Below are 72,089 nucleotides of genomic sequence, written 5' to 3' on the forward strand. Positions count from 1 at the left end.
AGTTCTTTTTTCCTGCTCAGATCAGACTAGAAAAGAGCAGCTGATTTGAAGCACATACAATCATACACCTGGGATGGAGGTAGGGGGAATTGATGAGGCAACAAAGTGTAGAAATGTAATAGCATTCTCCACATGGGCTGAGAACCCCCTACTCTAGCCATTTTTTTCCCCATCAATTCTTTTAGACCAATGCTGTCTTATGCAATGCTGGGAATAATTCTACATTTGTGCTGTCCAAGGCAATAGCTATGACTATTGAGCATTTGCATGTAGTTAGTGCAGCTAACTACATGCTAAGGAGCTGAAATATCTATAATAAAAGCGTAATATGCTAATTAGACCAGACAGCTGAACGACCTTCCGGATGTCCTTCTGGACGAAGCTGCAGCAGCAAGGGCCGAGGCAGAGGCTGTTAGGGGGTGATCAGGCAGGCAGGCAGGCAGAGGCGGTTAGGGGCGATCAGGCAGGCAGGCGAGTGGTTAGGGGTGATCAGGCAGGCAGGCAGAGGTGGTTAGGGACGATCGGGCCACCAGGCGATCAGTTAGGGACAATCAGGCAGGCAGGCAGAGTGGTTAGGGGCGATCAGGCAGGCAGGCAGGCAAGTGGTTAGGAGTCAGTGGTCCCGGATTGCTAGAGGGTGCAGGCCGGGCTGAGGGACCACCACCCCCACCATGCACCAATTTTGTGCACCGGGCCTCTAGTTTATTGTATTTCATTTTAGTTAACTTACATTTAAAGTAGTGATATGTGGTTGGTAGCCACCATATTGGACAGTACAGTCCCCAGGTAGGGATGGAATGATGGCCACCACATAAAACTGGTTCAGTCATATCTTAAAACTGTTCCATGGAGTGTGTTGATGGCTCTTGTTAAATAATATTTAGATTATGGTTATTTTTTTATTTAGAAATAAGAAGAACACTTCCTGTCAACATTCTTATATCCAACAGATAAACTGTCCATCCTTTGACCTCAGGCAATTCTTAACTGGCATGGTGGTCCCCTTCGCTCTCACCTACTCCTGAACTTTTCTCTCACAATTATTCCCTTTTTGTTTCTTCTCTAAGTTACCATTAGCATACTAAATGCTGGATTACTTTTTATCTTTTAAAATATCCTATCTAGACCTCATGTTTTCCTCTACCTAAGCCCTATTATTTTGCTCCCTTTTATAGTAAACATTCCTCCAAAGAATCACCTAATTTTATCTACTTCCTCAGCTTTCATTTGCCCTGGAATCCACTGTAATTGGGCTTTTACCCCCAGAAGTCCACCAAACTTCCATGTTACCAAACCCAATGCTCCATGTAACTAAATCCAGTAACCAAGTCTTAATACTCATCCTCCTTGTGATATATAGTAGACAGTTGGACAGACATGAGTAGAGTAGGAACAATAGGTCAGATACAGAAGGTCACCAGGGCAGAAAGTGTTAGGTGCCTAGCAACAGACAAAAATGGAAAAACAAGTATAGTAGGGTGGGATCTCACCCCCAGAATGACCTTTCCTCCCCTACTATGTAGTTGGTCATGTGATTTAGAACCTCTGACTTTTCATATCTCTAGTCATGCAATTTAGACCCTCTTAGAGGAGGAATAAGGGGATCAAAGAATAACCTTATAGAACTCCTATACAATCCCTTGCACAGCCACTCCCTTAAGCATTAAGCCCTCAGGACAATGAGGTTCTGACCTCATCAAATAATCTAAAAACAAAGCCTTGGGACAGAGACAGAGTTTTGGTCAAATCGGAGATAACATCTAGGCCTCAGTGGTATTTTAGCTCCAGGCCCAGAAAAGCAGCAAAACCAGTTGAAGTGATACCCTGGCTGACATCAGGACCAGCAACAATGACTAATGACACTGACCAATCAGTAGAGACAACAACCCTGAAAGGATACACCTAGAAATCTGGTGAATATTCTATTGAGATTCTCCCCCGGAAACCTCCCCTAAAATCCCTGTCTTTGGAAATCAGATAAAAGCCCTTAAGACAAAAGACCTGGCTCTCTCTGTCTCTTTCTCTCTCTCTCATGCCCACACCTTTCCTTCTCCCTTTCTTCCCTAAAAGCCATACCTTTGCTTTCTTTCTCCTAAGCTCCAAGTGCCCTTCTTTTGTCTCTATAACTTATTTCCTGAGTCCACACAACTCAGCTGGCTCACTTCTTCTTTCATGACTCACTTTTTCTACCTCTGTGACCTTATAAATAAACTTTCACTTGTATTTGAGTCTTGAATCTGAATTCTTTCTTAGCCAAACTCAAGGACCAAGTCTAACATCTGGTGCTATTCACCATTAACATTCGAAATAGGTTTTGACATAGTTGATTACATTTTACTTCTTGAAATATGCTGTTCCTTTGTTTCTGGATCATTATCCATTCATTAAACAAATATTTGTTGACTGTTAAGTGAGAAAATTGTAAAAGACTTTGAAATGGGGGTAAAAATATTCTAAAATGTCCTTTCAGAGCATGCTTATGCTTTTTTTTCCCCTGCCTTTCATTGACTTTGAGCTACTTTATAACTCTGTACTGCATAGAAAACTGATAACAAGCAAATGATTCTTGGCCATACAAATGCAAATGAGTTACATTCAATCAGTTATTGCCTGATTAATCAACTTTGCATCCATCTGGAAATCATTTTAACATTTCTTACTGCCTATACATATTTGGTTTTTGGAATCTCTTATGAAACAGTTGTAACATCTTATTGGTTTTCTTATTAATTAATGAATTGAATAAAATCTCAGACTTATTTTATATTTCTTTGTAAGCCATAATTTTGCCTTTAATAAATTTTTGCTTTAACAGCTTGGACTTTATTTTTTTCCTCCATTATTTTCTCAGGGCCTAGAAGAGTGCCATCCATACACAGTAGGAGCACAATCAATATTTGTTAGCTAAATAGTTGTTGGGGAAAAAATAACTTTATTCACTACCATTTTTTATGCATAGTTGTCTTCTCTAATCTCAAAGTCAAATAAATTATACCCAGTCCTTAATATTATAATAAAAGAAGAAAGACATTTTTGAAAAGAACTATACATTTGTCTCTTCTTCTGCTCTTAGACGTGTAAATTTTAGCATCAAAAACTGTCACCAGATCCTTTCTCTGTCCCTTCCTTTCACCTTTTCAGGAATGTCACCAGTCAACTATTTGACACCTGTCTGCAACCCTTTGGGACAGCACCTTTCCCACTCACTGCTCACACCTGTGGCAAAGCCATCATAAAGGACAGCACACCTTTTTTATATCTCACCTGCTTTCTGTTTTGCTTGGGAGCCAATTTACCAAAACAGTAGATCTTCATTCCAGAACTTTTTTATATAACTCTGTTTTCCCATATAAATATAAATAAAAGGCATATCCATATTAGAAAGAAAGAAGTAAAACTGTCCCTTTTTGCAGAACACATGACATGATCTTCACAAAGTTGCAGGATATGAGATGAATATGCAAAATCAATTATATTTCTATGTAGTTTCAATGAACAAACAAAAATAAACTTAAGAAAACAATTCCATTAAAATGACATCAAAAAGAATAAAATACTTATAAATTTAACCAAGGAATCGTAAGTCCTGTACATTGAAAACTACAATATATTGTTTAAGAAGTTAAAGAAGATCTACATAAATGGGAAAAAACTCATGGTCATGGATCAGAAAGCAATTCTTAAAATGGCAATGTTCCCAAAACTGATCAACAGATTCAATTCAAGTCTTATAAAAATTCCAGCTGCATTTTTGGAGAAATAGATAAGCTGATCCTAAATTTTACATGAAAATATAAAGCTAAGTGAAAAAGCCAAAGAAATGCCAGACATGGTATGATTCCATTTATAGAAAACTTCCATAATAGACAAATCCATGGACACATAAAGTAGGTTAGTGTTTGGCAAAGGCGGGGGGAGGGGGGCAGGATAGAATGAGGAGTTACTGCATTATAGGTACGAGGTTTCTTTTCAGGTGCTATGCTCTGGAATTAGATAGTTAATAATCGTTGCAGAACATTGTGAATATACTAAAAATTCCAGAATTGTACATTTTTAAAGTGGTAAAAATGGTGAATTTTAGGTTATTTGAAATTTATTTCAATTAAAACAAGAAGAGGAGAATAAATAAGTATGGCATAGAGGAGAAAACAATTAAAAAGATGATCATGGCCTGGCCAGTGTGACTCAGTGGTTGAGCATTGACCTATGAACCAGGAGGTCATGGTTTGATTCCCAGTCAGGGCACATGTCCAGGTTGCAGGCTCAAACCCCAATAGGGGGCATGCAGGAGGCAGCTGATCAATGATTCTCTTTCATCATTGATGTTTCTACCTCTCTCTCCCTTTCCCTTTCTCTCTGAAATCAATAAAAATATTTTTTTTTTTAAAGTTGGCCAGTGTCTCTTAGGAATATAGTACAAATTCTTTTAATTCCAAATTTTGTATTTTTCAGGAACTATAATAAAAGAACTTTAAAATTAAACTCTGAGCCGCAGTTGCCTCATTGTAGAATAGCGGCTTTAATCATGGGCTTGTAGCCAGACAATCTGAGATCAAATCCTAGTTGTGTGATGAAATTACTTAACCACTCTTAATACTCTTATCCATAAAATGGGCATAATAAAATTGCCCATTTCTTAAGATTGATTTGAGATTCAATGAAGCAAGGCAGTGTTAATTATCATTATCAAAAGCATTACAAATAACCCATGATTGTTTTCACGCCATGAAAACAATAGAACCTCATTAACTTTAATAGTTACCGTTTTTCCAGTTCCTGCTGAAAAGAGGCCACTCAGTGAGATGGGAATTTCTGAGGGTCCCCAACTGGAACATGAAGCATACATCAGCTTTTGCTACCAAGTCTTGATTCACTGCTCTCAGCCTTGTCTGCAATACTTTTAACACAGCTTCCACTGTTTAAAGGTTCCTGATTATGTGACCAATCTCACAAGTCCCCATGGCACATAGCATTTGCTCCTCCTCTCCAACTTTGGGACCGCTATTTGGGCCCATTTCTGCAGAAACTTCGTGAGGTTTAAATCACAGGAAGTCACTTCACGACAGTGAGCTGTTGAGTTGTCTCCTTGGTGCTGTCAGCCCAGCAGCAGTTCTGGAATTCACCGGATTTTATTCCAGAGCCAGAGTGCCTGCCTTGGTCCTCGCATCCTTCATGCTTTGGGGTATCTAAGGCAGGATTGGGAATCCTCGCATTCTGTATTCATCATGAAATGATTAGGTATTTTATTAAGAATATATACAATTATACTTTTGTGATTTAACATTATCAATCAGGCACTTTTCTCACCACTTTGCATATATTTCCTCATTTAATACCCACAGTAAGAATACAGTTATCATCATCATCTCTTCTTTCTTCTTCCCATGGTCAGACAGCTGATAAATAGAAGAGCCCGGATTTGAATCTAGAACCCAGGTTCGGAGGGCTCCACAGTTCAGTCTTAACTGCTATGCTAAGGGAATTCAGACAATAGATCACACCATTGTTGACTAAGAGAAACAAAAAAGACCAAAGTTTATGGCATAACTGTGCAGGCTAGGCAGAACAGGATTTTTTCTGCAAGGGATGCTGGGAAATGTAATTGCCTTAGTTTGGGTCCCCTGGAAAGCAGACCCTGAGATAAGGATTTAGGCACAAGCAGTTTATTTGGGAGGCAATTAATCTCATTAAGGTATATGAGTAAGGAAAGTGGGCAGGGAAAAGAGCAAGGCCAGTAAAAGAAGCATTAATGAGCTGCTTACTGTTCTGAGCAACTGGGATTCAGTCCCACAAAGGCCCTCTGAGGGACATTGTAGAACACAGCTCTGAATTAGTCCATCTGAAGATGGGACAGTTGTGGCATTTATCCTCCTACTTCCATCCCCCACTGACCAAGGGCTGTGCCCAGCGCAGTTGCCCCTGCATGCCTGGGTCATCCCTGCACCTGTGTTTATGCAGCCTCAGAGAAGAAAGAACAAAGTGACAGCATGTGCACTTAATGCAGGACAAAGAAAAGGTGCATGTTAGTAGGCGACCCTGCTAGCGGTTCTCAACCTGTGGGTCGCGACCGCTGCTGTAGAGCCTAAGACCATTGGAAGACACAGATATTTACATTACGATTCATTAACAGTAGCAAAATTACAGTTATGAAGTAGCAACGAAAATAATTTTATGGTTGGGGGTCACCACAACATGAGGAACTGTATTAAAGGGTCGCGACATTAGAAAGATTGAGAACCACTGTACTAAAGGAAGGAGGAGAAAGCAGATTTGGGGAATCGATAGATGGTCTCTGTCAAATAGCCCTTAACTTTCATTTTTTTTCTTAATAAAGCCACCAACAGGGAAACTATAACGAGTACCGTTTAAGGGTGGAGCCAGAATTTCACTCTGTATTTCTGCCAGCATCCCCATAGAAAAGGCCCCATGCCAGGTGGAGGCCCACAACTAGAGTGTGTTTTCATGTGTTCAGTGGACCAGAAAAGGCATTTGGGAGACTCTGTGTCTCCTCAGGTACATGCTCCGTCATGAGTGACATCTGAGCAACTCTTTGTAAGCATTACTTTTACAGGTGAGAAAGGAGGGCTGGTTATTGCTGCTTAACAAACCACTCCTAGACTTGGTGCTTAAAACCACACTTCTCTTGCCTGTGAACCTGCCCTTTGGGAAGGTTTTGGTGGGGACAGCTCCATGCAGTATCTGCTGGCTGGGCAGCCCAAAAGCTGAGGGCTGAATCCCCTGAAGCCTCACTAATCGCATGGCCACTGATGATGGTATTGATGATGGGTTGTCAATGCTGGCCGTCAAGTAGGTGCATGGTCAGAATACCTAAAGTGGCCTTCTTTCCTTGTGGCTGGTGGCAGAAATCCCAAGTTCAGAGTCCCAAGAAAGCCAGAGGAAGTTGTATTGCCCTTTATGCCCTATCCTTGGAAGTCACATAGCATCACTTCCACTGTAGTCACAGGTCCACCCAGATGCAAAGGGAAGAAATAGAGGTCCCACCCCCCCGCCCCCACCTCTTGGAGGAGTCTATGCCCATTGTGAGAAGACCGTGAGAGAGGGACATGTTGATGGGGCTAACTTTGGAAATTACAATCTGCCACAGGGGCATGAGATTTATGTAGAGTATACTTACCAACTACCTATAGTGTGTGTGTGTGTGTGTGTGTGTGTGTGTGTGTGTGTGTGTGTGTGTGTGAATTATGTTTCTCCTTTAACCTACTCACATCCATGGGTTTCCTGCTGCCTAGAGTCTGACCTTTACCTCTGATACCCAGGCTCTGAGACATCTTGGATGGTATCAGCCTTTATTTAGTACTTTTTAATGAAATCTGAGGAGCTCTAGGGGTTATAAATCATGTACTGAAAGTTACAGCATTGTGCTGAATGGCAAAGCTAAGATGAAATACTTTCCTCTTAGGTTTCCAACAAGTTATTAACTTGGATGAGAAATATTACCACTCAGTAGTTTCCAAAATTTTCTCTCTAATAATCCTTTCATCCTGTTAGTACGCTTTATAGATTTCTTCCTCTTTTTGTTTCCAAAATGAAGAAATCCAAATTATCCTTCTCTGATTACCCTGAAGAACTTACTTTTTCCAAAACTCTGCTCCATTTTTGGTTCTCTTCTCCATCCCAGGCAGCATGCTCATCTTCCTTCTCTTTAAACCGCATGCCCTAGTCCTTATACAGATCAGGGGAACATGGGTCACACACAGGGCAGGGTCCTAGTGATAGCAAGCTTATCAGTTAGGAATTCATTGGGCTGCAAGTCACTGGGCCCTCAGTAGCTTCACTTGTCTCACATAAAAAGTCCACGGATGATTCCTGCTTCCAGGAGGAATAGACTGCTTATTGGTACATCATCCTTCTCACCAAAAATAACCCGAAACCTGGACAAAATGCACAAAATATATTTGAGCCCTCAGAGAGCTACCGAGGCAGTGAGGCCTTGAGTCAGATCCCAGAGAGAAGGGAGTGCAGAGAGCCAAGTTCCACTGGGTCAGTATAATTGAGAGTGATGAGCACTAGCCCATCAGAATGGAGCAGTGTCCTGAGGGCAGATGCCCTTCTGGGTATTTACCTTGTAAAGATTGGTGATCCCAGGGGAGGAGCTTGTGAGGCATGGGTGGCAGCAAAGGGACCCTAGAGGGGATTCAGGGCAGTGACTATTTACCGACTAGTAAAGCAGTGTTTCAGAATGTAACTAGTACTAATGAATCTTACAGAAGTTAACTACCTGCCATAAATTTCAGTCATGAAAAACCAGGTGTCAAATCCAGAGATATTAGAGTGCCATTGTTATACCATGTAACAAGGCCGAACAAGCTTCTGAGAGGATTTGATTACATCCGGTGAAATGAGAAAAGGTGCTGGAACTTCCTCGGGAGAGTGTGGCTAAGGCTTGGGAAGGCACCAAACAGCATCCCCACCTCTTCATTCACTTGGCCCTGGGACAGGTACGCATGCCTGGAGCCTGCTGCAAGTGCTGATGATCCACACGTGGGGCTTTAGGAAACTTGAGGAGCTTCCTGGCTATCACCCCGGCTTCCTGCCAGCCTCTGCAATTCCTTCCGCGGGCAGAAAGGCACTGTGCTGGTTTCACCTGCAAAATGCAGAGTTTCTGGCCCATAACAGCCTCAAGAATGGCTCTCAGTTCTCCAATCCGCCTGTCCCCGTGGGGTATGGGCTGCTGGGCTTGGCAATCCAGAAAACCGGAGTACCTGGGGGAGTAGGTGCCATGAATGAGCAGGGCACTTGGTTGGGTTGTGCTGGGAAGGGAGAGGTTGTCCCCTCCAAACTCTTGGGCATTTTCTTTCTGTTTAAGTTTGAGGCTGCGCTGAGGACCAATTTGGCTGCACTTTTGCAATTACATGTTTATTTTTGAGAAACGTTGTGATTCAAAATCTGACATACAAACTTTTTTAAAAAAAATTCTTTATTGTTGAAAATATTACATATATCCCCCTTTTTCCCTCATTGACCCCCTCCAGCGCCCCCTGACCCCCACCCCAGGCTTTCACCACCCTATTGTCTGTGTACTTGGGCTATGCATATATGCATACAAGGTCTTTGGTTGATTACCTCCCACTCATCCACCCTCCCCTCCATCCCTCCCCACTCTGTTCCATGACATACAAACTTTTAAAACTTCAAAAGAAGGCACAAATCTCCACTTAGAATCAGTCTCCCTTTTTACACACACACACACACCCACACACACACACACACACACATACACACACACACACACACACGCCTATATCAAACTGTTTTTATCTTTCCATTATATTATGGTTTGACCTTTAAGTAAGACCTGGTGGTTTGACCTTCACCAGCAGTCATTTTATTCAGCTTCCTGGCTTGAGAAAATGTTCCCTGCCCGTTGAATTCTAAGTCATTAAGCAAATGTTTGCCTAACCTTTGCTTCAAGCATAATCTTCCCTTTTAATAAAATACACCCAAAAGGCTGCATTACAAGTTTTTCATAGCTCGGGGTCATGTTCATACCAGAAAGTCCAGAAATTTCAGAACTGCCTTGTTTGAATAGTAAGACCCACGGTGATGAATCTGAAAGCCATGGGAGGCTGGGAATGGTACTGGAAGCTCTGAATATGAATTAGAGACAAATACTCTGGTCTCCCTGCAGGGATGGGAGCTTGCTGGGAGTCCTGCCCAGAGGCAGCTTGGAAATTCTGCCACCCCAAGCTGAAATGGGGATAGCCTGGGTTAAACCGGAGCTGTTGGGAGGGGAAGGTTTTTGTTTGGCCTTTTAACAATTTTATTGGAGGGGGTTGGAAACCTGAGAGAAAAACCCCAACCTTTCTACCACTCTGCCTCCACCGCCTCTTCTCCAATAGAGAAGGAATTGCAGATCTTAATGGTCAGAATCCGAGACACTCACTGGGCCTAGTTCTAGTGGGAGGGACCGCTGGGCTTGGAAGACACAGCTCTGCCAATTTCTTCTCTTACACCTCCGGCACCTTTGTGTGCCAGGTCTCCTTCCCCCAGCCTGTTTGGTTTGGGCTTCCCTGGACAGGGCCTGGCTGTAAGGTGTGGACGAAAGGGGCCACATGCTAACCTGACAAGCTCAGGGGAGGCCTACATGGCGGTCTTGCAAACTCAGAGACCTAAAGTAACCACAAAGGATGGTCTGAAATTAAACTTTAACTAAAAACAGTTATGGTGGGTAGTTATATCCTAGGCCAGTGGTCGGCAAACTCATTAGTCAACAGAGCCAAATATCAACAGTACAACGATTGAAATTTCTTTTGAGAGCCAAATTTTTTAAACTTAAACTTCTTCTAATGCCACTTCTTCAAAATAGACTCACCCAGGCCGTGGTATTTTGTGGAAGAGCCACACTCAAGGGGCCAAAGAGCCACATGTGGCTCGCAAGCCGGGGTTTGCCGACCACTGTCCTAGGCCAGTATCTTCACTGACAAGGTCAACCTTTACCTTAACTGAGCCTATCTGTCTTTTTGCATCTATGATAACATACTCTTTGAAATGTCTGGGTAACTTGTAACTTCCCTTTTTTTGGACCCCTTGGAGAACAACTTAATGTACTGGGCGCCAGGACAGATACCACAAATTCCTTCATTGTCATGTTAATTGTTCCTGCACCCATCTAAGTAGTGCCCATCATTTTACTTTTTATCCAGTCCCAGGGGTTTTCCCACTTTACTTTCTCCCGCCTCTCTAGTCTATCTCCAATGAATTTCATGTAACCCACCTAGGACCCTTTCCTTTGACTGCAATGTACAAATACAGATGTAACCCACCATTCTCTGGAGCATTATCTCCATTCATTGAGGTTCTGCTTCCCGGCATATGTCGACAGTTTGGCTCAAATAAACTCACAAAAATTCTTTACAGGTTTCAATGGTTTTTTACAATAACAAAGGACAGACCCAGCCACACATTTTGCCTTAGACTAGGTTTCCCGAGAAATGTATCTGAAACAAGGATCTGAGTAGAATTAATTTCTTCCAGTGGCGATTGCAGAGAACATCCTAGGGCAGTGAGGAAGTGAGGCAGGGAGGAGAAGACAGCTACTGAAGCATAGTAACCTCCATCTTGTGTAAAAACTGCTGTTTGAAATTTTAACCCTGCTATTTTGGCTCTGTAAATGCTTGCTTGCTTAAATAATAAGGAAAAATAAGACTACTTCCCATTCCAGAGAGGCCATAAACTACGCCCCAGACAGAGTTGTCAGTGCAGGCGCCAGGCCAGGCCTTGAGATATGGTCTCATGTCCCCAACCCCGCACACAGGACCTCTTCCTCAGAAGGTCCGGAAGTCTCATTCCAAATTTGGAAGACAAAGAGCTGAAAAACATATAAATAGGAAAGACTTCCTCTATTTGGGGCCCAGAATTTGACAGAGACACTCTACTCTGAGCCTGCTAGTACTAGCATAAAAATAAAAGACTCCAAATTAATTTGGCTTATTGATTAAGGCGTCTCCTGTTTTAGTTCGCTGATTTACAATATAACACTAAGAAGGGTTGCTATCCAGGAAGGCACCCGGAGCTCAGTTTCACTGGGGATCTCTGGGAGACGGTGTAGACTACACACCTAATAGCGATCCCCTCCCAGGGTGGAGGTGCTGATATATTAAACCCCCTTCAGTCCTTGGTGAAGGGCTTCTCTCAGGAGGTGTTAATTTCTGGCTGCTCTCAGGCTGCCCTGGAAGAGGAGAGCAAACTCCAGTGACTATAAATGCCATCAGGCAAAGAGATGCAGGTGGCATGGGCCAGGTATGGAGAGCATCTGCTCTTCCTCTCTGTTGTTATAATTTCTCCATCTATAGCTGAACGGGATCCGCTGTTTGTGTGCCTGGCTATTGAGTTCTGTGCCACAGAACCAGGTGACCGAGGAGATTGGAGGAAGGAGGGGACTAGGAACCCTTGGGCAGGCTTCCCAGTCTGAGCCACACTCCCCAGGCCAGCCTACGCCTCAGGAGCCCTACAGGAGGAGAGGGGGCATCTGCGGATGCTTGCCTGGCGGTTGATTAAGCTGATATTTTGCAACTCACTTGGTTCTTGTGTTTTGTGGATGCCCCTCTCTTTTCAGGCATCTCAGGAGGGGAGAAGGCAAGGGAGTGCAGGACGTAAAGTACCCAATCCCAAATTCTAATCGCTAGTGTGTATTCCAGCCAGCTTTTCCTTTCCTGTTACTCAGATTGTTCCTTTTGAAAAAGGCACTGCCAGGTCACTCGAGGGCAGGAATGTTTTCCTTTTTGTAAACTGAAATTCAGTGGCAACTTCCAAAAAGTACATTGTATCAGGCCTATTCAAGCTCAGGAACCATAACAAGCAGGGGTTAAGTTAGGTTTTATGAAAAAAATCGATATTCATTTCTGTTTCTGGTGTGGGATAAGGTAACAAAGTTCCAATTAGGCTTTAGGTCTTCCATTACAGATCTCTTTCAAACAAACACCCCACGATTCTAATGGAAGAGGACTGCATGGTATCTTCCCCCCTTCTCAGCACTGAAGTATGCACTGGAAAGTACACAGCACGTTTAGTTATTAATGTTTACCTAAACTCTCCCTCTAAGGAGTGAGAAATGTCAACATTGGGCTAGCCGTTAAATTTTAATTGTACAGAGACTATAAATATAACTGTGTGCCTAGAAAGCGCTCCCCAGAAAGGTTGACGGAGATGAGAACAGCAAAGAGGGGGAAATGATGGGAGAGAGATCCATGGCAGGTGAAGACAGCAGGCGCTATTGAAATTGACAGCGCATACATTACCGACTGGGGAGGAAGCACTATTTTTGCTTGAAAAATAATAGGACATTGTAATCATCTTCTGGAAGAAGCTGTAAAGCTGGGAGGACGTGATAGCTGTTTGAAAAGCAATTAAGCAGTCTCCTAGAGGATGCAGGAAGAAATGCAAATACGGTAGCTTTAGGCCCCCATCCTGTGTCAGCCCTTCAGGAGCCCAGACCTCCTGGAACTGCTGAAGGGCATTCATTGGGCGGGGCAGGGGCGGGGTGGGGGGTGGGAGGTGGGGGATGTTACTTCCAGAGTAAGGGTGCACAGCTAGAGCAGGAAGCAAAGGGCTGCGTTTAAAGTCCTGAAGAAAGGGAATTGCTGATGCTCCTTTGTAAGCTGACTGCAAGATGGAGGTTGTCTCTGTGCTGTGTGCCAGCACAGAAGGTGTGGTATGCATGTGTCAAGATAAACCTGCACAGCCAAAACCGGTTTGGCTCAGTGGATAGAGTGTCAGCCTGAGGACTGAAGGGTCCCAGGTTCGATTGCGGTCAAGGGCAGGTATCTTGGTTGCGGGCACATCCCCAGTAGGGGGCGTGCAGGAGGCAGCTGATCGATGTTTCTAACTCTCTCTCCCTCTCTGTAAAAAATCGATAAAATATATTAAAAAAAAAAAAAGATAAACCTGCACAGACCTGCTTTTCCAGCTCTACCTAATGATTCATTACAAAAAAAAAAAAATTACACTGCAGATTGTACTTGGAGAACAAACACAGCCACGTAATTGCTTTGACCTTTTTAGTACTTGCCATTCTTTCAAAGGTCACCCATTGATTAATATCACCCTTCAGAGAGCAGGCTTTCCCAAGTGGTCACTGCTGACATTGGTCTCGATCGTTCCTGGTCAGGGCTCTCTTGTGTGCTATAGGATGTTTGGCAGCATCGCTGGCCTCCGCCCACTAGATGCCAGAACTGCCCCCCTCCATTGTGACAATCAAGAATGTCTTCCGACAGCTCTGGCTGGGTGGCCCGGATGGCTGGAGTATCGCCCCATACACCCAAAGGTTGCAGGTTTGATTCCTAGTCAGGGCACCATATATCTAGATTGTGGGTTTGATTCCTAGTTCCCGCATGTGCAGAGGCAACCCATTGATGTTTCTCTCTCACATCAATGTGTGTTGTTCTCTCTCTCTCTCTCTCTCTCTCTCTCTCTCTCTCTCTCCCTTCTTCCCTCTCTAAAAACAATAAAAACATATCCTCAGGTGAGGATGTATAAAAAAAAGTCTGCAGACATTGCCAAATGTCCCCAGGAGGAGGCAGGGAATGGGATCAAATGGCCCCTGTAGAGCAGCCAGCTGTGAGACGAATTAGATCATGTCCCAGCGCGGGGCCATGGAGAGCTTGTGCTCTGGAAGCCAGCTTGTCTAGCTGCAGATGCCTGCCCCCACGCTTTATAAGTAAGTGATCTGGGGCACTGAGTCCCATGCCTTTCAGCCACCCCCTGACACCCCTGGAGCGGGGCTGGGGCCCTGCTAATTGTTTTCTGGAGAAGCTTCTACTCTCTGAGCTCAAGGTGCTATTGCTGCTTTTCTGTAAGTGGATTAAACCAAGTAAAACAATCTACAAACTCTGCAGGGCTCCACATCCAAGGCAAACATGCAAAACAGATCCGAAAGTGAAATGTCGGCTTTCCCCTAACCTGTGAATTTTCAAATCCGTTTAATGTCTTTTAAGGTCAGCGATAAAGGCATATGAATAGCCCTCTCTCTGCCATGTGACAAGCAGGTTTTAAGATTGTGTGTGTTGCAGGGGAGGGGTGAAGTATGCAGAGTCCGTCCGAGGAGGCAGCCCTGATATTAATGATTCAGAGTGCTGTGAAGGATGCTCACACCCTGGGATGCTGACTGGTTTAGAAATCTCTCTGTAGGCCAGATCCCAAGCTCACCACTGGATGTCACCCTGGTCCCACTAAAGTTTCTCACTACAGCTAACTTTCGCACCAGGAAGTTTCAGGGCCCATGTAGGTGGATCTGGGAGGAGATGTGGAACCAGAGTAGCCTTCACTGGTCCCAGGAAGGTTATGGTAAGGGCTCCTGGGTGCTCACAGATTGCTGGAAAGATGAAATGGAGTGAAAAGCACCTTGTGCACAGCCAGGCCATAGCAGATAGTCAGTGCTCCCCCCACCCCAGGGCCCTGAATGCCCTTTCAATGTTGTTACGCACCCTCAGCACCTACAGACAGCTCAAGCCCGCGGTGCCCATATGAAGAGAGGGCCATTACTGCCGGGAGACAATGTTCCCCTATGGAAGCCCTTAATCAGTGACCAACAGGCCAGCAGAGGCTCAGCTTCCTAGACTCTGGCTAGGCAGCCCCTGAGGATAACTCTCTGAGGCCTGGTGGGATCGGGCAGAGACCAGCACTGTAAGGCTGCACCCTTGTTGACCTGTCCTACTGCTCCTCTCGCCTTCCTCTTTTCCCTGGAGCCATCTATAATAATAAAAGGGTAATATGCTAATTAGACCATTAGACTAAACGTACTTGCAGGCGTCTTTCCAGACGTCCTTCCAGACGAAGCCAAGGCTGGAGTGAAGCCACCTGGGTCCCGGGTGCTGGAGGGAAGCTGGTGCCGGCAGCCAGGGGAAGGAAGGCCTACTCTTGCACAAATTTTCGTGCATTGGGCCTCTAGTTCTTTCATAAATCACTGTACCTAAATCCTCATCTCAAGGTCTACTTCTGGGGAACCTCATCTAAGGAGCTGGTTTATAGTCCCTGCTCAAAAATCCTTGGTTCCTTTTCCCCAGGACCCTCTCTCTCTCTCTGCCTCAGGTACCAGTAGGATTTGGGCACTCAAGTTAGCTAGCCTGGGCCCAGACCTCTCTGCCTTTTCCTGTGGTTCTTTCCATCTGACCCGTTCTCCCTGCTGACCCTCTGAGCGTGGCTGAGGGCTACTTCCCGGGAACCAGTGTGTGTGTGTGCTTGTGGTCCGTGAGGGTCAAGGTTTGAGCTTTATCCATTTGTGGCATCTGAAGACTCAGAAAAAGTAAAAAAATCTAGAAGCAGATAAAAAGATCTTTAAATCACTTTGGAGTCATAAGGCACCAGGGATGAGAAGGAGCAGGGAGAGACGTTTTACTTGTTATTTTTTTCCACGTCTACAGAGGATTACTCAAATTAACATTCCCACCTCACCTGGTTCTTGTGTCCAGAATAAATTCACATGGTGAAGCAACTAGGAAAAGGGGAGCGGGAGGATAACAGGAGATGAGCGGTCGGAAAGCAGGGTGAGCTATTAGTAGCACCACCTCATTTTTTACCTCCCACACACACTGGCTTTAGGATAGCACATGCTTGAGAAAAAATGATTAAAACAATTGCTCATGTGTGACAGAAAAGTCATTTCCATTTAGAAAAATATTTAAATCATGGGTTGGGGAGCATTCTCTGTCTCAGTTAATGATGGGTGAGAGGGTCGTTATATAAAGCATGTGATCAATATGTCATTTCCTGATTGAATTGCTGATATATCCTGGTGTTTGTAGGGGACACAGCCGAGACGACATCAGAGCGTGGGAAGGCCTTTAAGTCACGAAAATTGCATTTCAAGGGTACAATGTGGAATGGTATTAGCTTGTGTAATTTCTTTTTCTCTTATTTTGTTTACCATTTCAGATAGATGAGGCTGATGGTGGAAGAAATGAGATTTTTTTTTTCCTAGTGCTAGCTCCTATTTCTTCTCTCCACTCAGAGCTGAAATACCCACTCCCTCCAGAGATTTGTTTAAATACCACACAGATGAGCTTAATCTGTCCCTGTATTTAATCAGATCCATGAGAGCACGAATCTCTCCTCAACCAATAAACATGAGAAGCAATAAATGCCCAGATTTATCTCGGGGCAGGGGTGCGTGATGCTAAAGGCAATGGCACCTTTGACTTCTCTTTCTTCTAAGCATAGGAAATATGCCAGAGTTTTCTAAAGCTTTAATACACAAAAACTTGCCTTAAATGGCCCCCTCTTCATGATTGTAGGATGACCAGACCACAGAAAACTGAGAAACACACCCCATTCCCAGCCCCCTCACCCCCAATGACTTTCTACATCCTAAGGTAAAAATGTTTTTAAAATAAATTTAAACTCAGAAATGGTGAAATTTTTTGAGTGTGGTACAGACATTTTTATTAACATTGTAAATAGACAAACAACACAAATTTGTGACTACATCAAAGGAATTACATTAGTAATACAAAACCAAAGCAGATTTCCAGTTAAATATAGGAAAACTTATGGGTCAATTGGAACCACTCAACCAGCGTCCCTCACCAGACTTCCTTGCCACATCGTCCTTGACTGGGGAATTTGTACAGGAAGAGGAAATTCAAGTTGAAACAGAAGGAGAAAATAACCTACAGACTTGTTTTTCTGTGTCTTTTCCCTTGAAGCTTGAATAACACCAAGTGGTAGCACATATTAAAGGGAAACTATTTCATTAAAAATATTTTATAAACTGTCCCACCCCCACTATGTACACACATACTTATTTAAAATTTGGAGAGGGGTAAATTGATCATTTAGAGGGTAAAATTATTCAAATGAAATAATTTGTGAGACTTTTAAAAAAGATAAATTTAAAAGCATAGCTCAAATATCAAGCATCCAAATAGCTCCCTCCCCGCAACAACTTCACATCCCAAAGCCATCAATCAAAGATTAAAGGTAACAACAATCCTGGAGTATTCCCTGATGATACAGTGCCTTTGAGTAAATTATAACATTCCAATTTTCCAGAAAGTCACGTAGGAAGAAAACAGCATGTCCAAAGGGAAGACCTGTGTGATCTACCAGGTTTATACAAGGAGCCAGAGAGCAGGAAAGAATTACTATTTTAGAAGTAGCTACAGATGAACCATCTTCTCTATGCACCCCCCTGTAAGAGAAGGCTGACAAGTAATCCTCTGCTTTCAATCACCCACTCTCACTGAAACCAAGCCAATAGAAAATGAGACTGAGTTGAAGCCCTTCCTTTTCTGCCACCTCTGGCCCCAAACCTTAATCCTCCTGTAAGGTAACAAAACCTGGAAACCAAAGTCCAAAGTAAGGGACACAGAATTTGGAGTTTCTTGTTTGTTTGTTTGCTTTTTCTCCTTAATTTTGATGTTTTCTTTCTATTTGCAGATTTGTCTAATTTCTTACTCGCAGAAAAAGTCAATATCCTGGAACAGAAACAAAAGGAAAAAGAGAATGAACTGAGAGGTGGGGCCAGAAAACAGATGTAGATTCTTTATTTAAAATCATACATAATCAAAGGTTAATTTGGACTTAAAATAAGTAAAGGTTGAAACCCAAAGATTATGACATAATTATCACTTTAAAGTAAAATTACTTAAAATGAAGGTTCTCAAATACACTTTAATGAATGGTTATTTGACACATTCAAGTTCAATGCTAACAGGCGATGACAAATGAGTCCCATTTGGTTAGGTTGGGCAATGTTTTGAAATTATTTGGCTTCAAAATAACCACCTTACAAAGTAGCTCTAAGGGGATCTTTTATTTCTGTCCTGGCTTTACAAGACCCCAGGGCATTGGAAAGAGTGTAATTTATTTTTTCATACATAAGTGGAATCTATCTACCACAAAAATAAGGTATTCAAAGATTTTCCCAGAATGTATTGATTTTATTAAATACAGGTGATATATTTTTCCCCCAGCCCAAGTCTTTAGCAAATAAATATGTGACCATCAGTAAGAGTCAGATGATACTATTTTGGTTTCTTTCTTTGTGACATGAATTACTTTCAACTAAAACAAAAGGGAGGGGGAGGTCAATGGAGAAAGTTCAATACTCTTTCAACCTTGATAGTAGGTATGGATACTCTCCCAAACCTCTCTGTCTCAGAAGTCACCATGGGAACCTGGGGCTTTGCTCCATATATGTTGTGAGTTACATGATGCATGTTAAACACCAGCCTGCATTATGCCAAGAACTGAGTCTTTCTCTGGCCACTTCTGAGACACTTACCGTGGTCGGGACTTCCTTGGTGGCTTCCTGGTACACGTGTTGCTCCTCCACCAAGTTTCTGGGAAAATAACCCACCATTCCCATCTCGTCCTCATGGTCATCACCATACACCTGTGTCGAAAAATGGACTAGTCAGGGGAAAGCAGATGAGAGTCTCCAGAAACCCTCAGGCATTCCCTTTGCTGTTAGTGAGGATGACATAACTGCCAATGCCTTGCATTTCACTCTGGATTCTGGGGGCTCAGACTTAAATTTTAAGTTCACTTATAGAATTAAGTCAACCCACAGAAGTTGTGTATCTATTCTTCTGTGGCCCAGTCTCTTACTGGTCTCACTACTTTAGTGATTCCTTTATTTTCTGCAATCTTGTGAGCTGCCTGAAATTATTTTGGAATTATAAATAAATAAAGTCAGTAAATTTTTAAAAGTAAACTTTTATGTTAAAGGACTTGCATTTCTCAGTTTTTAAAAATTTAAATGAACAGATACTTGAGTGAATTTAAGATTTAATTCTTCATTGCCTGAGAATCTATCTGTGGCACTACCGATGAGGACAGTAAATCAGTCCTGCTTTACCCATCCCCAGGGCCCATATTACACATTTAACTAAAAAAAAAAAAAAAAAAAAAAAGGCAGATTCTTTGGAATTAAAGAGGGGGCTAAAGTTTCCTTAAAAATATTGAAACATAGACCGACTGCTAACATACATACCTTTACTTGGCTAATCCAAGTAACTTTTAATAAGTTTCAGACTCTTTGGGAGGCTCAAGTTCCCATGTATCTGACTAGTTTTTCTTGCAAAAACATCACATAAGCCTGCATTTGGTTCTGTTATAAAATTGTCATTGGTTCTTCAAAATACCATAAAAACAAATATACATGAATTTTTGTACTTGCATCTACAATCTCTACATTGTTCTTAACAGCCAGTTTTAAACATGTAAAATGCATTGAAGATAGGTAATAGAGAAAAAAATTAAGAGCAACATATGTCAAGATGTGTGTATATTTTCAAAAATCTCATCTTACACTGCCAGCCCAAAATTCTCCAGCTTCATTTTCTTTTACCAGCTTTGAGTAAACATATATCTGCTGCCCTTTTTTAACGTTAATGAATCTACAGTCTGGGGCACTGTAATCTTCTTGAGCTCTGGCCAGAGAAATAGTATCTGAAAGGAAAAACGAAACAAAACATTGAATGACTACCTTTTTGGCTCCTAAATTTTAAAACAGCAAAAAGGCAGAGCACATCAGAAAACTAGGAGATCAGAGTGACTAATACCTCCCCATTCACAGCTTCTGGTCAGTTCAAAGGGAGTAAGAAATACAAAGCATTAAAGCTGCATCCAACAGAATCTTAGCCACGCAAATTTTCTATGGTTAACTCTCTAGAGATACAGACCATGATAAAACAATGCCAATCAAACATACACTTCAAGAAGATTCACTTCAAAGAACAATCAGATTTTGTGCTGTTAGTGGATAGTTTTTCAATTATTTAATAACAATATAATAAAAGTCATTTAAAAAGTCCTTACAGACACACTCTTCATCTGCACAGAGCTTCTTGGAAGCAAGTTTGTCCATGAATATTCCATGCACGGTGCCTACGGCCATAAGACCGGGAAGGAAAAGTAACAATAGTCTTGCCATCGCCTTCTTTGCTGCTTATGCTATCGCCCTTTGAGTGGAAGTGGAAACTGACTTCAGTGGTTCCTGTCTTTTATGTGAAAGCCAGACATCTGGGTAAATCCCCCCGGCCAATGGGATGGTGCCTCTGCTTTCATAACAGCTACTGGGCTCCAGGGGCTACTTAGCATCTGATTTTCCAAAGAGACTCAAGTTCTATGTCTTTTTTTTTCTTTTATACACAAATGATTTCCAACTGGTCCATCATTGTTAAAGCCACTTTGGTTATGGTTTACTGCATCAGCAGGGCATTGTTGGAAAAACTCGGAGAATTTTAAATCTTTTTAAAAAAATTTAGTTCAATTCTCATATTCTTTCGACCTCTGAGCAAAAATGTGCTAACTGTAGGAATCTGTTGAAAATGTGAGAGCTACATCTTTGGTCCAAAGGATTTTGATTTAAACAAATCCAATTGACTATCTGGGTTTATATAATAGGTAAACAAAAGGATGCTGGAGTTTAGAAGTCATCCTATATAATAAAAGAGTAATATGCAAATTAACTACCACTCTGCTACACCCACAAGCCATGCCCACCAGCCAATCAGGAGCAAGTATGCAAATTAACCCAACCAAGATGGCTGTGGCCACCGAGAGAGCAGGAGGGAGGCTTGGGTTTCCCCAGTGATGGAGGAAGCCAAGCTTTCCGCCTGCCCTGGCCCACCCAGGCCTCCGCTTAAGGCTACAAAGTTTCAATTATAGAGGATAAATAAATCCCCTGCCACCATGGAGCAAGCAGAAGGCTTGGCTCCGCTCCAGGCTACAAAGTTTCAATTGTAGAAGGTAAATAAATCCCAGATACCAGGGCCTCTGCTTGGGTCGTCGGGGGGAGTGGCTGGCCTGCAAACCACCACAGGCCCCTTGCCCAGGCCGCCCCACACCCCAAGGGAACCCTCACCCTGATCCGGGACACCCTTTAGGGCAGACCAGCTGGCCCCCACCCATGCACCAGGCCTCTATTCTATCTAATAAAAGAGTAATATGCAGATTGACCATCACTGCAACACACAAGATGGCTGCCCCCATGTGGACACAAGATGACCACCACAAGATGGCCAGCAGGAGAGGGCAGTTGGGAGGGACCAGACCTGCAACGGAGGGCAGTTGGGGGCGATCAAGCCTGCAGGAGAGGGCAGTTAGGGGTGACCAGGCTGGCAGAGGAGGGAAGTTGGGGGCAAACAGGCTGGCAGGGGAGCAGTTAGACATCAATCAGGCTGGCAGGGGATTTGTTAGGGGGTGATCAGGTTGGCAGGCAGAAGCAGTTAGGGGCAATTAGGAAGGCAGGCAGGTGAGCATTTGGGAGCCAGCAGTCCTGGATTGTGAGACAGATGTCCGACTGCCCGTTTAGACACGATCCCAGATTGGGTCTAAACGGGCAGTCGGACATCCCTTGAGGGGTCCCAGATTGGAGAGGGTGCAGGCTGGGCTGAGGGACACCCTTCCCTCCCCCCCCCCCCCCGTGCACGAATTTCGAGCACCGGGCCTCTAGTTCATATTAGGATTCTTAGAAATTGTGTCTGTCTTGGGACGGACATGGATTGTAGCACAGGAGTCACATTCAGACCCTACTAATGGGAAAAGGAAGAGATGGGTGGGTTGGAAAAATGGAACAATCTTTTCTCCACCTACTTTATCTGAGACTTTTGAAAGTTAGTCTCAAAATGTTTAGGATTATGGACCCTAAAGAAGGGAGCAAAGCTAGAGGTTTGTGTTACCACTCCCACCCCTTCTGTGCTCCAGGGCATCTTTCCCATGGAAAGTGTGGCACAGCTGGAAGCCACCACAGTTGAAGCACAATACCTAGCTCCATCTATTCAACAAATTTACTAAGTACCTACCTTGTGCCAGGCACTGTTGTAGACACTAGAGACATAGGAGTGAATAAAAGAGTCTCTAGTCCAGGGGTCCTCAAACTTTTTAAACAGGGGGCCAGTTCACTGTCCCTCAGACCGTTGGAGGGCTGGACTATAGTTTAAAAAAAACTATGAACAAATTCCTATGCACACTGCACATATCTTATTTTGAAGTAAAAAAAACAAAACGGCAAAAACACCCGCATGTGGCCCGCGGGCCATAGTTTGAGGACGCCTGCTCTAGTCCCACAGATTTACTTTCTATTAGCAGAGACATACAGTAGGTTGCTAGTTTTATATAGTGTTTGGGGCTGGCATCTCTCCGATAAAGTGCCCTGCCCCATGGTTTATGGACTAGAGGTCCCTGTCAGGATGCCCCGCCCACTTGGTGGACCACCACGTTTCAGAGCATTGCCTCTCCGACCCAGCCCCCAAATGCAGTCACCTCAAAAAATGAAGGCCAACCATTCAACTTACAAATTAATTTTGTACAAAATAATTCTCCAAGGGAGAAACTGGAAAAAGCAAAATATATTTACAGTAGGATTTTAAAAATTGATTGATTGGTGTGTGTGTGTGTGAGTGTGTGTGTGTGTGTGTGTGTGTGTAGTAAAGTTTCCTTGTTTTGTTTGTGTGTGGACAGGGGGGCAGTGTGATTTTCAGGGGAGGATCTTTCATACAGCGGCCCCTGGTGTAGAAGCTTGTTTAATTAAATTTCTTCATTATAGATGAGGAAACTGAGGCCCAGTAAAGGCCAGGGCGGCCTTCTTAACTACACAGTCTAAAGACTGCCTAGCAGGATTGTGGTTCAGTGCTGTTTCCATACGTCTGCTCTCAAATTAGAAGTGGGATTTTGAATTCTTTATTTTCACATTCACTTCAAGAAAAGAATGAATTAGAAACCAGAATGCCAGTGCATTTTCCTTCCTCTAATTTAGGGATCTAAGAGGATCTCTGGGAAAAGTGAAGTATTATATCTTCTTAATCCTGATGGGGCAGCTGTTTTACAGACTGTTTACAGTCTCAAGCCAAAGCCTCAGCATAGGAGAGTTCAAAGACAATTGCCTTTTGAGTCACTTGAAGAAATGGAGACTGCGCAAAGTCAGATTGCCACACTGTATATAGGCTCCCCAAAGCAGAGAGACACGTTGAATAAAGCCACATCCAAGCCCTCACAACTCAGCAAATACAAAGCCCTTATTGGGCATTTGAAGGTGAAGAAGTAAAGAGATGTCAAGCCTTCTGAGTGTATCGTGGGCAGGCCTGGGATGCCTTAGCATTCTGAAGGGGGCAGAGACATGGTGATGACTAGAGAGAGGCCTCTATAAAATGTTGCTTGCAAATAGCAACTTCAACTTGCAATAATTCAGCAAGCAGTTGTGCCTGGCAGCCATGCTCGAGACACTGCTCATCTGGGGGTCCAGAAAATGGCTCTGTCCTGAGCTTGCTTACCTCCTTCCTCTGTATTTTCAGATGTATTCTCTGAGTCTTTAATCCCCATAAGACATTTTTTCCTAAATGGGCGTCTCCCTCTGGAGTTCGTAAAATGGAGACTGTGGCTCCCTTAGGGTCTAGAAATAGGCTTGGGCAAGTGAGTGGGGTGGAAGCCACCTCCTTCTCACAACCTGCAAGGCTCTGAGTGATCTGGCCTCTGCCCTTCTGAAGTCACCTCCTGTCACTCTCCCTCACTTGCTCTGTGCCTGCCATACCAGCTGCTCTCTGTCTTTTGAAAATGCTAAGCTCATTTCCACTTCAGACCTCTGAGTTTATTGCCTGGGATGCTTTCCCTCCAGTGAGTGACATTCAGGTCTCTGGCCAAGATGTCTCCACAGACAGACCAATTTACCAGACCACTTCCTGCACTCCAACCAATCTCTCCATCATGGGACCATGACAAGCTGCCCGGTCACATTGATCGCATGTGGCATGCCTTTTTTATTTACTTGGTGGTGTTTTGTCCTCCAACGCTACAATCAAAGCTCCATGAGGTGGAGATCTTGTCTATCTTGCCCATCACTCTATAATTAGCGCTCAAAAATACTTAGTACTCATAAATAGGTATTCATTGAATAAATGTGTGAGTCCCCTGAAATAGTATGCTTAGGTGTATACATGCACATGTCCATTTTTTTTTTTTCTGGTGAAAGTCCCTAGGTTTTATCATATTTAAAAAAAGGCTCATTCTTCCAAAATTAATATTCACTGACTAAATTATTAGGGCAGAGACTCAGTGGTCTGGCCACCAAAGCATGGTCTGGAGACAAGCAACTTTGATATCACTTTATAGAAATAGTCTCTCTTACCTCACCCCAGACCTCCTAAATCTGAATCTACATTATGACAAGATATGCAAAGGGTTCATATGAACATTAAAGCTTGAGAAGAATTGCTAAAGGGCAAATTAAATAAAGAAAAATGTTTTAGCCAGAGCTCCAGATTCTTCATTAGGTCTTTGCTGGATACATTTTCCAAAGACAAAATGCTTATTAAATACCCAAACAGAAAATACTTCAAGCCTTAAAGTTTAAAATGGAGATGTGAGCCTTTCACAAATTTTCACTTTTATACTACCTTGTATTTATATAGACTTTGAAAAACACAATTTGAAAGAATGATTTAATCATTATAACATACTTGTAAGGTATGTTAGAAATCTACTTTGTTAGTTATTTCTTAACCTTGACTTACACTGGAACCACCCAGGAGCTTAAAAATGATTGATGAATGGGTTTCACCCTGGATTTAATTGATATGGAGTGTGGATTAGAAAATGTTTGAAAATGCTTCCCAGATGATTCTAATATGCCACCTGCAAGGGTTCTTGTCCCAGCATTACAAGGGGTTTCAGCAATCTGGAGAAAGGAGCTGATGCATAGATTAAGAAAGAGTCCATAGACAAAAGATAATTTTGAAAGGCATTGGGGGTCAGAGGAGCTTTAGCTAAAGGAGCTAAAGACTACCCCTTGACTCAGGACCCCATGCTATTTATTAACACAATTTGTCCTAAAGCAAGGTGGAGATAATACACTTCAAAGGGTAGGGCTTCAAAGGGTAGGGTTTACAGAAACATTGTCAGTTTGGGGAATAGCCTACAGCTGTTCAGGTGTTTGGATAACAGGAGGCAATAACATGCACAGTAAGAAAGCCTGAGCTGTCTGGCAGCAAACAATCCTGTTCAGGTTTGGGGGAAGTGCCTTTTAACCGTTACAACAGGTAAACTACATATGTGGCTCAGCCCTTGTTGAGTCCAAGCTTCACCAACATTTTGATGAAACTCTTGCAATTATGACATGTTGGAATTGGTTCCTGGCAGCAGCCAAAGTCAAAAGTCAAATTCAAAATTGAGAACCACTATATTAGATAGATAGCAACACTGTTCCCTCCAAATACTCCTAGACACTCCCACTCCCATAGATGGGTAAAGAAGGTCAGAAAAGCCTAATTTGATCACATCTTCTTCAAAGAATAATTAGCTCCTTTTTCCTTCCCTTCCCTCCCTCTTGAAGCCTTGCTTTCTAAAGTTTGATTACATACAGGGAGGTTGAGCAAGTCAGTAAATGCATTGAGGTTAATGGGACTGGTGGAAAGTTACAAATAAGGGGGAGGGCTAGAATAGATCTTCTCTATAAAATTAAGATCATGAGGGGCTCAGGCTGGGTTGGAGGGTATGGAGCTCTCTCTCAGACCCCACTTTGGCCCTTCCTCACTTGGCCCTGACCAGATGCGGTGCTGCAGGGCCTGGGTCTGGCTTGAGGGGCAGGCACCATGGTTCTGGTCGGACATGGGCAAGAAGCACAGGTCTTACAAAACAAACACCTGGCTGTACTAGGAACATGCAGAGAAGCCCTTGAAACTGGTCCTCCAAGTAGGAGGGAAAGATGTCAACAAGCTCTCCACCTGCAGCTCGGGGCACAACTCAAGCCTCTATGAGTCAAGAAGGATCATGACAAACACAAGGGCAGAACTCAGAAAAAGAGAAAGATGAGAAGCAAGCCCAAGGGAGAAAACACAGATGCGTGTGAAAGAGGATAAAAAGAAGCCAGATCGGGATCATGTGGAGAATGAGGCAGAAAAAGACCTTCAGGGCCAGGCCCCTGCAGGATTAGACTTGCCTCCTGAGAAGCCTCTCAAGCTCCTTAGCCAAACAAGTAGAACACACACCTCTTTGAATCAACTGCTGAGACAGTTGCAAATAAAAGACCCAAGTGCTTTCTTTTCATTTCCTGTGACTGACTTTATTGCTCCCAACTACTTCATGATCATTAACCACCCAATAGATTTTAGTACCATGAGAGAAAAGACCAAGAACAATGACTACCAGTCTACAGAACTGAAGGATAACTTCAAGCTTATGTGTACTGATGCTATGATTTACATCAAACCAGAGACCACTTATTATAAAGCTGCAACGAAGCTATTGCACTCAGGAGTGAACATTCTTAGCCAGGAGAGAATTCAGAGCCTGACGCAGAGCACAGATTTCATGGCAGATTTGCAGAAGAGTCGAAAGCAGGAAGACCGAACGGACACCCCACAGAGAGGGGAGGATGGCAGCTGCTGGTCACCAAAAGGGAGGACTCAGGCAAGATGGGAACACAAGCCTTTGAATCCCAAAGAGGAAAACAAAAAGAAAGACAAAAATGTGCTTGAAGGTAAAATTAAGAGCAATCATTTAGAAAGAGAGAGCAGGAGGGAAGTTGACCTGGTATCTTATTAATAGTCAAGTGTGAATTTGAAAGAAGAAAACCAGACGGAACAATGCTGGGACTTCACCCTGTGGATCCCATTGTAGGAGAAGGTGGCTAACGTGGCTACTGCCCCTGGAGACAGGACATGACCACTGGAAAGCTCCAGGCGGAATACTCTGCAGGGGTTCAAAGGAGATTAAAGGAACAAAGTAACTCTGGTGTTATACTTGAATTGCAGGCCCTACAGTTCTTATGCACCACGCCATGACTCCACATTTGCCAATATCAGCAGGGACAATTCTGATTTGATCTAGTCAACCTAAGGGAAAGACTAGATCTCTCCCAAGATTTCAGCAAAGACAAGTTTTTGGCCACATGTCAAGATTATCTATATGTCATGGCAGATACTTTATTGGATATTTTAACAAAAGGAGGACATTCTAGAACGCTGCAGAAGTTGGAGACGTTATTACCTGAAGGTGAAGGCCAGACTAGGACGCTCGACACAGCCAAAGAAATAGAGATTACAGAAATAGAGCCAGCCCAGAGGGTGGACTCCAGGAGTCAGCACTCGAAGCAGTAGCAAACTTTGGTGCTCCAGTGAACATTTTTTGACTGAAGAAGCTGGTGTTCCAGAGGAAACGATGTGAAAACCAAATTGCTCAGTGAGCTCCAGGGAGCCCAAAACAAGCGCCTGAGCACCAGACCCACTCCCAACATGATCTGTTTCCCATGCAGAGAAATGTATCTCACTGAGCAGTGACCAATAACCTTAAAGAACGTGCACAGCAAGTAACTCCAGGTAATGTCGTCAGCATGTACGGAGTTTGGAAAGCAATGGGCATTTCCATCCCCTACCCCATCGTGCAACACAGCCCAGTGGGTATAACGGATTTTGAAGAAAGCAAAAAGACTGATGTTGCTGAGTGTGGGCCTGATGGGATTTGATGCTAACTCGTATTTTATTATATATTATGGACATATTTCTTCATTCTTAACTTAGAAATGCTTTTCAGAAGCTATTGAATATATTATAAATTGTGTTCTTAAACTTTGGAACAATTAAGAGTATTTAAAATTTTTTTCTTTTTTAAATCAAATCTTTATTTTTTAAAGTATTTCATGTCCCCTTTTCCCCCCATTGGTCCCTTTTAGCCTGCCCCCGTCTCCAGCCCTTCACCACCCTATTGTCTATGTCCATGAGTTTTGCATATAGCATACAAGTTCTTTGATCTCTTCCCACCCACCTCCACTTTCCTTCTGAGATTCCAGTCTGGAACAATTAGTTTTAATGTTCCAGATACTGGGCCCTGTTACGTAATAAAGCTGAACCTGGGCCTAGGGGAAAAAAAAGATTGTGAAAGGTAAGGACAGGGTTAAGAAGCGACAGGAGACTAAAGAGAAATGACAACTACCTGCAACACATGAGCCTGAATTAGTTTCTTGAGCCATTATTGAGATATCAGCAACATTTGAATTAGGTTGGATAATATTGGATTGTTATTTCCTGATTTTGCTGATCCTATTTGTTATGTGGGAAATACACATTCAAGTATTTAAAGAATAATGAGGAATCAGGTCAATGCACTTTCAAATGGTTCAGAAACATTTATGAGAGCTCTGTGTACTATTTCTGTCACTTTCGTATCTATTGGAAATTATACCAAAATAAAAAGCTTCCAAAAGTAAATCAGATGTCACTCATCTACTCAAAATCTCTTAATATAGCAGTCGCCAACCTTTTGGACCTCACGGACCACCAGTGGTCTGCGGACCACCGGTTGGCAACTGCTGCTCCAAAGGTTTCCTTAAACCAGCAGTCGCCAACCTTTGGAATCTCACGGATCACCGGTTGGCGACCACCGTTCTAATAAAACATATCAAAGGTCCACATAAACTAAGTGAATGCTCATAGCCACTTCATTCACTTCAAAATGAATCCAAACGCCCATCCACTGACAAAACAAACTGCTGGTACATACAAAAGAGATGAACCTCAAAAGCATTCTACACAGGGCACAACTATAGTAACAGAAAGCTGGTCAGTGGTTATCGGGGGTTGGGGGAAAGACTGACTACACAGGGAGCTTTGAAGGGTGATGGAATACTCTACATCTTATAATTACACAGCTGTACATGATTGCCAAAACTCCAATTTGAACACTAAAATGGGTGAATTTTATTGTATGTAAATAACTCAATTTAAAAAATCATTCAATAGTTCTCCCATTTCACAGAGTATAAACAAACCCTTAAAAGGCCTACAAAAACCTCTTCTCCAATTCCCCCCCGACTCTTCCTCACATCACACCTTTCTACCTCCTCATCCAGCCACTCAAGGAGGGCCAGTCTGTGAAATGTTTTCTGTTCTGAGACAAGTTAAGAACATCTACTGAGCGTAAGCAGTTAGAAAATGTAATTAGCAACTAGCATTGCTGTAACATTGAAGAGCATGGTCCTTTTTCTAGTAATTCACTGTAAAATTTTATAAAAGTACATAAACTTGACAACTAGGTTAAAGATGCTATTCATGAGTCAGACTTTGAATGTGGCAGTTTTAGAAAAACAAATTATTTTCCTTTTACTCCATATACATGGACAAGAGTGATATGGTAATCTACATAAATCTAAATGTCTGTCCATATATATACAATAAAAATTCCACGTGGTAAGGAGAAGTTTTGTTCAAGGAAATATTAAAACAGGAATATGAAAAAATGATGAATAATATCACTTTAGCCCTGGCTGGTGTGGCTCAGTTGGTTGGAGAGTCAGTTCCCAGTCAGAGCACATACCTAGGTTGTGGGTTTGATCCCTGGTTGGGGTGTACAGGAGGTAAGCGATCTGTTTCTCTCTCATATAGATGTTTCTCTTTCTTTCCCCCCTCGCCCCTCCTCATGCGAGGATTAAAAATACATTTTTTTAAAAAGTCACTTTAGTATGTACTATCCATGAAAAAACTGTCCACTTCTTTAGATACCCATGGTTTTACAAGCAGGGGCCTTATCAATGGCCTTAGATATAAATTAAATCTAAAGAACATAAGCGTTGAAAGATTTGAACATTGGTATTTAAGACTTACAAAAACATAGCAAGATTAGGATTGGCAACCTTTTGTAAATCAGCTTATTTTTCTCAAAAAGATTGTAGATTGCAAAATGTTTACCTTGAGGTCTTTCAATAGAGCTTCAACATTAACCACACAGGTGTTCCTTAGGAACAGTCTTCCTGCCTCAAGAGGGTAAGAGTCCAAAATGTAGTTTACAGACAGCATTTTTTTTGCTGTCTGTCTTCCCAGAAAACAGTAAGTAGTTACTCCTAAATGGCCTTTATTCAACACTGTTTGAACAAAAAGATTTGTGAAATGCCTACTACTAGCAAAATACTATGCTCATTTATTTGAAGAATATGAAGATCAAATTTAGCTCCTGCCCAGTTCATACGAATACAAAATAACATTACAGAAAATCTAATCAAGGACTTGATCTAATTCTCCTTTGCTTTTACTAAAACGGTTTACTGTTTCTCATTAGCTGCGCCAAAATAACCAGAAAAACATCCCCTTGCAGTTTTATTTACCTTAACATGTGCACTAGACTTAGCACAAGTATTTGACAATAGGACAGTGGGCAAATAAATGAAGTATTATGTATAAAACTTTATTGTACAAAATTAAGGCCTTCACATTTCATGGTTCACTAGTAAGTAATTTTTAGAAACCTACACAAAAATTTTACTTGCATTTCCTCCAGCCCCAACTATTAAAATGGCCTGACCAATTGTTATGAAAACAAACACTATAAATAACACCAAGTCCTTTAAAGACAACTCTCCCAAATGTTATTTCTTGGCATAGGTGATCTTCATGGCATGAGATGGTGTGATCTTAAATCCTTGTAAAGCATCCCTGGCAGCTCCAGCCTGTCCATCATTTTCAAATTCAACAAATGCAATGTCATGCCTCCCAGGTACCAAACGTACTTCTTTGAAACCAGGGAACCTATGAAGAAAAACAATTTATGTATATGTAAATTACTGTATTTATATATATGTAAATACATACATAAATGTTTATTCTGTGTTTAAACTTAAGCAACTTCCTGAAAAGTACTATTTCCTACCAAAAATCCTGAGTAGAATAAAGATAATTAATAATATTATATTTAAAATATAATTAACAACAGAAGAATTGCAGGAATAATATAAGCTAATTATATTCTTGTCACTATATCAAAGCTTTGTTTTCCGTTTTACTCATCAATTAGAATTCGTAATTCAAACATCAGTGGCAATTCATGTCTTTATTTGCTAAATTTGCAAACTAACTTTAATTCATGGTTAATCCCAAACCAAATCAACGAACTTGTAAGAAATTACTGCTGTATGGTACACAAATGGATTCAACCCATGAAAGTGCTATTTGTCCTATCAGAAGGCTCTTGGAACACAGACTTTTTAATAATAAAACTTACTGATTAAACAGCATGGATAACATCATCTCATTAGTCTCTTCTGGTAAATTATTAAGGAATAAAATATAGTTAGGAGGGTAATCAGGGACCTATTAAAAAGAAAAAAGGCAAAGTTAGCTTATAAGTATGAAAAATATTGTAAACCATTTGGCTCTTACATAAAATATAAACTCAAGAGAGCTACACTGTATAGTTTATTAGGGATTATGAAACCATACTGCATACATCAAACACTATAGCTGAAAACCAAGACCAGAGGAATAAATATAAACCTAACAGTAACTAAGCAGACATTCAAATCACTTAACACAAATTTGGCAAATCATAAATCTTATTAGTTTTAAGTATTTAAAAATATTTAAACCAGTATTTAAATTTTGTCAAAACGGAGGATTTTGTCATCTGGGTTACATAACTGACAGATGCTAACAAAACTAGAGAAGGTGGCAATATAATCCTCCTTCAGCTTGTTACCCAAGAAAGAACAGTGATATTCAATTCTCTGCATTACTGCTTACTACCTCCCAGCATTTAAGAAAATTGAGAACCACTATTTGGTGATTTCTAATGTTTTTTGCAAGTAAATGAGATATACATGTTGTCTAGTTATCCACAAGTACATAGAAACAAGCCCTGTTATTAGATATTAAACTATTTGATACCTCATCCTCAGGTAAATAAGGATCTATAGGGAGATCATCCTATATATAAGAAAAAGCTTTCCTCTCAGGCTAATTTTATGGGGGGAAAAAGATAATCTGGAAAGAATAACTTAAGTGAACAATTTAAGGCTTAGAGAATTCAGTGCTGGCATTTGTAAACTAGACTATAATTGTTATAAGAGTTCAAAGAAGGAAAGTAGACAATACAAGAAAATGCAAATAACTTAAAATCAAAGCAGCAAAACCTCAGTGATATAAGGAATTCTCTAAATTAAAGATACATGGTAGAGACTGAGAGCTGTCAGAGGGGAGGTGGGTGGAGTGAATGGGATGAAAGAAGGTGAAGAGAATAGCCGAAGAACATATACACACAGCCATGGACACAGACAACAATGTGGTGAGGGCCAAAGGGATGGGAGGGCGGGATCTGGGGACAGAGGGAATAAGGGTGGAAAATGGGGGGCATCTGTAATAATGTCAACAATAAAAACTAAATATAACTTTTTAAAAAAGAATTTTGTCAGACCCAAGCAACCTAGGAGACAAGAAGGAAACCATGAGTACATATTGGAGGCTTCCTCTCTGAGGCCTTTAGCAAGGAGACCTGGAAGAGTTTGTAAGATATCTATATAAGGAGACTTAAATATATTTGTGCCGAGGAAGAAAGAGCCAGGGTAAAAAGGAAACAACTTTGTGTAAGTCTGTGAGAAAAGCCGGTTTAGCAATTCAGCCACCTAGAATAGAAACGAGCCCATCACCTGGCCAGTTTCCTCAAGCCATGTGTCTGTACAGCCCTTGGCTACGGAATGTTTGCTCCTGGCCCTCACAGTTCAAAATCTGTCATTTTGATTCCCTCACTGATTCATTAGCCAAAGTGAGGAATACTAGTAAAGTCATCTTGGTTTTCTTCCTCCTAAAGGAGATTAAGCGAGTGAGTTTCTACATTGAAGGGCTATTAATTTAATGTTATATCTTACAGATGGAATTATTTTTAATTTTTGGAGACATGCAGGTTGTTTTATGTTGTTGCTATTGCTTTATATAAAGTTTTATTTTAAAGCACTACCTGAGGATTTGGCGTTGCATTTCCTTGGGTGTTAACTGAATTTGGTGCTCCCTAAACAAAAGAAAGAGAAACAGTTAAAAATTTCAATCCCTCTAAAAAAAGCAGCATGTGTTTATATTTGTAATCACTACATAAAAATAATATTAATTTAAACAGATTTCTTATGCCACTTAATTTTACTTTAAGAATTTACATCTTAGCTCTGACTCAAACATTCATGTATTTGGCTTGTCAAGTACTTTTGAAAGTTCTAACCCTAAATTTTAAATACTATGTCATAAAATTTAATTTCTATGCCTTAAAGTTATGAAGAAATATACAAGAGAAAAAACAAGGGAATAGTTTTTCTTAGCTTTTTTTAAAAAAAATTAGACAAAAGTCAAGCATTATACTTTGTGAAACTAATTTCTAATCACTTTTAATCTAAAAATAATTACTTTTGGATGATAATTTTACTTTTATCTACTATTTTAAATTAAAATTTGAATTCCTGAATTGTTCAAAGAAAGCAGGTTTGAGTGGAGTACTCATGATTAAAGATAATATCTACCATTTTTAGGCAGCGGAACTTGAGAAATAAGTCAATAGATATTAATATATTCTGTGAATGATGAACTGTCGTACAAATTCAAATAAAACTGTCAAACATAAATCTGCACATGTAAATGTTATCTTTTAATTTATCTAAACATTAATATTGGAACTTTAGAACTCAACCAGTCCAGCTTCTTAAAAATCCACCTTTTAAACACATATACACACATGTGCATGCACGCACCTCAAAGACATCCCTATCAAAATTTAACACCAGGAAATAAAGAACTTTTGTCCATCTTACCAGACCAGGCTTCTTATTAGCAGTCAGCGCTGTCTGTTCCACAGTTTTGGCTTTCTTCTTTTCTTTTTTCTTTTCTTTGTCAGCAAACGTGCCACGCATTTTAGATATTATATCTGAATCTGTTTTTGCATACTGGATTCGCTGTTTTAATTATTTGAAAACAAGTTACTTTTCATTATGCTCAAGATTGTTTACAATAGTCATTAACATTTCAAATTTCATTATCCAAATACACTACAAGATAACTTTAAGCCCATCCATAAGGAAATCTGTCAAATGTACTGAGTGCCAAATAAAAATAAGTTGTGGCCTATGATTCACAACTTATACAAAGTTAGATTCAACTGTGCTTATTAGAAGAAAAACCATAGATTTTCCTATGAGAAAAACATGACTGTGAAACAGCTGTACCACTGCCTCTCTCCATTTAATAAAAGAATAGAGAAAACTGCATTAGAATAGAGAAAGTTGCCTATCCCTTAGCAGGGACTCTCAGTAGAAGGGTCAATGTGTGTCAGTTTGCTGTGATATGTGTCAGTTAGCTGTGAAATGTGTCATTTGGAATTTGTTACTTCCAAAGTTAAAGCATCAAAAATTGGGAATGAATTTCTTCTCAATTTGCTCTATTATTCTTAAATAAAATAATAGTGGTATCAACTTGAACTTAAAATGCTTTGAAAGGGAACCAAAGGGTGGCATCACAACTTGTGCAACCAGGCCACTGGCTCATTCTTACTAGGCCACAGCCAGCAGGAACAGTATGCACAAGTAAGACAACAGGCCAGCGTTGAAAAACATCGGTCTAGGACAGCATTTCATAAACTAGAATGTGCATTCCAATTACCGGAAGAGTTTGTAAAAGTGCAGATTCCAATGCAGTAGGTGTGGGTGATACTACTGGCATGGGTGCCACACTTTGAGTAGTTTTTAGGCCCTGGCCTAAAGCATTATCACAGAGCTGAAGTCAATAAAATTAACTATCCCGAAACGTTTGCTACGAGTTAAACTGCTAACTACAGTGTACAAAACCGCAACCACAGCTTCAAGGAAACATTTCTTCCCTGGAGCCATAAGAGCTGAAACTCTATCTCTGAGCATATCAAAGCACAACAATCAAAACACTCAAGAGCCCTGGATGGGTGGCTCAGTTGGTTGGAGCATCCTCCTACACCAAAAGGTTATGGTTTCATTCCACGTCTGGGCACATACCTGGGTTTTGGGTTCAATCCATGGTTGGGGTGCATAAGGGAGGTAACCAATTGATGTTTGTCCCTCCCTCCCTCCCTCCCTCCCTCCCTTTCTTCATTTCTCTCTCTCTAAAATCAATAAAAATATATCCTCAGGTGAAGATTTAAAAAAATTAAAACAAAAAAAAAACAAGATATATAACAAATTACTGTTCAAAACTGTCTTATACAACAAGAATTCACTATCAGTATGCAAGGAACAAGTGACATTTTAAAGCAGTGTGGGTTTGAAAACAACAAATCTGTCAAAACCAAGAGCAATTCTTTTTCTTTTCGTTCACTTCATCTAGAGATGAATGTACTGGGGAAACAGGAGGGGACCAGGCCTACCACTAGGCATTCTCTGGCTGGTCTGGACTGCTGTGCTAGAGTAGCTCTAAGTGTACTTATCCCTGCAAGCAATGCTGCTAGTCTCAGGCATCTTCATTTGACCAAAGGTAGGCTGAGAGCTTAGATTAACTCTGACAACTTAATTTCAAGGGTTCCCTCCCAATCCCCTTCCCTGGGTCTTCTACCTTCTCCCTGACCTGAGCAGATCTCTGGTGTCTGTCCTTTTGGCAATCACCTGTGACAATCTCTGATCTCAGCCATCATTTTTAGCTGGCTGGTCTAAAACAGTAGTTTTCAGCCAGAGGTGATTTTGCCCACCAGGAGATAGCTGGCAATGTTAACTGGAGACACTGCTGGTTGTCATGAAACTGGCATGTAGTGGGCTGAGGTCAGGGATGCTGTCAAACACTCTACAATGAACAAGACAGACCTCCACAACAACAAAATTATTCAGTTCAAAATGTCAAAGTGCCAGTGTTGAAAAACCCTGGTCGAAACTAAATATGGATAATGGGTAAAAGCCCACCCGCAGCTTCGAGAAGAGGCAAGATTTACGTTTAAACCAAAGGTTTCACCACAGAAGCCCTTTAGGGTGAATCTACTTTATTGAGGTATTTTTGGCATTAAATGATCAAATGTCCTTGAATCACAGAGAATAATTTTCCTCTGAGTTCTAAGTTATAGCAAATTTTGCTCACTTTCTGATTGGTATGTTGGAGTTAAAACTTAGAGCAACTATAACCACCTCAATAAGTACAAACAAGATGGCTTGAAGAATGTTCTTCTTCCTCTCCCAGGATGCTGCAAATTCAGCAGCTATGTGCTACCTTCTTGAAGGCAGAGATTGGAAATCCTAAAATACCTTTTATATAAGATCAGTCTATGGACTTCTCCCATTGATTTTAAACTAATTAGTTGACAAGGTGAAGTAGTACCAACTAGAGCAAATAATTTCCAGCTTTCCGGGATCTGAGTAATAGGAACATGCAAACTTGTCATCTCCTCAGCAAAGCAGCCCCAAACTCCCCGGTAGGAAAAATTGCCCCTTCATATCAATGTAACTTTAGATCTAAGCTAAAACCCAGTCTATGCTCCTGCCAACTGAGATCTCAATTAAGCTAGTCCTTCATACTACTAGATAAGCTAGTTTCAGAAAGTGCCAATTTACTGAAAACTTAGGATATGTAGACACAATCACAGTTTTCACAGATGGGCCTTTCCACACAAACTGTGCCCAACCAGGTGGGAAGTGATGGGAAAAGGAAAGTTGGATAGAGGATGAGAAGAAAATGTGCTCTAGTAACAGACAAAAGTCTCATTCTTCAATTAATCAGTGTGGTATAGATCCACAAACTACTGAGCACAGCCAACACTGCCTGATTTTGTAAATTAGGTCTTCAGGGAACAAGCTCACACCCATTCATTTGCATCCACCTAGGGCTACTTTTCCTGCTATAAAGATAGGTAAGTAGTTGCAACAGAGATCAGCTGGCTTATAAAGCCTAAAAAAGTATCTACTACCTGACCCTTTATTGCTAATATGCTGACTTCTAGTTCAGGAAAAGAATAATCCCAATACCGAGGGTCAGGAGATTAGCTTTCAAGTCCTGTGCTGTCACAGGTTATATTAAGTATAACCTAGATAAGCAACTAAACTTTCTGTGCCAGATGGTAAAATAAAATAAAAGAGATTAAGTCAGTGGTCTGCACTACAGACTGCAGGTCTACTCCAGTCCTTGGCCTGTTTTTGTATGGCCTATAAATAAAGGACTTTAAGACTTTTTATTTTATTACAATTTTAAAGGGCTGATATCCATCTCCCCCCCCCACCACACACACACAAAATATGCAACAGAAACCGTATGTGGCCCACAAAACCTAAAATATTTATTATCTGGTATTTATAGACTTTTTTTTGCTGAACTCTGAATTAAACCAACAAGTATCCAAATGCTTACATTTTACTGGAGGTGAAACTGAAAACAGGCACAAAACTAGTTAATGGCAGAACCGGAATGAGGACCAGGGTCCTTTAAATGTTGGGCCTTCCCATCACAGTTCAGTTCCAGAAGAAAATCACTTTGGAATCCAGGTACTGTGTATTCACTCACACAAGTAGAACCCCTTGCTTTACACTCTGTCTCCATCCTGATCCAATCCTATATCATCTCTGACTTACACCAAGGGTCTCCTAATTGAATTCACTACTTTCCTTCTGGCCTTCCTACAATCCAATCTTTATCCAGCAGCTATATGAATCTCCTATGTCACTGCTGAGCTCAAAATTTTCCATGCATAATTATTTCACTTTCATTTATGAATAAAACCTATTAATCTAAGTCTGAATTTTCCTTAGATTATTGCTTTATCTAGACTGCATAGCTTTTGATATGTAGTATTTTACTATGGCGTTTTTTGAAACTTTCTAAATCTAACAGATTAGATTTCCTCTTTGACCCATGGTTTTTGTAAGTTTATAAATAGAGGTTTCCTTTTAATCTTCTAATTTACTATTAATTTCTAATTATTTTGAAATAAAAATGTAGCCTATACTGCCATTATTTTAAAAAATATTCTGCATCTCAAGCTATTTTGTTTTTGTCCATATGAACTCTCATAAATTAAGAAGTAATTATAAACTCTAACACTGTTTCTATAAAGAAAAATAAAACAAACCCACACTCCCTCTAACACAGTTAAAAGTAAAAAGCAACAGCTATAGTTTCAAGTGTATATTTACATATCTACTATACCATAAGTAGAGATTAAAGCCAAAATACTGAAATCAACTTACCATTGGTTTACCATAAAATGGAAATCCTTGTAACTGTCTCAAGGCATTTGTGGATGAGCCCAATTCTTTAAATATAACAAAGGCTTGCCCCCTCATTTTCATGGTCTTTAAAGCTACAATATCTACAACATGGCCAAACTGAGAAAACAGGGCATACAGGGATCTCTTCAATTCTGTGTAAAATTAGAGGGGAAACAACTTATTTGTGAATGAAACAATGACAAAGTTCTTCATAAAACGACACTGAATTAAGAGCTTCCTGACTATTCATGTATTCATTTATACAGTTATACATTTTAATAACATCAAACTATTTAGCTCTCTGATTTAAAAAGTTATTTAAAATCATTTTATCTATGAGTGAAAACAGATTCAACACATGTTTCAGCCCTTACCTATTTTTATTTTTAAGACTTAAAAATTCTTACCCAAATAGTGATAAACCAAAACTTCGGGCACTGAGAAAGATAACGAAATGAGAAGTTTTGAAGCAGTACAATTTTTAAGACAGTAGTAATTAAGCACATTTTGGCTATAAACAAATCTTTTTAAAGCACACTCACCTTCTTTTTTAATTTTGTCATTCATATTGTTGATATAAATTGTATGGTTTGGTCTGATATCCATCTTTTGGGTTAAACCGTCCAAACAGCCTGAAGAGACAGTAAATATTCTGTTATAAACAGGGAAGACTTAACTCATACTCTTGGTGTGACATTAGGACACAACACAAGTGTTACTAACTTTTCAGTTCTCTTTCATTCCCTAAGGCCAGAAAATATCAGCTTGGCAGTATAGAGGACACAACACAAGTGTTACTACCTTTTCAGTTCTCTTTCATTCCCTAATGCCAGAAAATATCAGCTTGGCAGTATAGTCTTTAAAGCTCTCCAACTCTTACTAGCTCTCTTTTTTTTAAACAAAAGGAGAATAATGCTTGATGGAGCACTAGTACCTAGTACGTTTTTTAACATTACTTTATTCAATAAATTTATTTTTATACTTATCTTCCACTTATAACCAAGTGATAATGTTTTTCCATCTGCCCAATAAAACAACTTGTCTTTTTAAATTATTTAAAACCTGAGATTTGAAGAAAAATGAAAAAGAAACTAGCAAATGTACAGCCAGGAAAAATCATTTAGAACATTAATGAAGTTTGCCAAGAACTACTTCATGTGTACACTTCCATTTCTGTTACTAATTTATACACATCACCACTTACTGTCCTAACTCCACCGTTATCTCGAGTCAATTAAAGGAATGGAGCTGTGAGAGAGCAGTACTGCAAGATGCTTACGAGCTCAGATTCTAGTATCTGCCAGATCTGAATTCAAACCCAGTCTGTGCTTCTTACTAGTTGCTTGACTGGGGCAAGTTCCTTAATCTCCCCGGTCCACATCTGTAAAATGGGGATGGTGGTTAACAGCGTTTAGCCGGTAGAATTCAGAAGACTAAATGAGAGAAAGTCCCAGCACAGCTCTTGCCTGGGCAGTAAGCGCTTAAAGCAGTTGTTATTAAAGGTTAATTAAGGGACTTGCCTAAGGTCACGCAGCTAATAAGCAGCAGGCCTGGAAATCTGCCCTTGTCTCTGCACTCTTCTTTCACACTCACCTCAATATTTCATTTTTCACATTGTTTTGAGTTGCAATTTCTGACCTTGCTTTACTTCCTAGGCTGTCCCACATATTCTTTAACTTTGCAAATACATAACTTCACCCACTGTATGTGAACAGCACAGGACGACTGGCAAGCAAAGGGCCTAAGGATAGGTAGGGACTGTACTTGTGCGGGCAATACGTTAAAAGGAAGGCTTCTCAGAGACTTGCCGCACCCCTCATCTGAAACCTGGACGGCTGAGGTCGCCAATAGGGGAGGGAAATGATCAGGAGGTCAAACTGAAGACGGAGAGATCAGAGGGGAGGCTCAGGGTAGGTTTGATGGTAGCCTGGACGACTGCGGGGGCACCCGGGGAAGCCTCTCAACCCGAAAAGGAGCCTCTGGAAGCTACACGAAAGCTCAGAGCGAGCTGTAAGTGCACGCAAGCAAAGGGACAATAATTATCCTTCACTTCGTACGCGGGGCCTCCCCCCTCTCCCGACACAAGCACACTCGCCCAAGGCCCCGGACCGAAGCCCAAGGAAGTGGTCCCGGACCCAACACGTTTGGCTCCAAAGGACGCTCTTAAGATGCGAGGCCTCGCCGGAGCTGCGCGGCAGCCTCCATTCCTCCCCCGCCCGCTGGCCTAGCCTTCCGCGAACCCCAGGTCCGGTGCATCCAGCCCCACCGCGCCAACCCGTCCACTCGCAGCTCCCACAAGGGAGCGCTGGGCCGAGGGACAATCCGCGGCCTGGAGGACCGAAATAGCGGGACAGAACACATTCAAACTCACCTGAGACCGGCCCGGCGTCCCGAAACAACCAAAAGCCGGAAACGGAGCCAGAAACCGGAAGTAGCTGTACCAGGAGCCTCAATGGAGCGCAGATCAGTGGAGAAGCCGAGCACCGAATCGATCGATGCCCCGCGGCTGCACCTGGAATCTCTCTGCGCATGCGCGCCCTGCGGGCGGGGAGAAAAAGTGGGTAGAGGGAGCCGGGAAGGAAGGGGAAGGAGCTCGTGGGAACCGTGTGGGTAAAACAAATCTTGGGGCCATAGAGTGAGAGGACAGGGGAACTCAGTGATTCATTTCCCCCACCACGACTTTACGCGGCTTTAACCCACGCAAAGGTACCGTCCATCTTTCCAAATCCTATACAACTTTCCAGGTGCAGCCGCCCAGGCCCACTGCCAGGGCAGGCGCCCTAGATTCGCCCTTCTCTGGGCTCTGGCTGCCCCCGGTTTAACATCACATTCAGGGCAGCCAGTACCCCCACAAGTCTCCTCCGGTTCCTGGGACTCTCCAACACTACTGATGGACTTGAATCCCAGGGACACCTCAGCTTGAGGCCCCAAAGTGGAGGGAGTTGGTGTCTCTGTCCAGCTCTCTCACCTTATGAGACAACCACACTTGACTAATAACCAAACACCTGTAAGGTCATCAGCCTAAACTCACTCAAAACTCATAAATTTTTTTTTATCATCCTTCCCACCTTCCCATCTCCCCACAAAATGCCTAGATTGTTCTAGGGTAATACAAGTTGTTGGTGTTTAGGCCAAGCTGAAGAGGAATTCCAAAAAGGCCACATACCCACTCATCCATTCGTCAAATATATGTAAAGCATCATCTGAAATGTTTGTTATGAGCCCAGGGGAATCTAATCTTGTTATTCCCTTAAAAGCCTCAACTTCCTCATATGTAAATCAGGGATCATAATAGTAAGTTCCTTCTAAAGTTATTGTGAGGATTAAATGCACTCAATATAAAGTGACTAGACACAAAAGAAATGGCCCATAAATGTTATTTGTAAATGCTGGACATATGCGTGAAGGGACCAAATAGATTGGTCTTATAAGATAGGGGATGTTATTTTAAAAGGTCGCCTAAAGTTGCAACATTTTGAAATAATGTAAGTTTTTTGAGGGTGGGGATTTTTGTCTACTTTGTTCACTCAGGTAGCCTTAGTAACTAGAAATGTGGCTGATAAATATGTATTGAATGAAGGGATGAATAAATGAAGCTTCATGGAAAAATTAGACAACTCTAAACAAATGTGATGTTTTATGAAGATGAACATAAGTGTAGGAAATAATGTTAAACAAACACAGAAAAGCTTATTTTATAATATGATGTAAAATTGAGAAGAAATATAAATAGTTCTGTCTCAGTTAAGGAATTATGAGAGAGTACCCTTAATACATTAAAAGAAATATAAACTAAATTAAAAATTTTCTGAATAACAAAGGACAAGCTGCCCTGCACATTAATATGGACATCTGGCCAATTAATTATGTTTGATAATAATGATGATGGCTAACCTATTTTTCTGAAAATAAGCTATAATCTGACTACATTATACAAGTCATTCTAGCCAAGAGCACATAACTATTAAGAGAGGATAAGGTGGAAATTAAATCCTTATCAGATATTTTCCCATACAGTAGATTCCCTTTTCTCTTTGTTGATGGTTTCTTTTGCTGTGCAGAAGCTTTTTAGTTTGAAGTAGTACCATTTGTTAATTTTTTCCTTTGTTTCCCTTGCTCTAGGTGATATATTGGTGAAAATACTGCTACATGACATGCCTGAGATTTTATTGCCTATGTTCTCTTCTAGGATTTTTATGGTTTCACAATTTACATTTAAATCTTTTATCCATTTTGAGATTATTCTGTGTATGGTGGAAGTTGGTGGTCTAGTTTCATTTTTTTTAATGGTGGGACTTTGCAAAGACACTCTACCTGGAAAGAAAAAAATATAGTACCTGTCCAATTTTCCCAATACCATTTATCAAAGAGACTGTCTTCACTCCATTGTATGCTCTTACCTCCTTTGTCAAATATTAATTGGACATATTTGTGTTGGTTGATTTCTGGGGCCTCTCTTCTTTCCATTGGTCTATATGCCTTTTCTTCTACCAATACCACTATTTTATTACAATGGTTTTGTAGTATAGTTTGATATACGATATTGTGATACCTCTAACTCTGTTCTTTCTCAAAATACACCTCAACACTAGGAAGATAAGCAATCCAGTTAAAAAATGTGCAAAGGACCCAAATAGACACTTCTCCAAAGAGGACATATAGATGGCCAATAGACACATGAAAAAATCCTCAAAGTTACTAATCATCAGAGAGATGCAAATTAAAACTACAATGAGGTATCACCTCATCCCTATCAGAATGGCTACCATCAATAAATCAACAAACAACAAGAGCTGGCAAGCATGTGGAGAAAAGGAAACCCTAGTACTGCTGCTATGAATGCAGACTGATACAGCCACTGTGGAAAACAGAATGGAGGTTCCTCAAAAAAAAAAAAAAAAAAAAAAAAATTAATGCCATTTAACCCAGAGATTCCACTTCTGGGCATATATCCTAAGAATCCTGAAACTCTAATCAGAAAACATATATGCACCCCTATGTTCATGGTAGGGTTATTTACAATTGCTCATGCCGGGGTTCTTCTCCCAGCATTAAGAGGGGTTCAGCAATCTGGAGAAAGACTGTGCAAAGATTAAATAAGAGTCCAAAGACAAAAGATAACTTTTAAAGGCATTGGGGGTCAGAGGAGCTTCAGCTAAAGGAGCTAAAGATCCAAGTTCTTACTTCTTAGTTCTTAGTTCTTTGTTCTCCTTGTCTCAGGACCCCTGCTTTTTATTAACACAATTTGTCCTAAGGCAAGGTGGAGATAATACATTTCAAAGGATAGGGTACAGAAGCAATGTCAGATTGGGGAATAGCCTACAGCTGTTCAGGTGTTTGGCCAACAGGAGGCAATAACATGTAGATTAAGATGCCCTGAGCTGTCTGGCAGCAAACAATCCTATTCAGGTTTGGGGGAAGTGCCTTTTCAGCCGTTCCAACAGATGATTACATATGTGACTCAGCCCTTGTTGAGCCCCCAAGCTTCATCAACCTTTTGATAAAACTCTTGTAATTATGACATGCTGGAATTGGCATCCGGCAAGCTAAGATCTGGAAACAGCCCCAGTGCCTGTTTTGTTTGGTAGATGAAGGTATAAAAAAGCCGTGGGATATTTACACATGGAATACTATGCAGCCATGAAAAGGAGGGTCTCTTGCTCTTTGAGACAGCATGGATGACCCTGGAAACTATTATGCTAAGTGAAAAAAGCCAGTTAGAGAAAGACAAATATCACATGATCTCACTTATAAGTGGACTCTAAAGAACAAAATAAACTGACAAACAAAATAGGTCCAGAGGTATAAATGCATGGAACAGAATAACAGACCTTGAGGGGAGGCATTTAGAGGGAGGGAACAGAAAAAGATTAACCAAAGAACATATATGCATATATGCATAACCCCTGGATACAGACAATAGTATGGGAAAGGCCTAGGGTGGGATGGGGGTTGGGTGCAGAAAATGGGAGACATCTGTAATATTGACAACAATAAAATAAAATTAATAAAAGCCAAAAACAAACAGAGGATAAGATGGGACTTTGCAAAGGTACTCCACCTGGAAAGAAACACACACACACACACACACACACACACACACACACACGAAACACAGAGACTTAAAATCAGACTACACATTGGGTTCTATTAACCACTAAAAAATGGCTACTGTTCATTACACTGTGAGAAGGAACCCATCTAATAGCCAACTCAGTGGCAATGATCTACATGCTATTCCCCAGGTTTTTCTAAACAGAACCAGTGCACCTTTCTGTCCTTGGGCAGTTGGTCTGGGCTTTCCAATGGCCTGTTAGTCCTCAGTGGTTTCTTAAATGGTTTTGAGAAGCCAGTAATTGAAAGCAGGACTCAGAAAGGAATGAAGGGGGGAGAGGAGCTCTTCTGTCCTTGTGAGATGCCTTGAATGCCCTGGTTATATAACTATATTAAGAGCATTAAAATATCTAAACTTTGGTCAGATGAGCTGTAAAACGACCATCATTCCTTTATAATTAAATTCACCTCTTGAAGGTCAGATCAGGAATCAGATATTTCCAAAACTCACCTGTTTTTAAACTGAAGAGAAAAACAAATGGATTTGCTTAGGAGTTCTGCTCAGTCCAGTCTCTCATATTTTAGTTGGGCAACATGATTTACTTTCCCGTGAAACAGTTTTGTTTTTTATGGCACTAAACCCAGAAGTAGCTCTACAACACTCTAGACAACTGTTACCTATCTATTGATGATGAAACTCACTTATTTTCGAGGTAGCAGCAAAATTACTACCAACAGTTGGGAATAAAACTGTGTTAAGACATCTAAATTATCGTCTAAGCATGATAAACGAGGCAGCTCGTAGTGACTACGAATGCACATATATTTTCCTACCTTATCTGCACGTGTTTTATGTTTCTCATTAAATGTTTTCAGTATCTCGCTGCAGTATTTTTGAGATGGGGCTGGGTTTAAAGGAAAATGCATCATAAAACTGTGGTGGATAAATGTTGGCCAATTTATGTTAGATAGAGCCACAGAGTGTATGACAATTTGTTTCTATTTTCTTTCTCTCTCCAGGTGGTGATTTCATTAAGAAATTTATGTAGAGTAAAATTATTTCACAACCATTATTAAACAAATCTAGACATTATTGTTGAGCACCATATCAAGTTTACCTTTTCCTAGCTGGTTGGGATTATATTGGCTGAAACTTACTAAGAAGCACCCCCACCCCTGAAATTCAGGGAGAAAATAACTTTGTGCAATTATTTTCTGTCATTTTACTTCAGTCCTTATGTTTATTTTTTAAGAAATACTGTTTTAGGAGAAAAAAAACACCAAAAGCCATTATCACCTCTGATACATACTATTGTGCTAATGTTAATAGTGGGGTACCTTTCCATACACAAAACACCATCTTCTCCCCAAAATGGGTGGAATCTGAGATAAACTATGGTAATGTATGCATCTCATAAAGTTGGAAGCAGTAATTTGCCTTCAAAGACTAGATAACTAAAGATGTGTGGGAGAAACCTGAACTTCTTAAAGTTTAATATTATGATACTAGAGGCCTGATGCATGAAGATTCATGCAAGAATGAGCCTTTCTTCCCCTGGCTGCGGGCACCACCTTTGCTCCGGCCTGAGCTGCCCTTTCGGTCTGGCCCGGAGCTGCCTTTCCGCCTTCCCACGCTGCCCAGAGGCCCGGAGCAGCCTGGGGTGGTGCTATGCAAATTAACCCACCATCTTTGTTGGGTTAATTTGCATACTCACTCCTGATTGGCTGGTGGGTGTCGTGAAGGTACAGTCAATTTGCATCTTACTCTTTTATTAGTATAGATGGGAAGTTGTGCTTGGCATGGTGTCCCTCTGCCCTCCCCTGAAGTCCACTAATTATAAACACATGACTGCCATTCTCTTCAAAACTGGAAAAATAAGATGCTAGTGGCATGAGGCCCACCTAACAAGCAGATTAAATTATTAAGTGCAGCAGATAAAACTATGCAGATAAAATTCTTAACTACAAGAGTTTTTGCCTCTATGATTCAACAGCGTTAATTTTTTTTAATGCCCTTAATTATTTGGAGTCATAAGCCCTGTGACAATTTGAAAATCCAAATTTAAAAAATAAACCTTTTTTTAAATCTTGGCTCTCAATTATGTAGTTTCCAGCATTATGTATCATGGATTTCATAGGCATATCCCAGATGGCCTAGTCCAGTGCTTCTCAGACTTTAATGTGCACACAGATCACCGAGGGGTTTTGTTAAATTCAAGTTTTGATTGGATAAAGCTTGGATGGGGGCCTGAGGATCTGCATTTATAACAAGCACCTAGGTGATACTGATGCTGCTGGCCTCCCCACCATATTTGGGTAGCAAGACCCTGAGCATTTCAGATTTAAGAATGCCTGGTAGATTATCCAGTATTGTACAATAGTTAGCAGAGGGGGCCACAGAGCTCCTACCAGATACAGAATACTATATTCTTATTGCAAATACAAATCAACTATTTCTATCAAAGGAGTTATCTAAAACTCTGTTTTAACTGCCTTCTCCTGGGCATTTGGAACTCAATCTCAAGTGAAAGTGTGAAAGTCTGGAATTTTTGTTCCCTCTTGACGAGAGATTGCTTGGTTCTTTGGGAGGCCCTGGGTCACCCTCTAATTAGTGTTAGTCATTACAGCTGTGCACAACTGTTCAGGTCTGGTCTCCTGCCAGGCTCACAGAGGCTTGCACTTCTCCACACCTTCTGAAAATTGGCACGGTCAGGTAACGTGCTTTGGCTAATGAAGTGTAAGGATATTAGCTAAGCATCACTTCCAGGCAGAAGTGTCAAGAGCCAGTGCACAATGTGCCATGTGCCCTTTGTTCTGTCTTTGTGATCTTGGAAATAAATGGAACCTCTGTCACCCTTAGGTCCATGAGTGACTACGATGATTAGGGAACACCTCTCCTACACACACATACACTGGTTCAAATTGGTCATATAACATAAGCAGGAAATTATAAACTGAGCTTTAGGGGGTATCTGTTAATGCGTCATGGTCATCCTGACTTTTTACACTAATTGAAACCACCTCTGAGAAATAATTCTTAGAAGGTTCAAAAGAGTTTTACGTGAGCAGTTTCCCAATCACAGATGGCTTCTGAGTGCATAAGAGGTCGTGTATCTGAGATGACTCTTGCCTTTTAAAGGGAAAATCAATATGATCCATCTTTTGCATGACCTTTATTGAGTAATTTAATCCCAGATTTATTGAGCACCTTTGTAAAATGGCTACCTAAGAAATTATCTTGAGGCCTAGCCTAGATGAGAGAATTCATGGTTGGTAGAATTTTCACATACCTTCAGAGAAAGGTTCTGAAGGAATAAAGAGATGTCATATTCACGCTCTAATTTAGGGTGGTCAAAATCATCTTGCAACAAAAGATCAGGATATGTATAAAACATTTCAGGCAAGATGTAACATCATGAGACAGTTTAGATTCTTATCATAAAGAAGTTGGGAAAAAATGAAGCCACTAGTTTCAGTTGCAAATTTGTTTGGACAAGACAACCCAGAAAATCATTTCTGTCTAGGCCCTAGACTCTAGGGAATCCAAAACAATTATGTAAATGAGGCTGGTCTTTCCTATTCTATTTTGTTTAAGGTGAATGTGAGTCAATTCAACTATTGTAAATTTCTCTAATATCCACTGGCAGATATATTACATGGGTTAATGAGTTTATTAAAAGGATAGTGAAAATAAGTAATAGTGCTCATTTCTTCTTGATATTGAGTAGTCTTTCTTTAATCACGGTGGGTTTTTTTTTCCAGTTTTAATTTGAAGCTACTTTCTGACATTTAGTGTTACTAAATTATTTCAGCTCCTGAAAGATATTAATATAACTTATAATACATTTTGTCATTTCTGTAGAAGATTCTGAATAAGACTGGTCAGTTTAGAAGCCTGAAAGAAATTAGTTCTTAGTTACTTCCTTGTGACTGAAATTGCAAGCGTCAGATTCCATTACAAGTGGCTACGGCTGAAAGAGCTCATCCCTTGTTCATTTAATACAGGGTATCCCAGAAGTCATTGTGCAGTGCTAAGCTTTAAATTGCTTAAAACCATGCTAAGACTTTGGGACACTTTTATCTTTCCTGAACACCTACAACATAGCAAATCCTGTGCTGGCTACTGGAGACATAGCTGTGAGCAGCACAGGCAGGCCACCTGCTCCCACGGAGCTGCCAGGCTCTTGGATAAGTAAATGTTTGTGAATAACTACTGTGGAGATGCTCCCGTTACTATTGCTGCAGAACAAACTACCCCACAATTTAGTGGTTTAAAGCAATAGCTATTTGATTATGTCTCATGGACTTTGTGGGTCAGGAATTCAGTCAGAGTATGGCTGGGTATTTCTTCACTCAGTGGGACTCAGCTGGTGGATGGGTTGGTCTACCCTCACATGTTGGTGGTTAGGAGTGGCTAATAGACTGGCCTCACATGGTTCTATCAACTGGAGCATCAAGCATGGTGCTTCCAGCCTGATGGTCTATGGGTAGCTGGATTTCTTACATAGGGGTAAGGTTCCCTCAGACCAAGTGTCCCAAGAAAATTAGGTGGAAGTTTCATCACCTTTTTTGGACCCAGCCTGAAAAGTCACACAACAAAGCTTCTAGCAATTTCTCGTTTGTTACAAGTTAATCATGAGGCTGGCCTAGATTCAGGGGAAGGAAATTGGATTCCATTTCTTGATATGGGAATGGCAAATTCACACTGTAGAGAGTGAAGGTAAAGGAGATATTATTATGGCCATCTTTTTCTTGTTTTATGTTGAAAAAATTTATATTTAGAATTAGCCAGCTGGACTCATTTTAGATGATCCCAATTTTGCTGACAACATTCAAGAGGTCATACATAGTCAGGAACCAGTTGAACAGATGCCATCTTCTGTCCACCAGGCCGAATTCAAGATGTTGATCTTTGTCACATCCATATCATAGAGCTTCTTCCCAGCTTGTGTGAGCTGATGCTTGCTGGCCTAGGCATCCATAATGAGCATAGTGTGTTGTTGTTTTTTATCTGTAGGTTGGGAAAGTATGGATTACACATTCCTACCGCTCTGCATCAGTGGGGAATCATGTTCAACTGCTAACAACAAAGATTAATTTGCAGTGGCTAAAACTCACAAAATTTTTTTATATTAAAGACAACTGAAAATCAGCAGGGTAGGGCAGTTGCACAAAGTACTCATGAATCAAGTTTCCCTCTATTTGTATGCTCTATTTTCTTGCTTTATTTTCCGCTCCCATTCAAAAGATGACCTCATGGCAAAGTGGCAGCTGGAGTTACAGCCATTATATCCACATTCCAGGTAGCAGGAAGGAAGAAGTTTAATCCCACTGTCTCTTAGAAGACTCAAATTGTACTTCTATTATATTAGTTTGGCCAGAACTTAGTTTTATGGACTCATGAAGTTATGAACAAAGCTGGGAAATGTAGTTTCTTAACAGGAGATGTTGCCCAAAGTATTGTTTTCTAAATACAAAAAGTGAAAATTAGCATTTGGAGGTGAGAAGACTTCTCTGTCAAATTTCCTATTTATAAGATATTTTAAAAAAGCCCACCAAGATAAAAGCAGCATAAAGACCTTTCTAGTGATATATGATTATAATAACATTTCTTCTTTTTAAATGTCTATAAGAAATGTGAAATTTACTTTACTATTTTAAAATCTGAGGTGAGAAATAGATTTTGCACAATCCATTTCCCCACTCTTAACAGTTAATAACAAAATAGAAGTCATGTTTCAAACCTCTCCCCTAATTTCAAAGCACATTTTTTGCTCTGGTTCTAAATGTCTGAAGTCAATGCAAGATAGAAGAGGACAGTTTGAAACATAAAGAATGGCACTCATTCTTTGAAGCATTCAATGAGCTGATCCCTGCACCTTGTGTCTCTGACATAATCTTGACTCTTCTCAAGGTGTTAGCAAGTTAGGTAATTGTGGACAATAAAATATTAGCTCAGTGTTACTTATGCACAAATGTGCACACCCACTCACACAGTTTTCTTCACCTGCAAACATCTTATACCAAAGGCCCAGCTGAAGTCCCATTACATTCCTTTTCCCAGCACCAGGGCTCTATCATCTGTCCTCTCTCTGTTCAGGGACTGATCCTATTATTTGTCTTGAACAATTTATACCCAACATTCAACAAACATCAAGACAACATTTAGCCCCAGCATAGTGGCTCAGTCCGTCTGAGCATCCTCCCATACACCAAAAAGGTTGCAGGTTCTATTCCCAGCCAAGGCACATACCTAGGATGTGGGCTCAATTCCCAGTTGGGGCACTTACAAGAGACAACTGATCAATGTTTTTCTCTCTATCTATCTATCTCTCTCCCTTTCTCTCTCTCTAAAATCAATAAAAACATATCCTTGGGTGGAGATTAGAAAAAAAGAGAGAGGGAACATTTAACATTGGTCCCAAACACTTCATTACTTCACTGTGGCCTGTTAGGGTCATATTTAAATATCTTCCCAAGTTTAGTATGAGCCCTTTAAGTGCCTCATACTCCTTTTGTATTATTTCATTTTAGGCATTATATATTTCCAGGTTGATATATTTCTCTGGCACTAGGCATCAGAACTTACTCCAAATCGTTGAATCTCAAAACAAAACTATAACACACATTCCAGAATAGCTTAAATGACAGGCAGACAGTACCAAGTGTGGGATAATGGGAGTGCTTATACATTGCTGGTGGGAGTGTAAATTTGTGCAACCATTTTGGAAAAATGTTTAACCGTACCTGCTAAAGCTGAACAAAGCATATTTTATGACACAGTAATTCCACTCCGGGTTATATACTCAATAGAAATATAAACAAAACAACAAGCATGCAGTAGTATTCAGAACACTATTCATAATAGCCTCAAACAGAAACCACCAGTAAGTATCATAGATAAAGGGATTGAATAAGGTATGTATTCACACAATGGAATATTATACGTCAACAAAAATTGACAAACTACTGCTACATGCAACAACATAGGTAAATCTCACAAATGTAATGTTGAGTCAAAGAAGCCAGGCACAGAATAGGCCTTTCTGTTTGGTTTCATTTATTTAAATTTCAAAAACAGGCAAACTAATCATCCTATTAGACACTGACAGAGGGAAAGGAGAATGGGGAAGTGGTATAAAAGGCTAAAGGAGGTAAAATATGTGGTAATGGAAGGAAATTTGACTCTGGGTAGTGAACACACAATGGAAATATACAGATGATGCAATATGGAATGGTACAAATGAGACCTACTTAATTTTATTAACCAATGTCACTCAATAAGTTTAATTTCAAAAAAGAAATCAGGATAAAGGTTACCTGAGGTGGGAAGGGGTTACCCTTGGAAACAGACATAATGAGGGCTTCTGAGATACCAGGGATGTTGTATTTCTTAACTGATTGATGATTATATGAGTATGATGTATTCAGTTTGTGAAACAAGCTGTACACTTATATTTGTGCATTTTTATCTGAGTATAATACTTATACTGTTCAATAAAAAGTGTACTAGAGCCCTAGCCAGTTTGGCTCAGTAGATAGTGTTGATCAGTGGACTGAAGGGTCCTGAGTTCGATTCTTGTCAAGGGCACATACCTCTATCCCCAGACTTGGTCACCCTCTAGAAATCAATGGAAAAATATCCTTGGGTGAGGATTCATACACACATACCCAAAGTGTACTAGAAAACAAATACAGAAATATTAAGCTTTGGTTGGCATATGGTATTTAATCACTCATCCCAGTGTCCCAATGTGCTACTGGGCACTGTCAAATGAAGGGTTTATAGTGAAGCATAGTAACCTCTATCTTGTATAAAACTGCTGTTTGAATTCTTTGCTATTGTTAGATAGTCCCTAGTCCTATAAACTCTGTCATTATAAATTTTGTCACTTTAAGACAGTCTGTTATTCTGTAAAATGACTTTGTTTTTAATTCAAATAATAGAAAGAGATAAACTTAACTGTTTGACCTTGCAAGCTAGCCATCCAATGTAATAGACTAATACTGATAATAATTATGCCAAGTACAAACTCATTACGTTTTCAAGGTTACAACTGTCTGTAACAGTAACTCACACTAAGCCCTTTGTAATATCTGCAAACAAAGAGGCTTGAAAAGTATAAATATGAGACACTTCCTCTATTTCAGGGCTCAGAGATTTGGAAAGAGACACCTCCCTCTGGGCCGCGTGCAATAAATGACTCCTAATTAATGCGCTCATTAAGGCGTCCTGTATCTCATTCGATGATTGACAATACAACAATAGTAAGAAAATCTCCAAACTTGCTTGTAATTCTAATATCCTATAGTTCTACAATTCTATTAAAAGCGCCTAAGCTGACTATCTCTGGGTCCCAGGTCTTGGGGGCAATCTGTGTGTGTGTGTGTGTGTGTGTGTGTGTGTGTGTGTGTGTGTGTGTGGGTGTCGGGGGGGTGGCAGAACATCCTTTCCTTAAGGGGTGGAGGCTGAGAATCTGCACTGAGCTCTGCTTGCTATATTTCTCCCTCGCCTTTGCTTCCATCACCCTCTTTTCTCTGGTCAGCAGCTTTCCTGGCTGGCATCCTTTCCTTTCAGAGCTGGGAGAGGTGCCCCTTTTTCTCTTTCCTCATTGGCATCTGTCTTAATTCTCCTTATGATGGCTGCTGCTGTGAGTGCAGCCATTCTTTTGTGTGATGTGTTCGCCACCATGTTTACTTTTTTCTGGCAGCGCACAGCATTTTAAAAGAAAAAATTTAAAACACTCTCCCTCTCTGCCTTACCTCTCAATGGCATACTTGTCGATTTCAGTGAGTTTTGCTACACTTACTGCACAGAAAGAAATGAGCAAGGGGAGGAAATAAAGAATAGAGGTGACCCTGAGGGGCAGGAGGGTAGAAGGTAGAAAAGGACCTATAAACAGCATCTCCCATCCCATCACTTAGTTATTAAGCACTCTGCTCACACGCGGGGAGACGTTACAGAAAACGCAAATGACGCCAGCATGCTCTCCAGGAGCTCCTGACCTAAAAGTGCTGCAGGATCTGGGCAAATCAACAGGTAATCGACAGTGAGAAATCACAAATTAATACTAATGCAGTGATGAAATGGAAATGGCAGAGGGGCCATGGGTCCCTGAGACAGTGCCCATTGCATAAACAAAGCCTCCTGGAAGGCAGACAGGTTGAAATTAGAAACACTTTCAGTGCAGCTCAAGTCTGAGGCTGGTTTGAGAGGTTAATGCAGCATGCCGCAGGCTGGCTCTGTACTCATGAAATAGAGAGAAAGCACAAAAATGGGCACTGTTAGTTTTTACTGTGGGAAACTATTACTGAGGGGAGGAATAATAAGTGTAATCACATGAAGTTAGGAAATTTTGTAACAGAGAAGTAAAATTTAGCTCATAGTGGAAGACTTAAGATAAAAATTGTGAATGTTTTATCTCTCATTATACTTCAAGTATTGTACGAACTTGACCTTTCTCCCCTGGCCCGCAATGCACAACCCAGGCCTAAGTCCTGCCTGTTTTGAGTCTAAGGCATTTGCTAAGACTGGAGAGTGGGGAAAAGTAAGGAATGCCAGTTTGTTCCTCCTACAGTCCATTCCCACCCCAAATAGTTATAAATAAGCTAATCCAACTGTTAAAGAAAGAACCAGATAATGATGGGAACTTACTCATCCACTTCTAATTTCTGTGATTTTCTGGTCCACAAAGCAATCCTAATATATAAAAAGTCAGGGGCCGTCATGACTGAAACAACCGGATGGATGACCGAACAGCAGGATGTGTGGGGCAACCAGGCTGCCACAGGGGTTAGTGAGGGACGACCAAATGACGGAACAGCAGGCTGCGTGGGGCAACCAGGCAGGCAGAAAGGGGCACTTGGGGGTGACCAGGCTGGCAGAGGGGGCAGTAAGGGGCAACCAGGACAGTGTGTGTGTGTGGGGGGGGTGTTAGGGGTGACCAGGCCAGCGGGTGGAGGGGAGGCAGTTGAGGGCGACCAGGCCAGCAGGCAGAGGCAGTTAGGGGTGATAAGGCTGGCAGGGAGGGCAGTTAGGGGTGATCAGGCAGGCAGGCAGGTGAGTATTTAGGAGCCAGTGGTCCTGGATTGTGAGAAGGATGTCCGACTGACAGTTTAGGCCCAATCCCTGGGAGTTGTCTTAAACTGGCAGTCGGACATCCCCCGAGGGGTCCCGGAATGGAGAGAGTGCAGGCTGAGCTGAGGGCACTCCCTTCCCCCGCAAGCCCTGTGCACAAATGTTGTGCTCCGGGCCTCTAGTTAGATATAATAGAGTAAAACAACCCGAGTGCTATTGGAAAGGCATGCAGTAAAATCTTTATGTTGCCCAAGAATGTATCCCAGTACTTCAAGGATCATTGTCTCTAAAGCCACCAAGAGATGAAATATAATATCAAGCTTAATAGTAAATGTCATAAGTGCAAATACTTTTATGGGTTTTGCCATGTGCCAGCCATAATATCCTAAGCACTTGACAGGTACTTCCCACCACAACCTTGTTATAGAGTTACTATAACTATGCCTGTTTCAGAGAAATAAGGAAACCAAAGGAGAGGAATGTCCATTTCCTTCATTCGTTTATTCATTTATTCATTCAAGAAGTATGTTTGACCTCCTGCTGCCTGGACACAGGCCATCTGCCCAGTTGTAGGTGAGTGCTGAGCAGTAGGCAGGATCAGAGCCAGTGCCATAGTCTGCTGGGGCTGCCGTAGCAAAGCTCCACAGACTGGGTGGCTCCACAGCAGAATTGTATTTCCTCACAGTTCTGGAGGCTGGAAGTCCTCAGGATGTGGTTTCTCCCAAGGTCTCCCTCCTGGGCTTGTGGATGGATATGTCCTCACATGGCCTCTCCTCCGTGAGGGCACAACTGATATCTCTGTGTTCTAATCTCTTACAAGGCCACCAGTAAGCCTGGATTAGGGCCCACTCTAGGGGCCTCATATAAACTTGATTGCCTCTTTAAAGGCCTTATTTTCAAATACAGCCACATTTTGAGATACTGGGAGGTTAGAGCTTCAACATATGAATAGAGGTGGTGGATGTGGACACATTTTAGCCCATAACAGCTGAGAAGACAATTTGATTCCTTAACCGAGATCATAGGATCTTAACTTCATGTCCTCTTAACTGGGGCTTGAGGATTCTTTTCCCCAGACATCAGGATTTACAGAAATGTCCAAACCCTGAACACCCTTGGAGCAATCTCCCCATGTTGTTTGTTATCCAACAGGCCACCAACTGCAGTATAAGGACAGTTTCCTTGGACCACAGGAAGAAGCTATGGCCAAAGGCCCTGAGTGTTTGCTGAAACTATCGAAAGGGAACATCTGCTTCTACTGTATTTTTCTATCTTTCTTTCTTTTTTTTCCTCTGAATGGCTCAAAAGTAAATAAAATGGATTTCAGCAACCCTGCCACACGGAGCTTGGATCCGTGCCTCCAGTAATTCCTTCTGTGCCTGTCATGCTCATACATGCTCTGTGGTACTTCAAACGATGGTGATTTATTCTGCCATGAATTTGAATGAAGGCAATGCTGCGAAGCCAAGTTGTTCCCGTGGTTCGGATGGGATTTCACGGTCTATCTGCCAACTTATTAAGAGCACGCACTCCTTCCAGCTTTGCGGATTTATTCCGATTATAATTTCTCTTGGTCTTCTTAATCTCGAAATAAAGGCTTTTGGACCCAGGAGTATATTATATCCCCCAAAACATTCATTTACTTAAATCCCTTATGATGGTTTGCAAGAGCCATTTCAAAATGTTTAAAAAGAATGTGACTGACTGAGCAATCACAATGCATCGCCTGCACAATGCTCTGAGAACCTGCTCCCAACTCAGAATTTCTAGATCCCTGTAGAGGCAGTAAGCAGCTCAGATGCAGTCGGTCATTAGAATATAAAGATCATCGTGTCTATACAATCCTTTTTCTCTCTCCTTTTCAAACCCTTTGTAAATATTCAAGATCTGTAAATCCAGGTGCTGTACTACACGGCGTCCTAGCTGCTGGGCTTGAAAAATTGCCGAGAATTTGGTGCAGAGTCTAACTCCCAGCTTTAAGTGAAAAAGGCTGCCTTTGGTGGAGAATGAAGAACAACCATCTGCCTATTCAGGAAAAGCCCCTCTTTGCACAGGAGAGGCTGGGAGGATGCACATTCTGTGCTGAGTTCTATGGATTCCTTCTGTGACTTAAGATATCATTTTACATCCCATGGCCTCGTGTTCCTTCTCATTAAGATGGCAGTGCTTGACCAGGTTCCTGGCTCACAGGAGTATTATTCAGAACAATTAAGTGTTAATTAATCAATTGCAGAATAACCATGTAAGGGAGATAATGAGGATTTCTATTGCATTTCCTTAGCTTTGGGTAAGGCCATGCCAAATCAATTTTAATCAGAAATGTAGGTCTCAAATTGTCATTATTAGTCACACAGGTTTAAAATGAATATGACTCTCTCAAATATAATTTTCCCCAAATCATATATTTCCCCCTGCAAGACTGATTTTTACTACCTGCTTCACTGAGTCAATAAGTTATCTTGCGTTAAATTTAGTAGTTTTATTGTGAGTCAGTGAAAATGACAAGAATTTTTTCTTTGCTACTTAATGTTTTGTGGTTTTTTTTTTTGGGTTATTGTTGTTGCTGTTTGTTTAAATTAAATGACAGGAATCCCATAGTCCAATATGAGTTTGATTATTTCCATCTTTTATCTTTAGTGATATTAGCCAAAGCCCCAAGATAGAAAAATGGATGTAAAGTCAATGACTTAAAAAAAAGTTGTCTGATCACCTGCTGATTATCCAAATGCTGGTTTTCTAGGGTAACCATGATAGAGCCGTTTCCTCCCTCCCTCCCTCTTGGTGCTCACTCTGTAGGTGGGAAATGGGATGGAGCATGCAAATGTAGACCAACAGGGCTACCCAAAGGGCTTTGCTTCCCTGCTGCTGGCTGGGCTGGCCCCAGTTGTAAGCTCAACCTTAGAGAGCTGTGGTTTAAGCGACTTTAAGGTTCCAGATCAGTGATGCCAAGAGTGAGACTAGCTAAGGTCTCCAGGGTTCTCATGCTTTGGGGCTTGCCTTCTTGCTGTTGTTGGAACCCAGAGGTTTTCTTACTGTTTTCTTTATTCCAAGCAGATTGGGGCCTCTGATTTGTGTCCTGGAGAACACAAGGCTTTCTCCGCCTCATAGAGTAACTTGGCTTCCCCTTGTCACGGCCATAGCAAGTCAAATCACTTTCCTGTTGAAAGTAAAAAAACCTCTAACTTGGGCTAGAGTGTAGCCCCCACTATTTTTTAGTTTTCCAAAATATCTGCTGTTACACTCCTCAAAGAAACATCCTCTTCTACTCAGTGAGGAAAATGAAGTCAATTTTACTCTGTTAATTCAACTGATGTTTATTGATGATCAACAAGAGATACTCTGCTAGCTACTAGGAACAAAAAAAAGGTATAAGACATAGTTTGCCTCAATGAGGTCAAAGTTAATCTAGGGCGAGAGAGCAGCATAGCAAGGCAAGAAGTACAGCCCAGACCTCTTCATAGGAATCTGATCAAAGACTCAGTGGACAGATAGGAGAAAGTTTGAGAGACAATGAAAGGTTTTCTTTGGAGAATAAGTATCTAAAGTTCAAATCTTGGAATATTTAAAAACCTCATATTCTTGGAATCAAAATTCTGGTACTTCTGCTGGATGCAAAAGAAATTTTTTTGTGTGTGTAAATTATTCCAGATAAAGCTGTTTGCTTTTATCCATCTTATGTCAAATTTCTTTTAACCAATAATAGAGTGAGAAGAGGGAACTCAGATTATCCAATCCAACCTCTTTATTCTAGTGAATGTTAAAAAACCTAACTCCAAACCTAAATAATTTGCCAAAAATCAAATTGATTAGAAAAATGGTGAACTGGGTCTGGAATTCAGTTTTCCTACTCATGTAATTAGAATAAAAAATTATAATGTAATTACTGTAACTTCCCCATGATATTTTTTCTTAATAACTTCAAATTTGTAGAGAAATCTTTAAGCATGTAGATAAACTAGATTAATAGAATGAATTAAAGTATGACTTGTTAGATTGCAATATGGTCACGATTCTTTTAATCCTTCACCCTTGAATATATTCTTGACCTTGTGACTGGCTTTAACCAATAGGACATTACCAAGAGTGAGACTACTGAGGCTTACAGGGTTCTCATGCTTTGAGCTTGTCTTCTTGCTGTTGTTGGAACCTAGCTTCCAAGTGACTGAGCAGACAAGAGCCTTCTGCATGATGAGAGACACGTAGAGCAGTCAGACCAGTTGCCCTTGTCACCTAAGCCAATAAGTCCAAATCACTAACTGACAACAGATGCATGAATGAGCCCAGCTGAGCTCAGCCAAGCCCAGACCAGACAGAAGAACATCAGCCAACAGCTGAGCTAAATAAATGGCTATTATCTTAAGTCCCTAGTAGTTGGGGTGGTTCATTGCAAAACAAAAAGTAAGCAACACAATGAGTATAAGAATGAATAAGCATAGAAGAAGTGAATTCAAGAGGGAAGCGTACACTGTTGCTAGTCAGAGTAAATTGTTAGAGGTTTCTTTTGAAATCTAAAGTTTATATACAAAACAGTAAAACCTTAATGCTTATTTTCTATGGTATGAAGGTAATGCCGAAGTTACATTTTATCTTTCCTCCCTGGGAGAATCTTCTTCATGGGATAGATACAAGTTCTCATTAAACTTATTTCCTAATTGAATTTCAAATCTTGACAAATATCTGATCATTAATTAACATGAAATTGCAAATTAAAGTTTTCTATTAAAAGCCAACACAAGTGCGCACGCGCACACACACACACACACACACACACACACACACACACACTGTTGGCAGATGCAGAATTGAGCCTCCTTTCACAGGGTCATTCATCCGGGAGACTGCTTATTGGGATCTCTTTGAGTCAGACCTCTGTTTACTGTGGATTTCTGCCAGAATAACCCTTGGCATTCTTCAAAGATTTCTCTTTTAACAAGAGCATCTCTATACTGCAATATGCTTTCAAGGAGTTGAAATATAACCCTGATGGGATATAAAGATAACTCTTTGTAATAAATAAACGCAACACTATTTCCTGTGCTCTTTGAGAAAAGAACTTAAAACAGTTTCTAAAGTCTATTCAGAAAGAGAGAGGCTCCCAACAATATTCTGTAACTTCTTTTCCCCATTGCACAATCTTAGAAATTATAGGAAAAATACATATTTAAAAACAAATATATAATCAGATTAGAAAACAAGGAGAGATATTTTTGGTCGACCATATGAAAATGAGATTGTACCATTAAAAGTGAAAACCAATTAAGGAGAGGACCTGTAAAATATGGGGTGTCTTCAGGGCCACCAGGGCTGCTCCCAGCCCAGAGGAAGCAAAATTGGAGAAGGAGCAGACCTGGTTGAGGCAGCCTCTGAATCACTGCCAACAGACAAGTCAAATAGTGGACCCCGTTTCCCCTTCCACTCTTCTGCAGGGCTGGGCAGTGCTTGACAGGACTGTCTTAGTCCAAACAGACTGAATCTGGCATCTGGGTGGGAGAGGCAAGACAACACTCAGGAAGATGGTGACCAAAAGGAGGACTGGAAATTACTCATGTTCCTAAGATGGCATGCCCTGCCTAACAACACATCTTGTGCCTGACTTCAACTCCCAAACTTGGAGGAGTGGCTGCAGTCCACTCCACCTAGAAGCAGAGCCCCCTCATCCAGCATAATCATTCATGGGAGGGACATGGCAAACAGACATAATATTCAGATTCAGGTCAATAGGAAATCAGGAAGTCACTTGAGTGGATGACCAAATTCATGGGCACCAAACTCAACAATTAAGAAACAGAGTTTAGCCCTGGCCAATGTGGCTCAGTTGGTTAAGCATCGTCCTGTACACCGAAAGGTCTCTAGTTCTATTCCTGGTCAGGGCACATGTCCAGATTGCAGGTTCAGTCCTTTGACAGGTGTGTACAGGAGGCTACAGATTGATGTTTCTCTCTCATGGGAGTCTCTCTCTCTCTCTCTCTTTTTCCTTTCTGTCTCTCCCTCTTCCCTCTCTAAAACCAATAAAAAACATTTAAAAAAAAAAGAAAGAAACAGTTTATGTGGCAAACAGAAGAAGATTTTAGAATGATTATAACCCCCATTTTTCAGACAAATCTAAGGGGACATTGTAGTCACAAAAAAATAAATTAAAGATATAAAAATTGTTTTTAAATATATTGTTATTAAAAATAAGTAATAGGCTGAACATCAAAGTAGACATTAATGTAACGTAAATTAGTGGCTTGTTCCCTCGGCCTGTTCCCTCACTGACCAGGCTTCTCTGCATATATTGAGCGTAGTATTTTGCAGCTTTAGAATATTTAAACAAAAATAAATAGAAGAAAAAAATTTTAACAAATTCATTCCAGATAATAATGGTGATTATAGCAGAGAGTGATATTGGTTAGACAATAAAGAAGACTTTTCCTAAATTTGTATTACTTGTAATTATTTTTACAAATTAAATGTGTCCATGTATTAATTTTGCATTTAATGCATTTTAAAAAATGAAAAGATTATATATAAATATATAAATACATATATATCTACATATATATATATACATATTTAAGTTGTTTTATACTTAATAGTACTTTGACATATTTAAGCCAGGAATAAGTCCTATTCCAGCCCAAATTGGCCATTGTCTTTCATCTACTGAAATCTTGTTTGTCTCTGCCATACATTTTTATCACTAAATTTCTTGCCTTTCTGTACTGTTTTCCAGTTGTTAAATTCACTCATGTAACTTCAATTAGAATATTCTGGATGAAAGGGATGTTTTTCATATTCGGTTTCATAGTAGAACATTATTAATAGTATTTAGAAATACTATTTTTAATAACTGCTTATTATGTAGCACTATATTCATTATCTCATTTAATCTACTCAATAACCTTTTTAGATAAGCATCAGTATAGATCTCATTTTACAGGTGAGGTGATTAAGGTTTTAGTCAGGTTACATAACTTGTCCAAATTCCCAGAGCAAGGAAGAACAGAAATAATGAAAGTAGGTCTGCTGGACTCAGGATTTAGAATTTTAATCCCTGTAAACAGGTCTGAACACATAGAACCTGATCAACATGTGTTTCCATAATTAACTCATGATTTCACATATCATGGATGATCATCAAGTTACAACATGCTGTGGTGTCACGAGGAGAGATTTGAATTGGAAAGTTTGAAATATCATAATTATTTTTGACCTTGGAGGACCTCAGCAATCATTTTACAGGTGAGGAAAATGAAGCCCAGAGAAGTCAAGGGAGGGGTCACAGGTCACAGAGCTCTGTCCTTCACTGTTGAGTTTGAAACCCAGCTGTTCTGGATCCTAATGCCATGCCTTGAAAAGTATCTTCTAGGACAAGGCTTCTGCAGCTTCTAAGCAGCCCACCCCCCTCCACACGCTTCCCCACATCATTTTCAGCTGCACCATCCTTGGGGCATAGCTTCCATGTTTCAGAGACCAGCACCTCAATCACCACGTAATGTTCCTTGAAGAAGGCCACAGGGACTCACCCCAGTCGGCTTTTCCAGAACAAGGGTGCTAAAATCAGATGTGATAACAGGAGCAGAAAGCAGGACCTCAGTAATTAAAAGAGGTGCTGAGGGGAGAAAACCAGAGAGCAGTCATCCAGAGAGTAGATACCGGTGGTTAGATAGGCATGAGCTGAGTAGGAATGATAGGCCAGGTACAGAGAGAGGGTCACGGGGACAGCGAGGCTGGGGTGCTTAGCAATGGGCAAAACTACAGGCCCTCATATGACCACTGCCTTAAGCATTAATCCCGTGGATGATATCTAGGCCTAAGCTGTGTTTCAGCTCCAGGCCCAGAGAAGCAGCAAAATCAGACAGAGCCATGCCCAGGGCGACATCAAGACCAGCTGCATTGGCTAATGACCCCCTGCCCTGGTGCAGCACCTCAGGACCCTGAGGAGGCACAGCTGGAAAGTTGATGAATAGTCTGTTGAGATTCTCCCCTGAGACCTCCAGATAAAATTCCTTAGGACAGGGATACAGAGAATGCTCTCTCCTTCTCCCTCCCTCCTCCTCTCCCTCTCCCTCTCCCTCTCCCTCTCCCTCTTCCTCTCTCTCTCCTTCACCTCACCTCACCTATCATCCCTCTTTCTCTTTTGTCTCTCAAGTCGAGTATCTCTCTCTCAAGCTCCAAGGGCCCTTCTTTTGCTTCTGTAATTCATTTCCTGAGCCCATTTCTTCTATGGATCACTTCTTCTACCACTATGATTTTCTAAATAACCTTTCTCTTATAGTTTGAGTCTTGCCTCTGCATTCTTTCTTAGCTAGAACTCAAGTACCGAGGTTGTTGAGCTGAGGTCTAATACCTGTTGCCATTTCACCACAAATAGATGGAGAAAGGCTAGATCCTGAAACAATCCAGAAAACAGAGCTGGGGCTATACATGTGAGAGAAGAGGTTCTGATATCATCACCTGAAAGCTGTGGATAAACGATTCCAGAACCCTCTGCTGTGGTTCCAGGACACTCATTTCTCTTTATGCCGGGATGGATGGCTGCCTCCTGTGTGAGTAGTCAGAATGAGAAATACCTGATTTTGACCTTTGCCCAAGGAATAAGCTACGGTTTACAAGGTGACCTATAAAGTAAAACATTTTCTTTTTTTTATAATGTTTTAAACATTTTATTTAAACTGTATTTCAAACTTACAGAAGAATTTCAAAAAAAATTCAATAAAAACCTGTATATTCTTTGTCTAAATTTACCAAATGTTTTTCTATGTCTCTATGTATTTTTTCCTGTTTCTTTCTTAAAAAAAACAAACTTTATTGTGGAAAGTATTACATATATCTCCTATTCCCCATTAGTCACCTCTAGCCTGCCCCCACCCCCCGCCCTACGCTTTCACAACCTAATTGCCCGTGTACGAGGGTTATGCATATATACATACAAGGTCCTGTTTGTTTCTTGATGAACCACTTCAGAATTTCAGACATCACAACCTTTTATGTCTAATTACTTCAGCAACATGTCATAAGAACAAGGACATTTTTTAAACATGTAATTATAAAATAATGATCAAATCTTGAATATTTTACATGGTACAAATAGTTACTGGTATAATTAGCTAACATACAGTCCATATTCAAACTACTTAAGCTCTCTCAATAATATTCCTTATAGCATTTTTTTTCTGATCCAAGAACCAGTTTCAGATCAAACACTGCCTGTAGTTGGCATTTATCTTTAGCTCCTTAAATTGGAACAGTCCCTCAGCCTTTGTTCTTCATGACCTTGACATTTTGAAGAGTACAGGCTGGTTGTCCCTCTGATTTGGGTTTGTATGCTGTTTTCTCATGAAGGGAGTCATTCAATATTTATGGCAGACATACCACAAAAGTGAGGTTGTGTCCAAATGAAATGGCTTTAATCACAATATTTTTCTATGATCGTAATTATGTCAGATACATTGTTTGTTGAGTTCCAAGAGTAAAATGCAAAAGACACCAAATGAGCCATAAAACAAGTCCTGGAGAGAAAACACACACTCAAAAGGGAGGTCACTCTATGGACAGTATACTCAACTGCCTACACATTCAGTATAGACAGCAACTCCCTCTCGATCCAGGTCATATCACACTGACTCCTTTATTGGTTTGTGCCATAATAACATCAATTGAACAGCATTAATTTCTCTAAAGAAGGAGGGAATAGTCTACTTGGAAAATTACTTGCCATTTTAGTCTGCCCATAAATGAAAATTTAAAAACTTTTACTATCAAACATAATCATTTCTTCTTCAGAAACATTATAGTCTCCAAAGTATTTGAGGAGTTGGAATAATTCAATCAATTGCCCATTTCTCACCACTTAAGTTTAAAAAATGAGGTAAACATTTCATCTTTAATAATATCTATTTCATTGTGTATTTATAGTATGTGTGTGTTAAGGGCATGTTTCATTTAAGAAGCTCATACTATTGAGTTCTGAAAACTGAAAGTGCCTCTTCTGTTTATTGGTTTCTGTTTTCCAAAGTTATCTTCTCTCCATGTACCTGCTACTGCCTTGCTTCAAACCTCTGTCATCTTCCCTAACACTATTCTAACAGTTCTCTAACTGTATCCAGTGGACACTCATGCTTCCCCATAATCCAGTTTCCACATAGTACACAAAATGCTTTCCCAAAATGTAGTTCAGATCTTGGTACTGTCCAAGGACATCTTTCTTGCATTAACTTAAAATCTAAGTCTACCACAGCCAACAGGACTGACCCCTGCCTACTTCTCCAACTGCCTCTTGCTCTCCCTCTCAATCAGCCTACTTCAGTAATGCTAACTTTTCTTTTCCTTGAATGAACCTGTTTCCAAGCCTGGGGGACTTTGCACTTGCTGATCTTTCTGCTTGGGACCCTATTTCTTTGACTTGACCTTTGAAGTTTCTTCTTGTCATTTGGGTGTGAGCTCTAATTTCACCTCCTTAGGTAACTTCCACTCCAAACCAGTCACATCCTTCTGTTTTACTTACCTTGTGAATCTCTTTCTGAATTTATCCTATTGATATATCTGTTTATAATTTTCATAATGTAACTCCATTACAATATAAGATTGGTGGGAATAAGAACCATGTCTTCCTTGCTCCCTGCCAAATCTTGAGCTCCTAGAATGATTTCTGACATGAGTAGATGTTCTATAAATATTTGTTGGAATGAGTTAAAGAATGATGACAGATTATAACAACCACCACTGAAAGAGGCAATTTACTTGGTGTTGGAACAAATGTCATTGTCTTGACAAATTATCCACCTTAATCACCAGATTTACCTCCAAATGTTTGGCTATTCCTAAAGATAATTCTAGCAATTATGGGGAAATGAATGGGGTGGGTGAAGTAAAAGGGAATAGAAACATAAATCAAGAGAGCCTCCACACAAACATACGTTCCATGATTGATGGTTAATTTAAACTACTACACCTAATAAATATGCTTTGCCTCCCATTGTTCTCATTCACTTCCATAGTTTTACTCATCACTTCTCTACTGGTGAATCCCAACTTTATCTCTCCAGTACAGTCAGGCCATTGCCAAACAAGTTACAAAACCAGGCTAGACTCAGCCTTCATCTCTTGATGGAAGATACTACAAAGTCACGTTGCATAGGAGTGTGCAAAGGAAAACAGTTTGATTCTACTTATATGAGTTACCTAGAGTAGTCAAATTCACAGAAACAGAATGGAATGGTGGCTACCAGGGCTGGGGGTGGGGAGATGAGTTGTTGTTTAATGAGTACAGAGTTTCAATTGGGAAAGGTAAAAATGTTCTGGAGATAGATAGTGGTTATCTATTTTATCATTTTAAAAAATAAAAATAGTTAATAAAAAGTTTTAATAAAAAATTTTTAAATAATGGTTTTCTTTTATAAGGAAAGTAAGAAAGAGGTTCTGAGTAGGATAGACACATGGAAGGTTCTAGGTCCACAATGAGGTTATGTTTATTGATCTGGGTGGTGTTTATAAGGCTATTTGCTTTATTTGCTTTGGTTGATTTTTCTGTATCTATATTTTATTTTAGGTAAAATAAAATAGTAAATAGTTTCTTAAAATACTCCACAAACCTTTTAGAAACGTGCGCAGGCTCAGATGGTTCCAGGCACATGAAAATTGGTAACCAATATGAGATGTGAAACTAATAATTAAGGAGTTCAGATTCTAAGTGCTAGAGGCATTCAGAGCTAAAGAAGCGGCCTTGAAAAATGAATGAGGTTTGGAGAGGCAGAGGCAAGATTGAAAGTGAATGGCTTTCTAGAAGCCAAGATAAAGAGGAATTGGCAGGCAACTTGTGACTTACTGAAAAGACCAGCTGGAATCAGAGACACATGGGGGAAATCAGGTTAGACAGGTCACCTGGAGCTAGATGTGGGATGGCCTTGGAGTCAGATGGAGAAATTCACATTTGAAATGATGAAAAAGAGTAAGCCATTGAAAGTTTTTGAGTAGAGGTAATGAAAGTGTTTATTTCAGCAGTATCCCTGAAGGAAGATAGAAGGGGCTGGGAGGAACAGCTTTATGAAACACTGGAGAGATTAATTTTAAAGGAAGATCAACAGGACTTAGTACCTGAAGGATATGGGGAATGAGTGAGAAAAACCACTTCTAGCCTGAATTGAAGAAGACAGGTGTATCTTTCATGGATCAGCTTCTAGCATTCTTTGTGTTTGTTTGTTTATGTTCTAGAGTCAATCTCAAATTTGGCTGCACAATTGAATTCTCTAGAGATCTTGTAAAAAATGCAGATTGATTCAGTGTGTCTAGGGTAAAATTCTGCATCTCTAACAAGCCCCCTGGTGAGGCAGATGCTGCTGATCCACAGAACCACTGAATTTGGAGAAGCAAGGTTCCAGAATAGTGGCTTCCAACTTGGTCTTCCATGAGAATCTCCTGGAGAGCTTTTAATTTATGTTTTTTAATTTAAGGTAAGCAGTCAGAGTCTTTTTAAAAAATATAGTTTTATTGATTTCAGAGAGGGAGGAAGAGGGAGAGAGAGATAGAAACATTAATGATGAAAGAGAATCAGAGATTGGTTGCCTCCTGCACACCCTTGACTTGGAATGGAGCCCACAACCTGGGCATGTGGCCTGATTGGGAATTGAACCGTGACCTCATGGTTCTAGGGTGATGCTCAACCACTGAGCAACAACAGCTGGGCTCTCCTGGAGAGCTTTTAAAGATCCAAACTCCCAGGCCAGACCACTTCTGTCAAAATCTCTGAGGTGGTGGGACACAGGCATCTGGATTTCTGAAGTTCTCCAGGTGATTCACATTCACATCCTAGATTACTTAGATACTCTCACTTCACAGGTGAAAGAACACATTTAAGGCTTCTGGTCAAAAAACAGAATGGGTAAACACAGTACTGTATGGTCCACTGATAACATCAAAATTACAACTAAACTACACAACACCATCATTGAAAGTTGCCTAAAGTCTTTAAACAGAGGGCCTAAAACTAAGGATACACAGAAAAAGTCACATAAGAGACGATGCTGAATAGGCTGGTCCCTCATCCAGGTGTGGCAGTTAAATATCAGGAAGGATATCTCAGCTGTGGAGTACCCACTGAGGAGGGAGGGGTCACAGCCTCACACCAGGACCCCAAGCCCACAGTTCCAGTACAGGTAGAGAAGTCCCCATAATTTCTGGCTGTGAAAACAAACAGGAATTGTGGCTAAGACAGAGGGCTGCTGGAGTCCCAGGCATTTTTCTTAAAGGTCAGGCACACGAACTTAGACTCACTGACTTGAAGCAGCAGCCATCTACAAATTGTTTTGTAGCTCATCCTGGGTGGCCCTGGGTAGGGCACAGGCAGCAGATGACTTTGGCCTGCACCTAACCAGAGGACCCAGAGCCAGCCATCCAGGGGACAGCCTTAGACCATGCCAGAATACCACCCAACCACCTCCATGAGTGACATATTCAAGGGGGGATCTCAGTGGGCACCAGAGCTCCACTGAAGGGAATCCTACCTCATGGGGTTGGCCCCTGCACAGCAGATTATTTTACTATAATCATAGCCAATAGGCCTGGGAGGCAATCCCTCCAACTGATGTGCCAACAGCAATCAAGGTTCAACTACCACAGGAAGGTGCACACAGCACACATGGGGGGAGGGGCATATCTGAAGTACCCTGCTTGGGTGATTGGAGAAGCTGTGCAACTGGGCCCTATAGGACACCTGCTACATAAGGTCACTCTTCTAAGACTGGGAAACATAGTGATTCTTCCTAATACATATAAACAAATACATGGAAACAGCGAAAATTAGGAGAAAAACAAACTTGTTTCAAATGGAAAAATAGGACAAAATTCCAGAAAAAGTACTAAACAACATGGAGACAAGCAATCTTCCAGATGCAGAGTTCAAAACACTAGTTATAAGGATGCTCAATTATCTTAATGAGAATTTCAACAAAGAGACAGGAAACATAAAAATGGAGATAGAAAACATAAAAGAGGGCCAGTCAGAAATGAGAATATAATAACTGGAATGAAGAATACACTAGAATAAATCAACGGTAGGTTAGAGAAGGATCAAATCAGCAATTTGGAAAATAAGGTACCAGAAAACACCCACTCAGAACAACAAAAAGAAAAAGAATCCAAAAAACTGAAGATAGTTTAATGGGCCTTTGGGAAAACATCAAATATACCAACATTCACATCATGTGGGACCTGGAAGGAGAAGAGAGAGGGCAAGAAGTTAAAAACATATTTCAAAAAAATTGACAGAAAATTTCCCTAACTTGAAGAAAGAAATAGACACACAAGTCCAGAAAACACAGAGATTCCCCAAAAAGATGAGCCAAAAGAGGCCCACACTAAGGCACATCATAATTAAAATGCCAAAGTTTAAATCCAAAGAGAGAATCTTAAAAGCAGAAAGAGAAAAGCAGTTAGTTACCTACAAGATCTCCCATAAGACCATCAGCTAATTTCTCAACAGAAACTTTGTAGGATAGAGTAAAAAGATTGACAAGAAATATTCAAAGTGATGAAAGCTAAGGACCTAAAACCAAGATTACTCTATCCAGCAAAGATATCATTTAGAATTAAAGGACACAAAAAGAGCTTCCCAGACAAGAAAAATCGAAGGGAATTCATCATCACCAAACTAGTAAGAAGATAAAGAAGAAAGCCCAGCTGGTTTGGCTCAGTGGTTGAGCAATGGCCGATGGCAGTCACTGGTTGGATTCCCAGTCAAGATACATGCCTGGATTGTGGGCTCAATCCCTAGTGAGGGGCGTGCAGAGGCAGCCAATTGATATTTCTCTCTCATTGATGTTTCTATCTCTCTCCCTCTCTCTCCCTTCCTCTATCTCTAAAATCAATAAAAAAGATATGTACACATATAATACCTTAATAAAAAAAATTGAAAAAAATATTTTAAAGAAAGAAGAAATATAAAAAATATAAATAATAAAATTGCAATTAATAAATATCTAATAATAATCACTTTAAATGCAAATGGATTAAATGCTCCAATCAGAAGACACATGGTAGCTGATGTATAACAAAACAAGTTCCTTACATATGCTGTTCCTTACAAGAGACACACTTCAGATTGAAAGACACACACAGACTGAAAGTAAAGGGATGGCAAAAGATATCCATGAAAATGGAAAGATAAAAAAAGCTGGGTAGCAATTCTATACCAAACAAAATAGTCTTTAAAACAAAAGATATAGCTCAGCTGGGAGGCTCCATTGGTTGAGTGTCATCCCATATACCAAAAAGGTTCTGGGTTCAATCCTTGCGTTGGGGTGCATATATGAGGCAACCAATCAATGTTCTCTTTCACATCAATGTTTCTCTCTTTCTCTCCCATTTCCTCCCTTCTTCTCTTCCTAAAATCAATTAAAAATAAATAAATAAAACAAAGGATATAAATAGAGACAAAGAAGAACCCAACAACTCCACTTTGGGTATTTATTCAAAGGAAACCCAAAACGTTGCAGGTTTGATCCTTGGGTTAGGGTGCATATGGGAGACAATCAATCATTCTCTTTCACATCAATGTTTCTCTCTGTCTATAAAAAAATTAAAAATAAATAAATAAAACAAAGAAGAATCCAACAACTCCACTTCTGGGTATTTATCTGAAGGAAACCCAAAACACTAATTCAGAAGACATATACATCCATATGCCCATTGCAGCATTATTTACAATAGCTAAGATCTGAAACAACTTAAGTGTCTATCAATAGATGAATGGATAAAGAAGAAATGGTGCATCTATATAGTGGACTATGACTCAGCCATTAAAAAAATGAAATCTTGCCATCTGCAACAACATGGATGGACCTAGAAAATATAGTGCTAAGTAAAATGTCAGACAGAGAAAGACAAAACCATATATGTGGAATCTAAAAAGCAAAATAAACAAGTAGGACAGAAACAGACTCATAGATATAGAAAACAATCTGATGGTTGCCAGATTGGAGGGGTTTTGGGGGATGGGTGAAAAAGGTGAAGGGATTAAGAAGCACAAATTGGTAGCTACAAAATAGTAATGGGAATGTAAAGTGCAGCATAGGGAATATAGTCAATAACATTGTAATAACTATGTATGGTGCCAGATGGGTACTAGATTTATTAAGGTGATCACTTCATAAGTTATATGTCTAAGCACTATGTTATACAGCTGAAACTAAAATAATATTGTACATCAACTGTAATGAAAAAAATCTAAAATTATTTTTTTTAAAAGAACATGTTTAAGTCTTCAATAATTTCCAAGGTATAGTCTCTAGGGGAAATGACTTCCCCAAGATTCTTTTTGGAGTGGTTCAATATTTAGCCTTTTTAAACTTGAGCACACCCACAGTCAACAACAAAAGTCAAATCGTCCCTTAAAATGCAGGATACCTGAGCAAAATAACTGGCAGTAGATCTTTAATGGTCTTGCTACTGCAGCAAGACCATTTTTTCTTTAACTGCATAGAGTAGGAGACATCTTGCAATGCCTGCAAATCCTGCTGATTTATGAATGCACACTGCAGAAGTTGCTGAATTGCCTCAGTTCATCAAAGAAGCTTCTCTGAGAGTTATTTTGAAGACTTCCTGCTGTGACTTCAGTCCACATTTCTGTAAATCCATTTGTAAATGGTCAGGGCTTCTGCTCCCAACTCCAGCAGGTGCCTGGACTCAGAGCCCCCTGTCCCTCGTTAGTCTTGACCAAGCTGGAAAAACACATGGGCAAATCCTACACTGAGTACAAACTAAAGTACTTTACAACAGACTGCGAATTGTAGTCTTGAAAGAGCATTCCCCAATGCTTCCCCCCAACCCCCTAGGGTTTACAGTAAGTGGTCTTCATTCTACTGGGTATTAGAATTACACAATTCCCACTCTAGGCAGAGATTTACGAGCCAGGGTGCAGACCCTCACTAAATGCACAGGTCCCCTTTAATCTGGTTTCATCTGGGCTGCCTGGCTGAGATAGAAATAGAGCTTTAGTATTTCCTCATGTGTGCGTAGAGAGGCAGTGTGAGATCATGCAAAAAGCCCTAGTTCAGGAGCCAGGAGACCCTGTTCTTGCTTGAGTCCTGTGTTTTAGTAGCTGGAGTTTCCTCATTTATAATTCTGTAATTAGACTGCCTCAAATGTGGGATTGTTGTGATACAGGATATGCTGGTAAATGTTTAACAACTAGGTTCCTTCAAGGGGAGAAAACCCTGCCAAATTGATTTGTACTATTTGCCCATTTCCATGGTGTAAATACCCCAGCATGCCTGTTTCAAGCTATGAACCTGACTTACTGATCCCACAATAGCATGTCATTATGTAGTATTTCCATCATCTAGACACAATAGACATAACTTCAAGGATTTAGATAATAGCAAACTAATTAGGAAGTGATGGACTTTTGCATATTTATCACCTTTTAAAATATAATTTATTTAATTGTAAGTTTATGTAGCTTTATTTTTAATAATGGATGTTATAAAAACCAGCTCACAGAATTCCTAAAAAAATTTAAATTTGCCCGACCTAAGTGATTCTGGCTCGGTTGGTTTGGGGTTTAGCTTGGGCATCAGTTGA

At 40.6% G+C, this 72,089-nt stretch overlaps 2 protein-coding genes and 1 pseudogene across 2 annotated transcripts; 1 reads left to right on the top strand and 2 right to left on the bottom strand.

Moving 5' to 3' along the window:
• Positions 1-17,906: 17,906 nt before the first annotated feature.
• Positions 17,907-20,392, bottom strand: OTOR (otoraplin). The gene is made up of 4 exons (XM_008141109.3): positions 20,278-20,392; positions 19,769-19,908; positions 18,740-18,850; positions 17,907-17,930 (listed from the first exon to the last, which is right to left on the bottom strand). Exons 1-4 carry the CDS (start codon positions 20,390-20,392, stop codon positions 17,907-17,909), a joined length of 390 nt encoding a protein of 129 aa, XP_008139331.1.
• A 5,669-nt stretch (positions 20,393-26,061) lies between these two features.
• LOC103285863 (bromodomain-containing protein 7-like) lies at positions 26,062-27,916 on the top strand (annotated as a pseudogene).
• A 2,681-nt stretch (positions 27,917-30,597) lies between these two features.
• SNRPB2 (small nuclear ribonucleoprotein polypeptide B2) lies at positions 30,598-40,840 on the bottom strand. The gene is made up of 7 exons (XM_028144844.2): positions 40,770-40,840; positions 38,941-39,030; positions 38,378-38,550; positions 34,007-34,147; positions 33,169-33,219; positions 31,441-31,529; positions 30,598-30,968 (listed from the first exon to the last, which is right to left on the bottom strand). Exons 2-7 carry the CDS (start codon positions 39,002-39,004, stop codon positions 30,809-30,811), a joined length of 678 nt encoding a protein of 225 aa, XP_028000645.1. The 5' UTR covers positions 39,005-39,030; positions 40,770-40,840; the 3' UTR covers positions 30,598-30,808.
• Between the last annotated feature and the right edge of the window lie 31,249 nt (positions 40,841-72,089).

Source organism: Eptesicus fuscus, chromosome 12 (genome assembly GCF_027574615.1).
Source record: "Eptesicus fuscus isolate TK198812 chromosome 12, DD_ASM_mEF_20220401, whole genome shotgun sequence".
NCBI lineage: Eukaryota > Metazoa > Chordata > Mammalia > Chiroptera > Vespertilionidae > Eptesicus > Eptesicus fuscus.

Excerpts from the sequence above, each read along its gene's own strand:
- OTOR (XM_008141109.3), bottom strand. The coding sequence starts at position 20,392 with ATGGCAAGACTATTGTTACTTTTCCTTCCCGGTCTTATGGCCGTAGGC. Across the intron at positions 19,909-20,277 it reads TGCAGATGAAGAGTGTGTCT|ATACTATTTCTCTGGCCAGA; the intron begins GTAAGGACTTTT and ends TTTTCCTTTCAG. Across the intron at positions 17,931-18,739 it reads CCAAGGAAGTCCCGACCACG|GATATTGACTTTTTCTGCGA; the intron begins GTAAGTGTCTCA and ends TTTCTGTTCCAG.
- SNRPB2 (XM_028144844.2), bottom strand. The coding sequence starts at position 39,004 with ATGGATATCAGACCAAACCATACAATTTATATCAACAATATGAATGAC. Across the intron at positions 33,220-34,006 it reads CTAATAAGAAGCCTGGTCTG|GGAGCACCAAATTCAGTTAA; the intron begins GTAAGATGGACA and ends TCTTTTGTTTAG. Across the intron at positions 30,969-31,440 it reads TTATCCATGCTGTTTAATCA|GTTCCCTGGTTTCAAAGAAG; the intron begins GTAAGTTTTATT and ends TTTTCTTCATAG.